Source organism: Chelon labrosus (assembly GCF_963514085.1).
Source record: "Chelon labrosus genome assembly, chromosome: 24".
In the NCBI taxonomy this organism is placed as follows: domain Eukaryota; kingdom Metazoa; phylum Chordata; class Actinopteri; order Mugiliformes; family Mugilidae; genus Chelon; species Chelon labrosus.
The window spans coordinates 4799308-4864817 of NC_140357.1; the positions used below are offsets into that span (position 1 = coordinate 4799308).

The 65510-nt window shown below is 42.2% G+C and overlaps 2 protein-coding genes across 4 annotated transcripts; one reads left to right on the plus strand and one right to left on the minus strand.

Moving 5' to 3' along the window:
• Nucleotides 1-2030: 2030 nt before the first annotated feature.
• On the minus strand, nucleotides 2031-39839 carry atp11a (ATPase phospholipid transporting 11A). Of its 3 annotated transcripts, none has more exons than XM_084574489.1 (30): nucleotides 39407-39839; nucleotides 20744-20866; nucleotides 20396-20485; nucleotides 19868-19948; nucleotides 19624-19731; nucleotides 19069-19197; nucleotides 18862-18965; nucleotides 18702-18749; nucleotides 18459-18523; nucleotides 18256-18337; nucleotides 17401-17551; nucleotides 17123-17320; nucleotides 16924-17037; nucleotides 16743-16802; nucleotides 16491-16657; nucleotides 16316-16387; nucleotides 16115-16188; nucleotides 15911-16014; nucleotides 14592-14773; nucleotides 13878-14129; nucleotides 13609-13789; nucleotides 13402-13504; nucleotides 12953-13098; nucleotides 12765-12824; nucleotides 12555-12682; nucleotides 11833-11968; nucleotides 9516-9581; nucleotides 9292-9395; nucleotides 9028-9193; nucleotides 2031-6667 (listed from the first exon to the last, which is right to left on the minus strand). In XM_084574489.1, the coding sequence occupies exons 1-30, from the start codon at nucleotides 39449-39451 to the stop codon at nucleotides 6386-6388; spliced, it is 3621 nt and encodes a 1206-aa protein (XP_084430615.1). In that variant the 5' UTR covers nucleotides 39452-39839; the 3' UTR covers nucleotides 2031-6385. The 3 variants fall into 3 exon arrangements, with proteins under 3 accessions (XP_084430615.1, XP_084430614.1, XP_084430616.1); XM_084574490.1 differs by lacking the exon at nucleotides 39407-39839 and adding an exon at nucleotides 7596-7699 and having other exon boundaries at nucleotides 6543-6667; nucleotides 20744-21033; XM_084574488.1 differs by lacking the exon at nucleotides 39407-39839 and having other exon boundaries at nucleotides 20744-21033.
• Nucleotides 39840-41094: 1255 nt separating this feature from the next.
• Nucleotides 41095-53827, plus strand: tubgcp3 (tubulin gamma complex component 3). Its single transcript, XM_084574671.1, has 23 exons — nucleotides 41095-41305; nucleotides 42263-42370; nucleotides 42813-42880; nucleotides 42982-43059; nucleotides 43170-43378; nucleotides 44324-44496; nucleotides 44692-44804; nucleotides 45657-45782; nucleotides 45874-45942; nucleotides 46021-46153; nucleotides 46274-46440; nucleotides 47443-47553; nucleotides 47658-47766; nucleotides 48303-48492; nucleotides 48587-48722; nucleotides 48806-48874; nucleotides 48981-49116; nucleotides 49456-49544; nucleotides 49835-49966; nucleotides 50058-50198; nucleotides 50283-50399; nucleotides 50523-50617; nucleotides 51275-53827. The coding sequence occupies exons 1-23, from the start codon at nucleotides 41230-41232 to the stop codon at nucleotides 51339-51341; spliced, it is 2712 nt and encodes a 903-aa protein (XP_084430797.1). The 5' UTR covers nucleotides 41095-41229; the 3' UTR covers nucleotides 51342-53827.
• Nucleotides 53828-65510: the final 11683 nt, after the last annotated feature.

The following is a 65510-nucleotide window of genomic DNA, read 5'->3' on the forward strand; positions in this document are numbered from 1 at the left end:
TTTACTGCATGTACAGTGTTTAGTTATGTCTTATTTAACATGCATTTGCATGAATTTGCATATATTAACATACACAGTAACAAGAAGCAATAATAGAAGTGAATTTTTGATCCCAAACAGACAATCAGGAGGCGTTACTTTAAATTAAATATCCCTGTTAATTCTCAGACTATATAACCGTCGCAGCTCAGATGTGAGATTTCACCTTGAGAGAAAAATGCATACGCCACATTGTTCAGGTGACAGCCCCTCTCAGCCTTCAGCTAACTAGAAGTCTTTAAGGCTGAGAATGTATTGTATTTGATCGAACTGCGTGTCGGGACATTGACGAGAGTGACAGAGACGAGACAAGGCGACAGATGGAATAAAGTTTCTGCACAATTTCCCTTGTTTAGACAAGATTCAGAGGCTGGAGGTGATAGAAAATAGAAGAAGAAGCCGAAGAAGGCGGCGAGAGGAGCTAATGGCAATTTGATTTTCCCAGAATCTAGCTAAAATGTTAAAAAACACCTTGCCTCCCTGATGGTGAGTGTGCGTGCATTCATCCTGAAAACCTCTCTCTTTAAAATAATGAGAAAGACACCTTTGGTTTGGACAAAAGAGAACCCCTCCCCCCCCCAAAAAAAATAATAAAATAAAAATAATGTGTACTGAGTCATAAACAATCAGTGGAGAATAACAGCAATTTCACAGCTAATTCGTAGATTTCACGTGTGGATGCCTGCATCACCTCCCTCCATTTAATGCCGTGAATAGAGACACGCGTTGACATTACTACCACGAGGTCTAACTGTGAGTGTGTCTGGATGTGTGTGACTGGTGGGTGGAGGTCTAAGGTCTAATGATTTAAGCCTAGTTTGAGTGTCAGACCTGCTGCTGGGCTCAGAGATGTGCACGAGTACACTCACTGCATGAGTTATAATGACTAACTGAGAGATGCTTGTTAATTGGTTATAATACATGCCTTATATAATCAGCAGTGTGTTTAGTTAGAGTGATTTTTAATTGCATTTTATAGCTTAATCATTGTCCCATACCTGCAAAGGGAACTTGAAATTCTGCCAAATCTTAATATGAGCTAATTTGAGGACTGAACATTTTATCAGTAGAGGTGAAGTCTGTGAGGTGTCACAGCTTGCAGCCAGTCACTTTACTTTATCACAAAGACTCAAAACAGTCAGTTTGGTCCTATCGAAACTTAAAAAACTAATAAATCTCATCTTGTTTGGCAAATCCCTACAACAAATAGTATAAATATGATAATTCAGTCACTTCCTGGCATCTCCGCTTTTGGCCTGGCATCTGGTTCCACATGAGTTCTTGCAAGGATTAAACAAACGAGCTAAAACTTGTTAAACGCCACGCATTAGCAGCTAGCTTTTCTGCCTATTTTCAGCCATTGTGCGCAGCAGTTGAGTTAGACCCTCTTTCCAAAAATGTAAAACTTTTCCTTTAACCTTAATTTCACAGCAAACGATGACTTTCTTTAAGCGCGTGGCACCTTACAGGATTACTGACTCTTGAAAAGCTTATATTTTTAACAGTCACCTGTTGCTGCAGAGTTGCTCACTGCAGGCTCAGACAGATAAGTGAGGCCCCATACAAGTAGACGGCGGAACGTTAACAGATATAGCGCCTTTTATTCAAGTTGCATCCAGGCTTCGGTGCCAGTCCCATTCCTGTCTCCGCTGTTTCATTATGTGGAACTACTTAACATATTTTCGTGTGCTTGGGGGCGTGAATTCGTGTTTCGCAAGCACACACCAAAGCGCTTGGAGCCATCCAACCTCAAGCAGAATCAAGATGAAGGAAACAGGTGATGGAGAGGCTGTAAAGAACTTGGTTACACCTTAAATTACACCTCCCACTTTATATGTATATACTGTAGAATCTGCAACAAACCATAAGAAATGAATTTAAAGGTAGACACACTGCATATTTATAGTTTTTAGTTGTGTTAGAGCTGATAAAAACATTTTAAAAAGCCAGCTTAAGGTTGGTAGACTATACAATAAAAATGTACTACTTTTCTTATGTGCATTTTTTTTTCTTCTTCTACAGCAGACTTCACCTCTGACAGTCTTGCCCTAGATATTTCTCCATCCTTGTCAGACACACTAGCAGGTCTCATCGGGTGCCAGCTGTGGAGGAGAGGACGTGGAGATCAGCGCAGATGAGAAGTGAAAAGGATGAAGGGAAACCAATCGATCCAAAACCTCCATCCTAATCTTGTTGACGTCCTCATGTGGCGCAGACAGCAGCCCCGGAGCAACTTAGGGTAACATATTAAAATCTAAAAATTGTCTTGCTTTATTTCATTTCCCCAAGTGTCATTTACAACACAGCCGGTAGTTTAGTTCGCGTACAGATTCGCGCGTTGATTACACACACACACAAGTTGTGCTCGTGAATCATCCTTTTGAATATATTCGTTTATTTGAAACTTCCGTTGCGTTCGTCAACTCAGATTTTTCAAGGCTTCAAAAAGATCTGACACATGAGAACGGCTCTACTGCATCCTTGTGGCTCATAAAGAAAAGTGCACCAAACAATAGCAGGGTTCAGTTTTCATATACTTCCACTTCTGGCTTTTATTTTGAAGCAAATATACAGTTGTTTGCCGTTTATAGCTACAGAAAGCTTGGCAAACATCCACAATAAATCTTGATATGACTCTGTTAAAAACTGTATACAAAAAGACCCCCAAAACTGTACATTAATTAACATAACTACATTTTTTTTTTTTTTAATATATTCTGTATCTGCTGTGATTTATAGATACCATTGGTTATGAGAAGATCACTTTACAGTAATACATTGTAAAAGAGAGAAGGTAACATTCAGTTTGAAGGCTGTCAGTTTAGGTGGTATTGAAAGATTGGGATAGTTAGGAGAAGAGTGACAGAACCTTAAATCCACTTTAAATGGCTTTGAAAGTTTCTACAGCAAAGTGTCAATCTTCAGACGGTTCAGTGCAGGGGTGTATCTGAGAATCAGCTATAACACCACAGTAATCTCTCTTTTCTTTTCTTTTTTAAAGCTATGCATACGTACAAACACACGTGTCCAGTGTTGTCTTGTCGCAACCCAGTTCGGCGGTTGCTGAAATACTCGGCTACATAAATAAGACACACATCAAATACTGTCTCCAAAACGTAAAAAAAGTAACAAAGTCTCCCGTGATCTCTAGCATACATACAAAAAGCACTAAAGATACCGTGGGTGTTTTACTGGTTTGTTCCCACAGACACCCTTTAAGTGCCAGTATTCTGTCAGCTGCAGTCGTAGAGAATAAAAGCTTAAATGTTGAATGGTGTTCAAATTCCGGTTTGACATCCAAAGTTTGTAACCTCCAAGTCCCTTAACTCAGATCAGTATGAATTTTGATCAAGTGTATAACAGAGAATATGTTTACTATCGGTTGGACCATCAGAGATCCCAGACTCAGAGTGTTTAAGCGAACAGGTAAGATTCTTCATTGAGATGGCCGACATTTGAATGTAAGACTGCTCAGAGGCCACATTTGTCGCAGTGGATCATTTACATGCAAGGCAGTATTTCAGTTTGATTCTACTCATTGGTTCTCTTAGCTTGTTAGGTCAGCGTGTGCACTCGCATATACTGGCTTATTACAAGTGTAAGTACAAGCTACCTCTTATATGAGAGGTTCCTTGCTGCTCTAAGATACAGTTTTTGCTCTGAAAGGGTTTTAGTCCCGATATGTCATGTGCTATATTTCAAATATAAGACAGTATTTTCACCAGAAATGGAAAAAAAAAATGTTGCTCTGACGGTATTCTAGCGGTATTTCATAATTTGTCATTTTCTGTAAAAGTATTTAAACATGTTGGTGACTGGAAAGTTTCAAGTTTTCTTTAAAACAAATATTAAAGACATCTTCGGACCGCTATCTTTTCCAGTGTGTAAAGAGGAACTTTACACAAAATAACATTTTCAAGACAGATGGGCAAATGTCAAACACTTTGACTGCTAAAAACAATAAGAACGTTAAATGTTTTGGTGCAATGAATTTGTTCATTGACGGTGTATCAGAATAACCTGCATAAAAACTTATTTTACATTCACCATTTCACTCATCCTTTTCATTCTCTCAGCCGCTCGTCAGTAGTGCATCCGTATATCCATCACCTGCAGAGCCTTTGTACCGTCCAAGTGCGTATTACCAGTAGTAAACTCACCAAAAAGCAAGCAAAGACAGTTCAGTACAAACAGATTTCATAAACTAGCACAAGGCACCTAATGTAAAGCAGCTAAACACATTTCTAGCAGCAACAAGGCTTTGGTTCATAGAAGTACTATTGAAAAGAGTACAGAACAAGATGTCTATTCAGTCTCACAATGTAGGCGGATGAATAGCCAAGAAGATGTAGACGAGAAGATGATGATGATGACGATGATGATGAGACAGGTGGACTGTGACACAGGTAAGAAAAGCTCCACTTCCCTTCAGCAGAGGGAGATGAAGCAGGAGAGAACGAAACAAAGAGACGGCTAGAAAGTGAGACAGGGCATAAATGTGAGACAACAGTTCACAGACTGCACCATGAAGGCCCATTTCAAGCTAGAGGATCTCATTAGACACCTTCATAAGGCTTTTAAGAGCAGGATTGCTAAGCTAGTGGTGCTATAATCAAGCTGGTCTAAACAACTAAACTAAAGTATCAGTTGCCAATATGCAGACTTCAATGTGCCTTTTTATTGAATACTACCATATATTTGGGAGTTTCTGTGTGTGAGCAATATTGTTGCCGATACAGTTACAGAATCAATTTTCTAGAGCTACTGAAGCTAGATTTATGCTTCTGCAATGGATCTACGGCGTGGCCTGGCATCAGCTGCCCAGCTATATGAAGGCAAGTTCAAGGGATGCAGACAGCGACGAGTATGACTGGTCCAGAATTGGTCCATCTACTCTAACACCGTCTCTCTTTTCTGAGCTGAAGTGGTTTCTGTAAAAGAAACATTTATGAACTCCAACATTAGCCGTTCACAGAGAAACTCAACACAGAAGACTGATCGCCACCTAGCGTTTTAGTTGCGTAATTACAGAATGATGCTGACAAGCAGTGCGCACGAATGAATACTAACCACGGTGCAGATCTGCCTAGACCCTTTGCAGAAGTATAAACCAAGCTTAAAAGGGCATGTGTTATTTAACCTTTAAGGCATCAAGTATGGCACTTAAAAAAATATTTTTGTGTGTGTTAGGATTATTATATAAGGACATAAGTGAGCTAAAAATGTATACAGTCAAAAATCAAATCAGGTAGTATTTTTCTATCGTATTTTACATTTCTTTTATAATTAAATATACCCACAGTATTTGTATCTGTTATTGTCCGAAGGAGCTCATAGTTTCTTTGTCTTTGGTAAATGATTTCATGTGTTAAGGTGATATTAAGGCAGTAGGCAACAGCGAGGAAGGAAGCAGACTATTCTACTGGATTCTGTCACTAATAAATACGTCACATGAAAGATAAATATAAGGTGTACATTTAAAGACAGTACACAGACACACATATATCTATCCCACCAAACACACTAATCTACCTACATGTGAAAGCTGAAGTGTTGGATGTGGAGCTAAAGTTGGTCATGAGAAACGATGATTGTTCAAACAGGAGGACGGACCAACTCTAAGTCATTAACCCAACACTTTGACTTTCCTCCTCTACTACAGCCCTCCTTACAATGTTGTAGGATCTGACTCCAGAGTCCTACGGAGTATTTCGGGATAATATGTTTGCGCACAGGCAACACCAGTTAGTCCTATGGAAATGCAGAACAGACAGAGAGAAGGAGAGAAAGCGGGATGGATTAAAAGAGAAGAAGATGTTTGATCAGAGAAAGCTTGAGCTGGCTAAAGCACTGTTACAGGCTTCTTCGTCGTCATTCCCGTCATCATCACATCCATTCACTATAACCATTAAAAAATCCTAATAATTAAAGTACACTTCAGCTCCCCTCCAAGGTGGACGCACGTAAAGGGCCAGTGCGTGTACTGTAGTGGGAAACAAAGCCGTTTGCTTGCGGCAACATCAAGAGCCCTTAGCTGTGGTGGTGGACAAGGCCCTGTAGATGGAGTCCTTTCCAGAGCCGTCCCACGGTGCTTTGCGCCACGCTCGGGAGCATTTATGAAGGTCCCGCTCATTGTAATCCCTTCATCTGAATTGCAAAACCTGCTATAAGTAACTTAGTCCGTTATTTGATTCCAGCTCGGAAAATAAATTAGTTGCAGATAATTTTTCATTCCACAAATTTATCTCATTCATTCTTTTGTTCTGTTCAGCTCTGACTGGATACCACTGTGAGTGATATCAGAGTATATGAATTAAAAAAACAACAGCAGACAAAAGGAAAAAGGTCAGACTGCGGTTTCAGGCCCAGCCCCAGAGTCCGAGTGAGTCTGCTTTGATTGGCGGGAGCCCTCTGCAAACCGGAGGAGGGGAGTGAATGTGCAGTAGTCTGGCGTTCTTTGCCAGCGTGTGTACATGAATTTCTTGGAAAGGTTTTCAGACCTTCGGGGGTTCGGGGCGTTCCTTTGGTTTTCCGATCCTCGCCGGTGGCTGCCAGCCTTTGACGGGGCGTGGAGAGACGCCAGAGGGGTAAACTCCGACAGCTGGCCCTTGTATAGTTTATCAGCATTCTGTATGAGTGGAAAAAGTGGAGGAGACGTTAAGTGGAGGCAGGAGAAAGAAAGAAGAGCAAATAAAACGAGGGAGGAGCAAATAATACGCGTGGTGGCTGTCAGAGAGCAGGTGGAAGTGACATGGTTATCCCAGCTGGCCACATTTCATAACCTGTTCTGTTTCTTCTGTTCACATAGCCAGGTGCTGCACAAAGCCGCCCTGTTCTACCTCCCACAATAGGAGTACACTTGTAAACTGACTGTGAAGTAGGGGTTTTATCTAAAATTCAGTGGCTACCCCCCAATGTTCCTGTGACTTAATGGGAGCAAATCACTGCAGTCATGCTCGTTTCATGGCTGCGACTCAAGTTAACATTAACCCAGTTTACTGCAGGAACAGGGTTGACTTTTCCTGAGCTACAACCCTGATGTCTTAGAGTAGGCAATACATTATGGGCCTCAACTAAATACAAGAAACTACGAGACTAGAAAACTCAGTTGTTTTTAAAATTTCAAGCATTTGACTTCCTTTCATGTACTTGACCAGCTGTGATTATCATGTCTTATCCACTCTGTTTAAGCGAGGCAACACAAGCATGTTAAGTACAAAAAACATAAATGAGTAAATAAATAAATCTTTAACACCACAAGCTTGCTTCGTTGAAACAAACCATGCCAAACCATGCATGAACATCCAGTCCCTCTGTGAGTAAGAAGTCTTTTGGTCCCTGCAGTAATGACATGTGTCACTAGATGGCGCCCAAGCTCCATATAAGGAAACACCCAACCGGAAGCAAGCACCACGTTCAATACTGTATGTGTTGAAATCTTAGGTCATTGAACTTTTAAGACCTTCATACAGATACACAAACACTTGAACCCATGTGTTAGTCAGCGAAAACAACCCATGTAAACCCATCATCAAACACACAGCTGCAGCTTTTACCGTGCTGAAGCCCTCTAGGCTTCTGTGACAGCTACTCCATCTATTAAGGAGTCTGAACTCTGGTAGGCCATGGGCCTGTCAAACCTTCCCTTATCTTTTACACGCTGTGGACACACATACGCACATATACATTTGGAGACAAACACATTATGACAGAACATAAACTTCAGGATATAAAACAACAGCTTATAAATACACAGGCATGCACTGAGACAAAAAATTACTTCATGCAAAACCGCAGCAAGGGTAAAAAAAGGAAAACACAAAGAAAGAGGGATTCTACACAAAGAGACAGGAGGAAAGGCAGAGGGGTCACCTCCTGGAGGGCTGGGCTAGAAACTGATTCTGCTGGAGGTCTGAGACAGCATAAAGATGGTGGAAGGCTCGGAGGCAAGGCACCGACGCTTAGTCTGCCACAGAGGAGAACCAGGGGTGGAGACGAGGGAGGGAGAGGAGGAAGGGGAAGCAGGAGGTCAGAGAAGGAGCGAACAAGGAGAGGGAAGAGTTAACTCTGAAAGTCATCCGTTAAAATGATCAGTTAATGAAAGCAGAGAGGTTTTTTTTAGGCTTCACAAGAAAAGGTGCATTAAACAGGAATGAGAAGACACAGTCCACCTTAAAGGATCAGAAATATTTAACAAAAGTTTCAACACAACCGCAGTTATTAGGTAGGTTAATAGGAAAAGGAGCAGGTCGAAGTGAGAAATAGGAAAGGTGACATGTAATATGTACACACCGTCACTGCAAACAAAAGGCAAACACACATTTAGCAGGCTAGCGCAGTATCATAACTGAGGTTTGCTATACTATCACCTCACTTTCCAAAGTGTTTATTATTCTGCCCCTGTACAGTTTCAGAGAGATAAACATTTCGCTTGTTATTTTTAAGAAATAACTTTGTCCCCTTTTATCGTCTTCTCCCCCCTTTCTCATTTCTTCTTTCTGTACGACTTACTGTAACATTTGTGTTAAAATATCTACTTTGCGTGATAATGAGAGTCTCAGCTCACAACTATATGCTCAAACCAAATATCTGTTTATGAGACTTGGTGTGTATTTCTGCGCTGTAACCTTTTAACAATTAAAGTCTTTCCTAACAGCCGCTACAGCTTCTGTAGTGACATGAATAACACAGTATTGGTTGATAAAAATGCATGCATCGGTCTTATAAATAAAAAGGAGCACTGCACACTGACGGAAGGGTTTACTAACTTACGTCCAACAAAGCAGGGACGTAGCCAAACCCAGCATACATCTGGTGACCCACGGTCATCAGTTAGAAATGTCACAACTAGTGATTTATGAACAACAACAAGAAGTAGGGGGCGCTGTTCCACCCGTCATAAACTGAGGAGTTTTGGTATTTAGTTAAAAAAAGGATTGTGCATTTATATAAATATTTAATTCCATTTAAATTTGCGTATGTACCCACCTGTATGCGTTCAGTAGTGGTGGGCCACAGTGACCTCCAGATGACCTTCTTCACCACATCTGGCAGCAGACTGGCAGTTATCAGAAGGATTATACTGAGCCAGGCGGGACCGCTAGACAACATCTGCATGAACACATAGTACATCCTCTGGTAGTTGAGGAAAGGCCTGCAAGGGAGGGGAGGAGAGGGGAGGGCAGACATTTTAATGGCATTGGGATTGACTTCAGTTTTAATGTAGATTTAAAAACATGTTTCCAAGCGTACCAGATGATTCCACCCCACAGTAGAGAGAAGACCACGAAGAAGATCAGCGAGCCCCAGATGACAAAATGGTTGATCCAAGTCCAGTAATGAGTATCTAGAGCCAACTACACGACACAGGTGTGTAAAAACATTGAATAGCATAGATTTAATGAGACTTAATCCAGCCTTTCTTGGTAGATTCTTCGATTGTAGACACTATATAGGCTGTATGTGTGTGTGGTTACCTTAAACGTAACAGTGAAGACTAGCACAGTGAAGACCAGTGTCCCGAATGTCCAGTTTCCAAACATCTACAGAAGAAAAATTATAATAGTTGGGTTATTGACATATTTATGATAAGATGTCTGTTTGATACAACACATACACACATTAGCACATTAGGACTAACATTAGCTGAGCAAGAAATACCTTCAGTGCATCAGTTTTATTACATATAGGTAACTAAAATTGCACAGTATATTCAAGGTAAATACACTCATTAATGATAAGCTTTAAAAAAAGAGATAAACTTAATATTCGATAAGGATTCAATCAATCAAACAGATGGCAGGGTGCTCAGGTAGTGGTATTCAGGTGAAGCTCAGGTGAAGCATAGGTTATCAGATGGAAGATGGATGAGAAACGTGTAAGGTGAGATCTTTTCTGGATGAACTGCTAAAATCTTGCACAGAGAACTTAAAATCCAAATTAAAATTACATATATTCGAAAAGCTTTTACAGTAATTACACAGAGGTGTCACATTAGCAGCCAAATTAAGAGTTTTTAATGACTTCAACAAAACACACATGCTAGAAATGTTTCTTCACTTCCTTTTGGCGTAGCCTAGCTTAACTTTGGACATACATAATACTATTAGGACACTTTTAAATGTGACAGAATGAGTAAATGCACCAAATGTGGCGCATGTAATGTAGACACGGTGGCGACAAATAAAATTATTTTGAAATGAAAAGTAAAACTTGCTTAGTGTGAAAACAAACCACTTATCCCTTAAGATTATATTTGACCAAATTCAATTCTTAATGATCTCCAGTCTTCAATGTAAAAGCTCCATTGGTTTGTTGGGTTAAAATATGAGGAGGTGAATTTCAATGATTGATCTGCTTGTTTTTAACATTTTGAAAGCATCTCTTAGGTGAAAAATTGCTTGCATCTAGTATTTCGTTACAAATAAGCCTATAATAAGTCCTTATGTTTCAGAGAACAACCACACAGCTAGCAATGATCTTCCACTCGAACGAAAATCACCATCAACTGGAGAAGAATTAGATTAGAGAGACGGCTAAATGTCTCACATGCCGTGTAATGGAAGAAGAGGTAACAAATGTTATTTTTATGTATCCCCTGCTTTTAACACACTATCATACACAAACAATGCAAACAGGATGTGTAGCTGAGGTCACTAACAGCTGGACATATGAGCATGGATCTAGGGTAAGGCGAACACTACACAAAAGCCTACAGATGATGTGTCTACAGCAAGCATTGAGGGCTGGACATGAGATGTTTGTTTTCAGGCCGTGTGATGCTGACGAAACAGGAAACTGGAAAAGAGAAACTAAGGGGCAGGTGACAGAGAGACAGGGACAGGCTTACCATCTGTGTGTTGGTTGTCATTAGCTGGGAGGAGGAAAGAGAAGCAAAAAGAAAAAGCAACACAAAGGTAAGAGGACAGGAAGAAGAAGAGAATATGGGCCGAAGAAAATCATAATAAACAAAACAGCTTTGTGGCTGAAGAAGAAAGAAAAATAAACAGATTAGATGCAAAGAAAAAATAAATCAAGTGAAATCAAGCAACTCAAAGCAGTCCAAAAGGTTTCTGGGAGAATAATGCTGCTTGGAAATCAAAGGAAAGATGGTGGAAAACCTGTCATGTCTCAGATGAATCACCTTTTATATTTAAAAGTAAAAAACCGTCAGTACACGGAAATAATATAACTTGCTAGCCTTGTATGTGCCGTCAAATCCTTTTTTTGTGTGTGTCAAGAAATGTACCAAAAAATAAAGCACAATGGTGTACAGTAGATATCATGTCAGATGTAAAAAAAAGTGTGTTACACAAAGTAATTATGAGAAATTACTGTGGATTTTTTACTAAACATTAACTATAGTGTGAATTTTGAGGAAAACCTCCAGATAGATACAAATTCTGCTGGGTTTGGCTCATGGCATCTCATACTTTCACACTCTAAATACAGTAAACTTTTGATGTTAGATTGTGCTATGATTTGACAATATGTATGCAAACAACTGGTACATAAACTTATCTTTAGTTTAATTTAAGAAGCAACAAGTGGGATTAATAAGGCGAGGATTAAGTTTGGTTTATGTTCTCTAAAACATCCCATAAAGACTGAAGAAGACGCATGACAAACAGCAAATTATAGATGTGGTAATATGCAGACGTTGTATTGTTTCCATTACAAAAATAATACAGGAAAATATAGAGCAATCTACCTTAAATATTGAAAATAGTTTCCAAAAAAGTTTCCAAAGCCTTGACTGAACTGTGATGGCTGCCACAGACACATCAGTGTTACCTGTCCATTGCTGGTGAAGGTGGTGTTGTCAAACAGGAAGTAAGCTCCAAAGAACATCACGATGGCGTCGTATACGCCCAGGAGGGTCCAGTATATGAAGATGGGCCACCGCAGTAAAGAGTTCTTGGCAATGTCTCTGCGAGGATAAACACAAAATTACTGTCAACATCACGAATGTCCACCTCACTGTGCATCTGAGTGATTGCTCGTTTACAGATCGATGCCGTGGTACGGCGGCTGCTTTGGGAGGATCCTTGACCAGAAATGAATGTAAGGAGATATTTTAATTTGATTAAGGATCACATTCATGAGCAATAATTTATGATTTATGATGTAGGCACTTCTAAACACTAAAATACTAAGTGACCTCAGGATGTTTATCTGCAGTAGCCTCGTTGTTTGTGACAGAAGAAGAAGAAGAAGAAGTCTTCTTCTCTTGTTGTGGATGTAAAATCAATAGCTTTCTTTCATTCAAGCCAAATTGAGTTAGTATATGTTTTAGCTTTGAAAATACACCATCATCTGTTATTATGTTGTGCACAAAGAGTCCAGAGAAACATATTAAAGTATCTGAAACAATCTAAGACTGAGTGTGCTTTGCATTAAATAGGTGTTTTAGATTGCAAAGTATTTTTTTTATGTGTTACTAACCTGAGCATGTCCCACAATGATCTGAATAAAGAGGTACACATCACACTCATGCAGTTCACGCCAATACAAACCTATATAGAGAGGGATCCTTCTTCAGGATGTCCATATTAATGTGCTGCTCTATGAGACTGTAGAGCAGAATGGGCAGGGAGGTGAAGCTGATGTTGTAGAGAGTCAGGTAGGCTGTGTCGTACAGCGGCTGCGTTTTAAGACAGACGGCGGTGTTAGTGTTTGTTTTCTTTAACTGCCAATCGTTGTGGGTTAATTCTGCGTGTGATTACCTGCTGTGAGAAGCCGCAGAAGAACTGGTAGAGGAACTGGGGGAAGATGAAACAGACGTTCTGGGAAAAGACAGAAGATAAGGGAGAGGAGTTTAGAGCAGCTGTAGCAGTTTTTGTGAACATGCTGTTTAAAACCTGTCACTAACTAAATACTAAAATATTCAGACATGAAATGCGCGTCAGACTACCTTGTAGAAGAAGTATTGCACAAGTTCAGAGATGCGTATGTAGTAATAGTGTCCATGGACGAGCAGTATCTTCTTGAGGTGTTTGAACTTTGGGATGGCGTAGTCACTGTTCCTCGCTGCCTGACGACCCTCCTTACCCATAATGCCTGTAGCCACGGGAGACATTTACAATTCAAAGCATTACTGTTGTACAAACAAACTGATGTGTTGCTGAAAATGACTTACATCAAATATGTCATCAGTGCAAGACACGATAGTGACGATGCTAGCTTTTATCTAGACAAAAATATTTTAAAATATGTGTTTTATCACATCTAAGTTTGAGTTAACTATGATCAAATCAAATCACATTTTAGTCCAAGAGTAAACAGGATCTATGTTTGCTTTTCCAGCTGTCCTCTGTGTACAGGTTGTGGGAAATAAGAGGTTAGTAAGACTGAAATACTAACCAATGCCAACATGGGCCTCGAGGATCATGCTGACATCATTAGCTCCATCTCCAATGGCCAGTGTGATCGGGTGCTCTTCGGAGGCTTTGATCAGCTTGACAATCTAGAAAGAAAAAAGTTCGTATCACACCCACGACTCTTTACTGCAGCTTATTGCATCAGCACAAAAAAATGATGAGAGGCTCCTGTATCTGTTGGCGCCTGTACCTGTGCTTTCTGAAGCGGCGCCATCCGACAGCAGAGCACGGCGCTGCAGTTGCGGCAGATTTCCAGGAAGATCTCTTTGTAATTCCCTGAGTTCGAGTCCTCTTGGCCAGGCCTCATCACCGCAGAGAGGGTTGCTCCGTCGATGATCAGACCATAGTCAGTACAGTCAGTACCTGAAAGACTGGACAAACAACACCTGTCAAATACTGTAAATGTGTGCACATGGCTAATTCAGAGGTTTGCCACATGTTAGTGAGCACAGCACAAACCCAGAGAAAGAGTCCCGGGTCATGGTTCCATGCTGCCTCAGGACCGTCCTGCTCAGGTCAAACAGGACATCGTGAAGGCTCTGCTCCTCGGTGCGTTTGGTCGTCAGCTCGAGGATCTGCGTGTTGCGGCGAAACAGCTTGCTGGCGTAGCAGGTCGCGGCCGCCGTCTCCATCTTGTCTCCGGTCAACACCCACACCTTCATGCCAGCTTTGTGGAGGGACTCGATGGTATCTGCTGCTTTTTCCTGGAGCCTGTTGAGGGAGGAACGTGGGAAAACATGAACAAATTGTCCCAGTTTCTCTTTTTATTCAGCAACAACGGAACACTGCGACAACATTTCTCTTTGTGCAGGATGAGCTGACTTGCCCTCTGGGTTAACAATTCCTTTTAAGCCTGCCCTATAATTGCCTTAGTCGCACGTATGCGATTGGACATGCCCTCACTCAAATTGGCTCAGAACTGGGGCAGCACTTCTCATGGCAGCAGCACACACATAATTTCTATAGTGCTTAGGCTTGTGTGGGCTGTGAGATTTAGGCTCCCCACCCCGCCACCCCCCACCTTGTAACTTTATGGCCATTTAAATGCTTAAATATACGATCCCAGCGAACAATGTAAGTGTGACAATGTAACAGAGCTACAAGCTATACTCTAAAGAGAGAATTATGTTGACATTACGACTTTATATCAAATATTTTAAAGTATTCGTCCACCTGTCCTCCACAGCAGTGGCTCCCAGCAGTATCAGATCTTTTTCAATGAGGTCGTAAGCCTCGGCCAGCCGTTTGTCTCTGTCCTGTAGTGCCAACTTGGCCCCGTTCAGCAGATGGCAAACCTCCTGGTACTGTTCGGTGCTCAGAGGGCGATACGCAACACACAGTGTCCTCAGACCCTCCTGGACGAGAACAGAGATTCACACGGGGTTACACTGGTATGGAACTCATTTGCAGAAAACAAAAATGATTTGTTTGAATCCAGGCTCTTCACATGTGTGGGCACCAAGTGTAGTTTTAAATTTAGCTTCACTGGTGCAACACTCACCACATTTCCCTTTTCCTCTGAAAGCTATGGTTTATTTGCAGCTGCAACCACGACAAGCTTACTCACTGACCCAGTTTTCACAACAAGATGAATTCACTTTTAGTTTATCTTTACGGGAAAACTGAACTAAAAAAAATCCCTCTGCACCATCTAGTTTCTAAAGTGAAGTGACGTCAATCAAATGTGTATGAAAACAGAAATATATTGATTAAAACAGTCAGCGTTTTCTTTCTTTCTTTCTTTCGTTTATTTACACTGAATCATGAAATTCATTAAATACAATAAAACGACTGCTCGGGGATTATTTGAAGGCTCGCTGGAAAACTACAGAACAACTATCTGATGTAAGTAGGCCACGCTCCGCTGATCACCTTCCTGTGGTAGCCATGGAAACCGTGGTCATGTACTGTAACTGTGGAAACCACTGAAGTGGCATAGTGTTTGAAACTCTTGTCGAAAAAGACTTTATGAGTGTAATGGTAAATTCAATTTCTTTGTCTCAGCCACCAGAGATGGCCAACATCCCCCTTCCTAACGTGAGATACTGGGCCCTTTTGTCTATGTGGATTGCAATGTCTGGACTCGGCCTTGCACCTAAATGCAAGGTCCTGCAGGATACCTCAAGTGTGAAACACACCAACGGGGGGTCGGCGTCGATACCTGCAATAGACAAAAGGGTGTGGCAACACTTCCTGGAGGGACCGACCCCTGCAGTAGACAAAGGAATGCAAAACGGGTGTTCCTCTGGTATAAATGTTTAGGTTTCCCCACATTCGGGGTCTTTCTTCACTTTTGACCGCTCGCGTGTTGATTGACCTTTTCTTTGCAAAGAAAATAAAACCTTGTCGGCCGGCAGAAGTCTCCATTTCATTCTTCACCAGCAGCAGAGGAAAAACTTCCACAACATGAGTCTTTAAGAAAATGAGGAGGATTGTGTGTATGTGTATGTGTGTGTATGTGTGTGTATGTGTGTGTGTGTGTGCTCTCTCACCACCGCGTTGTGCTCCACCCGAGCTTTGACCTGGTCCACTTTGCCTGAGACAACGCGGGGGAAGATGGAGGAGTCCGCGCCTTTACAGAACAGGTACAGCTCACCTACTCACAAACAAAGGCAAAAAAAATAATAATAATAATTAAAGTGTGTGAAAGGAAAAACAACCCTCATTAATCTATACACGGTTTCATGTGTTTTTACCGGAGCTGGCTCTGACAATGACGCTCATCCTCCGTCGGACTGAGTCGAAAGTCAAAACTTCTAGAAGCTCAAACCTGATGATAAAAAAAAAGAATATCATTTCATTATAACTTAATCAAAAAAATCAAAAGTAATCAAATCACACATGTGTTAAAGAGTAATACCAATAATGAATAACATTGTTTTAAGAGCCATACTCACTTCTCAATCTCATCCTCCCTATTTAAGATTTCCATCTGGCCGTCCTTGTGTCTCAGATAGGTGAAACCGAGCCTGCGGCACAGAGCACATCATTTGGAATAAAGTGAATGTGTGAAAAAGAAAGATAGGAAACTGAATTATTTCGCTGTCATTTGGTCCCCTTTGCGTGCCCCACCTCTTCATGCCCTCCACCAGTGCCACCTCGTCCGGAGAAGAGGAGATGTAGAAGGAGGAGGACCTGCCCTGGTGGATGCCGTGCTTGATGCCGTCCACCGTCTCCTCCTCTTTCACCTGCACCGTGTGGCACAGACACAAGGCCCGAAAGAAGAGTTCCTCGTGCTCCTGTGGTGGACGATCAAGACAGTGTTAACCTCACACACGCATTAACACGGACGTGCAGACAACCAAAGAGAGCAGATACGCTCACCCTCGCTCCGGGACCTGGTGATGTATCAATCATGTCCATACTGGAGGCACCAGGCATCACCTGCAGACGACAGGAAAATGTAACGTGCATATGCAGCATCATAGAGCTCTTCAAGTAAAAACACATTTATCTTACCCTTTATTTCTAATGTACATAAAAAAGCAAAAAATAGGGGCGTTACCTGTCCATTACAGATAGCATGTGGTACATAAACATGTCCGTCCACACAGCACTCAATGAACTCCATGTTGTTCTCTGTGAGTGTCCCTGTCTTGTCTGTAAAGACGTACTCCACCTGAACAGAGACAATGTAAGCGTTATACATGCATTCACACACCATACAGTAATGTTTGTTTTTACATGCTCTCATCAAAGTGCACCTGTCCCAGCTCCTCATTCAGGTCGGACGTGTTGACGACAGCTCTCTCCCCCAGCTCCTCATCAAACATCTCATCGTCCCACATGATAAAGTAGGAGCCCAGGAACTTCTGCATCTCCACCGTGACGTACATCGAGACGGGAATGATGTAGTTAAAAAGAACCATGAAGGCCAAGAAGTCTGTGAGGGCCCTGATCAGCTGAGGAGGAAGAAGAGTGGGATAAAGTAAAGATGGTATGACAAAACTCTTCATTTTCTAAATGAATCTAAATGACTCACGATGTGTCTCTGCCTCTCGACTTCCGTCCTCTCGTTGTACCACGGCTCGTCTCTGTTGGGGTCAGCCTGCCACACGTACTTCAGCGCCGTGTTGATGAGGGCTTTGCTGATGAGAATGCACAAGTAGACCACTAGGTAGGCGTTCATTGACCTGCAAGGGGAGACAACAAGCAGCAAATTAAGCGTTAGTTTTACATTGCGCTATGTGTTCTGAAAAACGCGTTTACTCTGGTTATATTTATACACACGGGAGACAGGAGCAACGCAAAATAAACAGGGATGACTGCGACTTGATCATTGCATCGTATTGGACTCCTATTCTCCTGATAGAAATACATACTGTCATGCATTTGGTCAAAATAATAAAATCACTATTTGTGAGCACAGTCCCAAGGGAGAAAAGCACTCTGGAAAGTAACTCACTCTTCTTGCCAAAACAGATACTTAAATAAAGGGAACGGACGAGACATTAACTCAGAGCAAAGTCAATTTAAGACAAATACAATTCCAGTAATTTAATCAGGCACACGGAGTAACAAAGTGTAAATGAAATCCACCTACAGCCAGTCATTTCTACAAGCCATCTGGATACAAGACTCTGTCAACGCCAGATGGAAAGAAAATGGATCCACAGACTCACACAGACCCTCAGCCAGTGAATAAATGAAGACATGACAAGTGAACAGATGGATGGAAGGATAGGAAATAAAAAAATATAAATGATCATCTAACCCAGCGTTAAGTGAGGAAAAAGGCGGCTGCCAGAGGCTGTGAAGCCTCATTGACGACGTCCACCGACGCCGGCGGGTTCTTTTTATGAAGCAATTGAGAATATGAAAGAGAGAGAGTGCTTACTTTTCCACTGCAGATCGTTTCTGAGACTTGGACTGGTAATTGAGAGCCATCTTGGTTTCCATGCCAGTGTAGATGGCAACCGCTACAGAGAAGAGGAGAGTAGTGAAGATTACAGAGATGATGAAGTAATCAGCAAACCACGGGAAAGCAGAAGCAGAGGTTAGTTTCTTGCATATTTGACTGTATTTTTAGTGTCATATTACCATAGATATATTCAGTGTTCTTGAGTGTGGCTCCTCGTAGCAGCAGGTTCTCTGATCCCAACGGCCTGCAAACACAATAGACACTGCTTCATCACCCTCACCACCAAATAACAAGAGGATTTCATTACCATCACAAAAGGAACTAAAATTGTGTTTCTAAATGTGCTATACACAGAATGAGAGTAAGTCATTTAGCTGGATAAAATGACTGTATTCTTGCAGCGTGCTTGGGATTGAGTTTACCTGGCCACCGGCTCATTCCCCATGTAAATGTTGATACGACCCACAAATCTGAGCAGGACAAAGGAGAGGAGAAAAGAAGTGAGATAAGGCGTGTTTGAGACATTTATCTGCCAGGAGGGCTTTGTTCAAGCCTGTGTGTGTGTGTGTGTGTGGTACTGACTTGTACAGGTCCGGCTGTGGTTGTTCACATTCTATAGTAGCGTGGATGGAGTCCACCTCTGCCTCTGTGTTGTAAGCATTGGTGTCCTGGACTGCATAGTATGTCTTGGAAGGAGGACAATTAAAGGGTGAATTAAAAAAAAACAGCGTAGGTAGTATGCTGGAAAATAAGAGCACATATTACAACGTATACAAAAAAAATGCACACCTTGTGGCTGCTCTCTCCATCCAGACTAGCAGTAGTAACAAAACACGTCCCATCATCTCGGGATGAAGAAAGGAGGATGAGATCACACGGGAAAGTCTCATTTTCTTTGACGAAGACAACGTCCCCAACCTGAGGCAGATGGAGATGAGTAAAACAAACAAACTCCTGGCTGCAGCGTCTTCACTTATCGCCTTATTCTCATTACTGCTAATGCAGTTTGCCAAACAAGCTAACCTCCTGCTTTACCACCTGCAAACCTTTCAAGCTCAGCCAGCAGAGGCAAACATTTAGTTTTAGAAAAAGACAAATCCTCTTTATCTGCTATTCTAGCTATGTTTCCACTCTCATGTCGTTACATAACTTATTTTAATGTAAAATGTTTTGCTAAAGCTAAATTGCTCTTAAATGCAGGCTGACACACACACACACACACACACACACACAGAGAGCTTAGTCGCAGGAAAATCCCTCGGCATGAGCCAATAAAACAAATGCACCAAAGCTCTGTTCACGTTATGTGGGGTGAGAGTGATTTATCCGGTGACAAACGCATACCCTGAGCTTGCGGCTTTGTTTGCGGACCACTTTCCCATGCTGCACCACGTGCACAGGACACTGGTTGACAGCGTTGTCTGCTCTGTGTCTCAACCAGTCCTCATAACCCTGAGAGAAAGAAAGACACAGACAGCGGGATGTAAAAGTGATAACGCACGAGTGTAGGTGTTGCCGGCGGCGCGGTGTTTATTGTCAAGGTAAAGTGAAATTAAATAAAGGCGTCATGAAAACCTTTAGGTCTCACCTGTTTAATGGCTGTGACGATGATGACAAAGAAGAGCGGCAGTCCGCTGGTGACTGGACTTGTGGGAGTGTCAATGATCAGCTGCAGTGACACACACACACACACACACACACTCAATTGAATGACGGAGACAGATTTAGGGCAGGTGAACATATCAAAATGACAGCCAGCTGTAAAGAGGCACTAAGTCACCATTATAGATTTCTACTAGAGGTAATAAGACGTTCTCCTCCTGCACTCACAAGATGTCTGCGTTACTTTGAATAAAACCCTCCTCCACTACACACTTTATTTACCTAAATCTAGCGCCTTAATATTTAATCTGAATGTTTGTTTCCTGCCAAACTGTATGAAAAGCCAGTTAAAAAAGCAAACAATAAAGGATTTTAGTGTCTCTCTTCAAAAGCAATTGCTAACAAGATAGAATAATAATCCCATTTATTTGTGTAATGATTAATATAGAAATGTAAACACGTTAATGCATAAAAAGCCTTCAATTATTTCAGGTCACCCGAAAGAGTCTTTTACCTGAACCAGAAATATGATGAGAAAGTAGAAGTTGGCGACTCTCCTGAACTGCTCAAACATATTCTTTGGGATGAAGTTCCAAAACGTGTACTGGAAACATGAGACAATCATCAATTTACACATCAACAAATAACACACACGAGTCTGAATTGATCAATAATCAGTCTTCTAAATTGGCTAAACAGATTCTATCACCTCCCTCCAAGAACGACTCTTTCACTGAGCCGTCTGTTCAATAGTGTTACCAAGAACAAGTCGCCGACACAGTCGCTTGAACAGTGCACTGAACTATACATCTTTAAGCTCTTAATAGAGTTTGTTGTGATCGGTGTGGGTGTCTTCACTCACCTTGGAGGACACTATTCTGTTGTCAGGAAATCTCTGTTGTATAAAGGCCTCTGTTCCCGAAGGAGGCTCCTTTTGTCCAATATAAATTGTCCTGCTGTCTACCCAGTTCTCCTCACCAACACACTGCAGGGGGAAAGGAAAGAACGTAAATGTGTGAGTAAGCCGGAAGATAGACACGTCTGTGTGTTTCATGGCATTTTAATTTGTGTTGTCAAAACCGTACGAAAGCACATGAGGTTTTTTGTTGACTCAAACGCAAATTCACAGACATTTCAGGGGGCTACAATGAATGAGTAACTTCTCCTCAATGAATGAGAGCTTTTGTTGCCACGGATACACGGACCTGCATGTGACTCAGACTGGAATGCAGAACACACACACACACACACACACACACATCGAAAAGACACCAGGATGCCGATGTCTTTCAAAAGTCCGACTTGGAAAACTATTTATTTATTTCCGTTTTGTTTGCACATTCAGCAGATTTACCAATAAATACAATCAGTGACACGAAATTGTAGGTAGTACACAAACTAGTATATTGTTTAACCTCAACAAATCAAAGTGATTGGATTATTTTTCCATAAAAAATATAACAAATTAAATTACACGACAAAACACAACAACACAAGAGTCATGCTCTACTGTCTGGGAGGTTTTCTCCCATTAAACCTGAAAAATGTTAAGTCAGCCATGTGTGTTTAAAGTATTTCAGGCAGGACTGGACCTGCACACGCAACACAAGAATTGGGGAGCACACACTACTCAAGCTCTATGCATCCCACTAACCCTGCAGTGTTACAGAAAATACAAAAGTGAGCAATTTGCTTCTCACTCCACTCTGGGGGAGACAGTGAAGCTAATTTCTAAGAGTTTGAATTAATAAAAATACCTTTCATGATTCACTAACTATTGTCTTTCTTTAATATTCTAAGGAATTCATTTTACGCTTATGGTCCACAAGTACTTTGTGGTGGTTTCCAAACATGCATCTTCAGCATGAATATATTTTTATATTCCTGTAACAGAGGAAGCAGAAGTAAGTAAGTCTTTTTTTTAAGTATCTGTTTATTTTAACTTCTCTTTATCAAAATGAAATATCGTCTGTGTCACACTGCGGTTGTTATGTCGCAGGTTCGACCAGATAGTTTGTGTCTAGAGGGCGTTCGTGTCAAAGCAGGCAGAAGCCGTCTGGTTATTCAGAGTTGCTGGAGCAGGTCTGGACAAGACGACCGGACTCTAAACGCAAATAATCCTTTCCTAGTCTTCTTGGCTCCTTCTTACAGGCGTCCTACATGCAGCGGTCAAACGCAGCAATCGCAGCAAATGAACGCGGTGAGTTGTTTAATTCATCACTAAATAGTCTGTCTGCTAACACACACACACACACACACATTCACGCAGACAAACAAGAGGTGACAGTAATCTGTGGCCAGTGAATGAGATTGAGTGTCAAGAGGCTGCATGGCCCAGTTTCTTTACTCTCTCTCACAGTTTCTCTCTTTCTCTCTCTCTCTCTCACACACACACACACACACACAGTAACCAGTTGACTCGCTGCTCTAAGATTACCTTGTTTAGGACGGAGGTCTATTTATAACCTGTGACCTCCAATTATCTATGAGCGAGCGACGGAATGATGGAAACGGAAAGCAAAGCGAAGAAAAATTGACGTATGAATAAATATCGATGCCTTCTCGACATATATACGGTTCTAAAATAATTACATATAGTCCCACCACCATCCATCATGTCAGAGGGGCACTGCATTAACAGACCGATATCTGATTTACGGTGAAGGAGGAGATGAAAACCAGAAAGTGCAGACAGCTTGCCAACTCTGTCGCCCACACAGCGATGCCGCTCCTCCCCTTTTCTCCCACCTGCCTGCTCCGTCTGCTTCACCTAACACTTTTCTTTCACGTTTCCTGCTCGCCGCCTCAGTGTAGAAGACGGTCACAGATAAAGGACAGCGGCTGGTGGCCCATCAGTGATATCTGACATGCAGCACACTATCTGGTATCTTGGAGCTTAAAAATCTCAAGTGAGCAATCCATCAAATTGTGGTTTAACGCACTAAATGCGTGCACAAGAAGTTACATAAATTATGACATTATGGAGCTACGCATCAGCCCGTTTCATTGATAAAAACGGATGTGGTCAAAGGTGTGAAACCAGAATAACAGCACATGATCTTTGGTCGTTAAATCTATATTAAATCCTATATTTAAGATTCAACCAAAAAGTGATGTCCAACCGTTGATGCTGCGTGACAAGCGTGATGCTCGACCAATCAAAACTGAGCGGCCCTCAACTTTTTTCAGAGATTCAATGATACGCTGAGGAGTCACAGGTGCATGTTTTGTCGGGACCACTTCCTTCGTGTCTTAACAAAAAGGTTTAGTATCTAGTTCCTCATAAGTAAAAGTATAATTTCCCCCACCCCTTCCAGTCTTAATGCTACTACTGTATTACATTATTTCCATACAATAGTGTGTATAAAGATTGCGATTATGCCATGCATGTGTGCTGATCAATATTGTTTACAGCGTGGGGCTTTGGCCAGATGGCACTCAATGAGAATCAGTGTGCCTCCTCCCCACTGTCCATTTTTTCCCATAATGCAGCTTTATTGGTTTTCTCACCTCTCTCCTCTCCATCTCTCACCACAACCTGGATGGCCTCTAAGCCGGCAATCTCCCTCCTATCGATTACGTTTAGCTTTCATACGGATTCCAGCTTTTTACATGAAAGCCTGTCTGTCTGTGTTTAATCAAATAAAACTGAATCCATACAAAATAAAAGTCCGGCTCCGTATTAACTCGGGCCTTCAGCTTTCGAATGTAACCAGAGACTTTGGACTATTCTGGACGCTGATAATCACATTTAGCGGTGTTTCATGTTTCAGGACGTGGAAGGTTTCAGGGGTGTATTTATAGTTGGAAGGGAAACATTTGTGGTCAGGAGAGAATGATGGAGAGAGAGAGAGCTCACGGGCTTTGTTTCTGTCGGTCTCACTCAGCACCCACATCCACTTTCCTTAACATTAGTGGAAAGCGAGGGGATCCCTTTAGGGATCACACACACAGACAAACACATCCCTGCACCATCAAACATGTATGAGGGCAGGCAGACATGAACAATGGCACAGAGCGTTACCTCTGTAGTCACTGATCCGCAGGATATATTTAGCCAAGCATCACAAGCCCCATTCTTCTTATCAATGTGTGTCTTCTGTATATCTTTACTACATCAGAAAGCAGAGGTAAATAGTCAAAAGTGACAACCGACAAAGGGGTATTTTTAGATTATGGTTGACACACAGGTGCACAAAAAGAGTTTGTGTGCCACTTGTGTAATTTAAGAAGTGAAACTAAAGCTGTGAGGGCTATTTTAATGTACATTGCACTTCTTTCTTAGACTTTTTTCAGTTGGCTTGATAGAAAAAGATCATTTAAAGCCAACGAAAAGAAATCAGTGAAACTGCATTACGTGATGAAAGTGCACATGTATCTGCCACCGCCCAACTTTTTTGCGAGACAAATGGGAAGCTTAACGTCAAGGATATGCCTTAGTGAAGTGTTTCATTTCTTCCCAGTCTCTCTCTCTGTGCTTAAAATAAGCCTAAATGCTCGCGCCACCTGAAGATCGAGTTGGTAACTTCAGAGACATTCCTCTTCTATTAACCATTTCCTAGAAACTTTCCACTATTTAAGCAGCATTGAAAAGATCATGTCATACTGACACTTAAAAACTGGAATTTAGCCCCTCCTCAGTCAGAGTGGGTGGCAAAACTTGCTGCAACATGTCTGCAAAAGCAAACATTTACCTGCTTATAATTAAAGTCAGTTTGAGCCGTTGCTGATTCTTAGAAGATCGTCTTGACAGCAAGGAATATTTATACGTATCTGATCTGACTGGGTCACTTGGGACACACCCAAGGAAAGTCTGATCATGTACGAAAGAGTATATGGCTTTTTTTGGCTTTTTCTAACATTATATAAATTTGTAAAGCTGATATGAATGAGTCTCCCCTAAAACACTGGCTGGCTGCAGAGAAGACGGAGTACTGGGCCAAGATTTGCAGAGATGTGTTTCTATTATGTCTGGAATGAGGATGCGCAATGATGCACCATGTTCACCTTTGCCATGTCATGGATTCAGCCAACACAAACAGAAACACAAAGAAAATCTGTCTTCTATTGATGTGGCCCATCCCAGATCGCAGAGTAGAGTGATTCTGAATGCCACTTGTGTCTGCTGTGACGCCGACACAGACTGTCTTCTTGGTCGGTTAAATTTAAATTGTTAAAAGTAGACAGCGAAGAGAAGCAAATGTAAAATTAATGCCTGCATCTAATTTAAAAGTGTGAGCGATTCGGTTCACACGATTCCCACAGGACCAGAACGCAGCATTAGTGAGCCAGAAACTGAAGGCCCACTGTTATCGGGAACACAGGGCCATATTGTAAACAGGAAACGCTTAACCCACCCACTCATACAGAGGACACACACTTCCTAAAACAAGCGCTTGATGGCAACTAACCTCACCCGTGCCAACAGTGGCGCAGAGGAAAGACAGACTCAGGTACATGAAAGACAGGGCATAGGTAGACAGAGGGGGAAACAAGTCGTCATTTTGATCAAAGAAGCACAGGAAACACTGAGGAGATCTTCTACTCTTGTCATTCTGATTAGATGTTTGTGCTCAAAGAGGAAATTGACACACAAATAAATGAAAATGTATCATCACATCAACACATGACTTCCAGACTGACATATCCTCTAGGTCCAACTCTTCTCTATACAGTGAGGGTAACTGTACTAAAACTTCAGTAACCTGTTAAAAACCAGCTGTAGAACCCAGAAAACAACTACTCAGCCTCTGCGGTGAAATTAGAGTCAGTGGTGTATGATGCCTGGTGAGAAAAGATAACATTTACGGCTCACTGTGAACAGCATAGAGGAAATCACTGCAAAACACACAAACTCCTGTTTGTCTGCAGCTTTTAAAGGCCGAGTGGTTGTGTCCGCTGATGACCAGCCCCAAAGTACGCTATCTCCCGCTGCAACAGGCGGCGCTGAAAAGGAGTCTCAACAAAAGCTACGGAGACAACCTGCTCTCTGCGATATGGCTGACTTACACACACCGCAAATCTAAATTCTGTTGTATATCAGGTTTGCATTTACATATACAACGCACATGTCCATGCGTGTTAGTTATCTCTCCGCTGGCACTGAGCTACAGAGATAAGAGAAATCTCTCTTTCTCTTCCCTGAATGGCCAGACATTACACACAGCTGCAGACCTTGTGGCTAGAAATAAACGCAGGGGAGTGCAGATAAACAGAGATATTCAGACATTTTCTTCTTGGCTTCTCTCGAGTCAAGTTCTGAAAAAGCATGTCTATCTATCTTGTGTTTTATAAGAAGATCTTGTGCTCGTACGTCAGCTGGTAGGCCTACAAGCCAAATCAACTGCTGGTATGCACATCTACGCTACAGAGAGGAAAAAAAACCCGCAATGTAAATGATATGACGGATTAAATATTCACAGAAAACTCACCTGTGTGGTGTGTACTCTTATCTTTATGTGTAGATGTGATATTCTGATAAACCTGATATCTGTGTGTGTGACAGTCTGGGTGTGTGTTACCTGAGTCACAGATTAAAGACCAGCTGTGCTCCCCATCTGCCACTACATCGCTCAGCCTCGCCCAGAGCAAACCAACTAAGATAATGATAAATCCTCGCAGTCAACCTTTAACCGTGACAGTGTGTTCGCACCGAGGGAAACATTCAGCAAAAGCTATGCGTTCAGGAAACGTCAATGGATAAGTGGACGGTCAAAAAGCTGCCTGGGTGGTGAAAGCTGCTCACAGAGGAGCTTTTAATGGCCTCTAGCAACTTATCAGTCCATGATCTAAAGTGTCTGATATCCAGTATCTGTGATTAACATTTCTATTATTGTACACAGACAAGCTCTGTCTGTCTGTATTTAACCAATGTGGAGCTGTAACAGTATTAATCGTTGCTTGTCAACCTATTTCCGTTGAAAACTTTAATATATCTCTGATTACCAAACTTTACAAGACACCACAGCTATTTCTCCAAATGAAAAAGTGATAAGTGATCAAAGACATGAAGAACCTCAAGGACGAATGGGATTTTCCCACCACAAGGAACATAGCTCCATGCATGCTACGGATGGATAGTGATGCAGTATGTGTTGTATGTATCAGAGGAAACACAATCACAATCTCCATGTTCAGATCAGAGTGAGGAGAAAAACATAAAAGCCACTTTATTATCAGTGCTAAAATAAAATCTGCGTGTGCGGAGGTAAAATACCAGGCCGCTCTGGCATCAGCAGCCTCAACAGAACACTAATCAGTTAAAACCAAACCAGTCTATAAAATGTCTGTGCGTGTGTGTCCGTCTCTGGGGGATTTAGTGATCTGAGCGCTCTCGTCATCAGCGCTGTGCAACCATCTACAGACACACACTCTGACGAGAGCACTGCTGGTATTAATCAGAGTCAGTGAACTTTACGACTCAGCATTTGTGCTCTCTGTGTGCACTGTATGTGGGTGTGAGACACCAACAGTTTTTATTATAACTCCACACCTGCATGTCCTAACAAGCCATTGCACCAGAGTTAAAAAGGGAAGTAAAGGTGAAACAAAAAGGAGGGAAACATAGAAAAGCCCCTGATGAAAGATTTAAATATGTGTGTAGGAGTCAGTACTCTATTTCTGACTTGACTTTTTTTTAGAGGTAGAGAACAAATTAAGCAAATTATTGATTATTTTAATCATTTGTTGTAGGCCCAGTTAATGCTATTGCTGCATTTAGCATTAAGCTCATCCTCCTGAGTACTGCATCTCCTCCTGTAACCACTTCGAGAAACACAATACAAAACACTGCATCTACTTCCCCTTCTAATACTACTATTGTGTTTATTTAGTCTGCCATGACCTACAGCCCATTCAATAAAACTGGAGCAAACCATCTAATCAGCAACTCTGCAAAGTAATAATTTGGACCTGCAGGGCTTCCATTGGCTCGACTTGTTAATTAACGACGGAGGACATCACTCAGTGTGACAGGAAGACGCTGTAGCCCTCACTGTGAAATGTCAAAGCCACACACTACATATCAGCACAACACAAAATCATGAGGCGGCGTGGAGGTTGTAAAGATTCCCATTTCGATTAAGCACAGAGTACAGTTCTTATGTGATTACGCATTGCGTTAATACATCAGCTGTTTTCACTACGTGCCCAAAACTCATATTTGATTAAAAAAGATTAGATTAGATTTGAGATTAGATTTGTTACACAGACGAAACACAGTTTACCACTGTAAAGAAAAGAAGCCTATGGAAAAGTACGTGACGGTAAACAGGAGGCCTGAAAACTCTCTGGAGATCACACATCACTGAGATGACCTGAACGGAAATAGACATTCACCTGTTTCCATTACCTATGTGGGTCAGGAGACCACTCTCTAGACCTGTGTGTGTGTGTGTGTGTGACTGTGGGCTGGGCTTGTTTGGTGGTTTTAAGATTTAAAATGTCATGTAACATATCCCTTGGTACAACTAAAGTTTTAAAAGGACGACAAGAGGCATAGAGACACGGTGCATCTGCAGTATAAATGAGCTGATGATTTCTGAGTTGATGAAATAAAGATGGTTTTAGTTTTGTGCATCCACACACACACACACCAACCTCTCCTGCTGGAACACAGTTTCCCCTCTTTGATAAAGTATTTAAGAACAGGGAGAGGAGAGGAGACGAGAGGAGACAAGAGGAACAGTAACCTCAGTGCTTCAGTCAGCTATACAGAGAAATTCATTAGCCTGGTTTTCACAGAGTAGATCTCAGCAGGGAACAAGGATAATACACCGGCTATATCACAAAAAAACTTCCCCTTTGATGACTGAAAAATTACAAATATTCAGTATTTTTACTGGCTTTTAATTGTATTGTAGCTGGAAAACATCTGCTGCAGTTATGGCACTCCTCAGTGGAGGAGAAGCAGGATAATGCAGGACAGATACATGACAGGGGACTAAGCAGCTAATAGAGCAACCACTGTTGTTTCTCCTCCGAGCTGGACAGAAGACCATTGTTGTAGACTTCCTGTGGATAAGCACAGCTTCTCTTTGGATGGGGAGGAAATAAACTTACACACTGTTCTTACTTACTCCATTGTGTCTGCTGTGTGAGGAGGAGAGACTGAACAGCAACACTGCTGACAGTCACATGACCCCCCATGACTTGACTTAATGCTGCATTCAGATCACATGGGGATGAATGTCACTGACAGTCGAAAGAGGAGCGTGGTTACTGTTGTGATATCTGAACTGAGGCCATCAGTTAGTTCACTAGTTTCCAGTTAAAGTCTGATGTGGACAGATGTTTTAAAACAGGAAGTTTGTGTGAGTAATTCCACACCAGAAGCCCACATTGTGGAGCACTCGGTGCTTCCCCAAAACACACTGGAAACAATATACAATAACAAGGTGCTTGAAACAGACGCACAAAAGTCTCCCTGAATTCAGCCAATGCCCATAATTATCTGAGTGAAGAAGAAAACATCTATAACTCAGAGACGGTTCTCCTTCTGTCAGCAAACTCTTCAGTTACACATGTCTGTGTTTGTGTGAGTATCCAGGTCACACTAAGTGCCTGCATTGATCTGTGGACACTCGTTTGGCTTTAAATAACTCTAGCGCTTCCATTCAAAGGCAGCAGTGGCGCTTAGAAGTGGGTAGCACCCCCGCAAAAAGGGGTGAGCTGTAGGGGAAGTTTGTTGAAGCTGCAACAAAGCTAAGATATCACAGAGTTTTGTTCAGTATGTGTGCTTGTGAACACAACGCTGTATTGCATTGTGCTTAAATTTGAACAAGCTTATTGCAGCTAACTCAGCACGTGTTTTTGCACGTGGAATGCCATTTGCTATGCGTACCACTCAATGTGTAGCAATGTGTAAGATAAGAGCCTATAGTATGTACTGTCCAGATGTTTCAGAGCCCCAGAGGTAAATACATGAGCGCTATTCAAACGTACATATGGCACAAAATGATAAAAAGCATTGGACAACTGCAAATAACCAGCTGCTCTGTACGTTCACATGCCTTTATGCGCATTTTCCCGCAAAGGTTAGATAATATTTGGGAGAAAATGTCAAGTCAATACGAAGCTACAGCAAAGAAGTGATTAGCTTAGCTTAGCACAAGACGCAAGGGAAATGCAGGTGGCTGCAGGTAAAAAGTACAAAAATATACCGTCTAAGCAATGTATAATGCACACTGTACAGTTTGTTAAAGATTTTTGTTTATGCTAATATCTGACTTGACTGATCCTCCTACAAAATGACTTAGTATAAGCCACACAATCCCATATGTCCACCATCAGCTGGCAGTCTAATGTACATGTATTTCACTCCGTTACTGCCTTCTTGCTGTAATCTAATGCTGTCCAAGGGAGGTACCAAAATGGTTTTAAGTATCTCCTTCCAAAGTGTTTTTCCCCCACAACTCTTTATTCTCTCTGTCTGCCTCTTTCTTGTTAATGGGAGCACTTCTCCATCTTCCGTAATGTTTGTCCTTAGGACACTGCCTCTAAATGGTGTTCATTACACTGTTTGTGTTGCCGGTAATCACTCCAACACACATACAAACACACTGTAACATTCTGCCATTTCCCACAAATCAATGTGACGTACATTTCTTCAGATTTCTTCTTTTACTAAACAAACAGGCCGTAACCACATGATATTACAGTAACTACGTGACTAATGAGGAAATGAGGAAATCCTTAGAGTTTGAGCAGCAAAAATATTTGGCATTTTGCTTGAACAAATCCTTTTTGGTGACTAATTTTCTGTCAGTCGTTCTACTAAGACTTGTAGCCAAGTACATGATATAACACGGATAGAAAAGTGCAAGTGATTTCTCAGCAATTATCAAAATAAAAAGAGATAACAAATCTTAAGCCAACAATTTAGTCGACACAATAAAACCTAATTATGTTATTGCATATGTTCTGGGTACAAACGTTAAGCCCGCACTTAAAATATTACAACATATTTTTAAGCTTGCCAGAAGCTGTGTTCAGGACAGTTAATTTACAGTATGTACCTCACTAGGTTACTGCCATCTAAGTAAAACTATTCCACTGTGGAGCAAGGCCAAAGGAGGAAAAAGACAAAAACACAGAGCGGCATCGAATGAAACAAAAAAACAACAAGGCAGAGAAATATTTGGGGAAATGAACGCCGTACCTGAATCAGCCTCTTCTTCATTTCTAGTGGTTTTAGTAATCCACTCTCCGTCAAACCGTAGCCATGCTGCAGTCTGGGTTATTCCAAGACGAGCTGGTTGCAGGTCTTTAATGAGGCCTTACTCTCCATGATTATTCATGTCTGTCTGACCTTTTTCTAACTCCATTCCCCCACTGTGAGTCTGCCAATGGAACTGGCTCCTCAGTAACTAGTCCACCCTCCCGGTGGGTCTAACTGGTCCAGGCTGCAGGGACTTTAAATTGATCACATGATGATTAACTGATAGAGAACTGCATGTCAGATCTCGCTTCAAGCCTCTCTCTAGAAATTCCCACTTTTTGTTTCCATTCACCCTCCACTCTGAAGCAGCTTTTGACATGATGCTTCTCAAGGAGTACCGTTTCATACCAAAACAAAAACAGGAGAATATGAGATGTTTATGTGCTCTTCTTTCCTCAAGAAGACAAACACAAACTAATCCACTGACTATAGCTTCTCGCTTCAACAAACTGTCTTTACATTAGCTTTTTGTGAATCAGTGCTGTTTGGTTTCATTTCCATAAAAAGAATCAAAACTCGCGGCTGGTCATCTTTAGGATTATATTTCTGTGGCTGAGCTTTCCGATCTCTTGTGTTGCATCACCATTGTTACACAAGTACAACTGGTTTATGCAGCATGGTACGCTATCAAGCTCTTATTGTGTGGTACTTGTGGGCTTGGTTGCTTTGCTCTGTCTTTGTAGTTTATTGCATCGAAGTGGAATATGGAAACTTTGACAGTGTGTCCATTGTTCATCGCTGTAAACTCTCTGTTGTAACTTTAATGGTGCAGTTCTCTTTACAGTTCCTAACTTTAACAAGTGATTTAAGAGAAGGGCAGCGAAGTGATCAAGAAAACATCACAAAAAGGTGAGAAACCCAATCGCAATGCTTCATTTGACGTCCGAGTTTATCTTCTGTTTCTGCATTTGTTCTCTGCTTCGTTCCACCCCGCACGTCCCCACACGTCCCCATGAATCCTGCTGCCCTTTCATGTCGCCTACACACACCCCCCCAACGTGTGAGGAAAAGGAGAGCATTACTATATGGTCAGTCTCTTCTTCACTGTCTCCTTGACGACCATGATATTAACAGCATCCGTCTCTCGCTGCACTCAGTCCTACCACTGATTCTATTACTGTATCTGTGTGAATCATCCTTTTTTAATTAAATTAAGTCTCTCATCCACCCTCCTTTGAATCTTTTATTCACCGCAACAACAAAAAAGCCTGTACTTTCTCTTATTTTTTTTTATTTTATAATTGATGGCCAATTGCATCAGTGGAACAGTAAGTACTGAGTGGTACCTAATGGCATCATGTGGTCCTTATGAGACCCGTAAACTGCCCCCTTTAAATATGACATCTCTTAAAAGCGTTTAAGTTAAGAAGTTAAAGTTATGAGGACAAGTGTAGCCATCCTGTGATTCAAAGTGTCAGATGATACAGTGGCTCTCCAAACCTGCGACTGAACGATTATATTTGTGCGTTTCACACCGCTGCAGGCTAAAACAACTGACCATGAAATGAAGTGAAATTACCCACTGAACAGAAAGCAGTTAAAACACACATAAATGCACTTCACCTCTTCTGCTGGCAGAACTCCACGCAGAAATACTGGAAGAGGTCCAGGCTACTCCCACCACAAATGTCCCCTTAGCTATTTGTTATAACTGTATGCGAATCTTTACGACCACTTAGAAGAAATTTACTTCACACCAACAAGAGTTCTTTCTCCTTAAATACTTATCAGAACACCTGATATTTCTCAACTGCAGCTGCAAAGTTGAAAGCAATCCTAATTTAATACATACAGACGACACAAACTAGAAATAATGAGCATGAACACTAAAGCAAAGAATCTACTAAATAACCAACACTACTTGTTGAAAGCAATTATTCTTCCTAATCTTTATGGCAAAAACGGCACTTCATTCCTGAGTGTCTACTTCATTTGTATAAATGAATCCAGGAGATTTGGCTCCTGATGGTGGAACATGAAAAGCACTGTTGCAAATTTAGTGGTTGCCTCTTTTGTTTGTGGCAATTACACTCAAATATTAATGCAGTGATTATTTATTCATGTTAAAATGCTGAACCTTTAAACGATTTAGTTTATCTTTGGGGCTGGCTACAAGAAATGCTGCACTCAGAGAAATATATTCATTTGACCGTGTTCCATTATTTATATTATACTACTGGGACATACGTCTTCCAGATTGTGTACACAGTGCGTCCGCTGCTATTTCTGTTTCTGCCACCTAATTCTCAGAGGAATTCTCAAGACGCACCGTTAGATTTAGCTCTGAAAAAATGTCTTTACTGCTCGTTTTGGCTCTAGTGGCAGTGATGCTCGGTATTATATCACGCGGCGCTGCTGTTTTCTGGCCCACAGAGTGCCTGATAGTCAGAGGGGTGGGAGAGGATCCGAGTCATCAATTTCAAAGTGGATGCCAAAGTGCGTTGATAACATTACAGAATAATCAATATTGTTTCGTGTGCATGAGTCGTTCCGACTATGGAAACCACTTGAGCACAAGAACTTAAAAGTGAACATCGGCATGCAAAACACCGCCATGTCCAATCTGCATTTGTATTTTGTCGCTTAGCAACAAACGCACCATCAGGAAGAGGGATGTTTTATATGTTGTTGTACTACAGCTTGCTGCAAGGCTTTGAACTGTAAAAGTGGCTTCACAAGTGCTCCCTTTAGATGCAGCTGAAAAGCTTTTAGTTTCCCCCTGAGGAGGAGGAGCTCCTTACGCTGCAATAAATCGGCCCGCTGTGAGAGAAAACACACAAACTTCAGATTTATACTCAAAAAGTAAAACAAAAATAAAAAGATGAGCGAGGATTAGTCTAACTATTGATTACATATTTTATGGTTCATTCACAAGTTAACAGAGATGTATGAAATGATTTACTGGCCTGTCTGCATTTAAAAGGAGAGCCTAAAACAGGTTACGTCAGCCGGGAAGCAATGTTTGAACTTGTCATTGTTCAGCTTTAGCTTCAACCTTTGTTCAACTTTGCTTTGCTGCAAGACAAGTGATATCCAATTGGACCGTTCAGTCAGACTAAAGAGTTGATGATTAAATGAATGAACACATGCACGAACACAGACAAAGCAGACGCAGCGCAAATATATGCAAAGTACTGCAATATTTTCTAGTATACACTGGACCAAGCAAATGATAGCTCCACACATTGCCAATTTCTCCCTGGGTATTTCTGCAGCAGAAAATAATCTTTCTCCAAACTCCTGTTATTAATAACTTAAGCTAATAAAATTCTGTTAAAAAAGGAAAAGCAAGTAGCTACAGCAGGATATGATCAGAGCAAGGAATTTCTTGCACAGCGGCAAAATCTGGCTTCCCTTCCTGAGTCAACAAGCAGTTAGAGATGAGTGCAACTAGCAATAAACCGAATAGTCAATAATCATTTGATGACTGCCTGCTAATGTCTCAAGCAAACAAAGCACGGAGAGGAGAAAAGGGGGAGACATTACAGCTAAATGGATGAAAGAGAGGAGGGGCAGGTGATATCCATAGTGCACCATCAGCATGTGGGAAGAGGGGCTGTATACTCTCACTTCACTTTTCTGCCTCTCCCTGACATCGGGGCCGTGGGGAATGGCGTGTTCCAGCGCAGAGTCGACCGGTTATCATTCCCGGCGACAGCGAGAACATTACGTCGTACCTGGCCCCCTCAGCACTTTCACTGGCAACCCGGAGCAATGTTATTATGATGACCCAAGTTCAGACAACGTCTCTCTCTCTGCGTCTCTGCGCCGGCCTCTCTCTCTTTGGATAGAGGCCTCCATGCGCCATTAATCCAGGGCCATCCATCATCTGTCTCCTTGTTCAGTGGGCTGTAATACTCTGTTAATGTTACTGCGACGACACTAATACAAGCGCTTAATGGAGCTCGCACTCTTCAGCAGGTACTGTTTGGGCGCTGTAATAAAGACAGTTTTTCTATTAAAGCTTTATGAGTCATCAAACTGAGAAAAAAATAAATAGATAGATGAGAAGTTTATGCAACAAATACTGATTTATTTGTCTTTCAGATTATTCAAATAAAAAACAGGAAGAGGCTTTGCTTGACCTCATCACATAACAAACGCCTAAACAAAAGCTGGGTAACTAATAGGAATTCATTTATGTGAAAAAGGTCACAAGCCAAAATAGTTGGGGAACGGCTGCCTTATTTAACAAACGAACTACAGAAACAGGAGTTAGATGGTCATTGGTTATCGCGACAAACGCCACGTGACATTCTTCTTTTGTCAAACCAAAATTAAAAAATCTCTGAATATTTAGTATATATAAAAAAATAGTATGTTTTTTTTTAATTTTAAAAAAAAAGCGCAAATAATAATTTGAAAAGATGGTGAGACGACGGATTCGCACAAGTGACAAGCGGCAGCCAGTCAAGCAGTGAAACAATCCCAAGACCAAAAGGCTTAGTGAGAGCCTGTAAACCCTTTAGATAAAGAGGTTAACCCTGGTGCACAGTATGGGCGAGCAGGTGTTTAATGACCTGCATGAGGCTAAGAGGAAAACTGATGATGCTGGCGTATACACGAGCGCGGTTCAAATGCTGCTATACAGCTTCACGGAATTCCTCTGCAGAAAATGTGAAGGGTCTGTGAAGGGTCACGGAGGGGGGCTGGAGCCAGCTGTCATTGGGCGAGAGGTGGGATACACCCTGGACAGGTCTGAGAGTCTATCACAGGACTAACACAGAGAGACAGACAACCATTCACACTCACATGCACACCTACGGCCAATTTAGAATCACCAATTAACCTAACAGGCATTTCTTTGGACGGTGGGAGGATGTTGGAGTTCCGCAGTATGTCAAGAAAGTTATAACAAAAGACGGCATTTAGAAAAAGTGGTATGACGACGCATCTGGATTCTGCTATGTGTATTTATTGTGTCCGTCTTGTCCCATAACCCTCTGTTTAGAGTCTAAGATGACAACCATTAGGTTACTGTGTAGACAGCCCCTTAATTTTACAAGAAGGCCTAAAAAATCTGTTTTAATTCAGAGAATAATAGCTGATCATCGTCAGTGAAGCCACCAAAAGACATAAAGATTGAAGAGAAAACATGAGGAAGACTCTTTATTCACATAATAAAAAAGGGTGCATTATTTTGCAGATTTTAGACAATTTGCTGGATCTTTTTTTTCCAATTTGTCGCCCCACCACTGACAGTAGAACTACAAGCTGCACAGGACTGACATTAGCGTCTCAGCTGGACTGAAACATTTGCATGCTTTCTGTTGTTGGATTACAACAGACATAAGCACGACAGATGACAGAAACATTTTGTTAATCTCTCCTTTGCATGGGGACCCTCTAGATTCTCCTAAAGCAAACCCCGGTGTCCCTGAACCCCACGGTGTGCATCTCAGCCGTGGAAGACTCCACCACACGCTACACCAACGTCGGTCCACACTGTCAGCCAGCCTGCTTATGAATTATTGACAACCAGACAGAGCCAAGCAGTTCATGTGATCCGCTGTCCTCTGCGTCAACCGGCTACTACTATATTCCACCTCCCTGCTTACTAACCCGCATGAAGTAACGACAGCAATATGATCGCCAGCCACTACTCAGGCACTATAAACATTTATTGTTGCCTCATATGTACAGATCAAGCGTCACATACAGCCTGTTAAGTGAAGAAAACCGCTATGCCCCGACTGAAACCAAGTCGAAAGTAGGTGCTCAGTGGCTGGCTTAGATTTGAAAGTCTAACTGTAAACTGGATTAAGTGGGTGAAGGTATAGTGAACACCAGTAACCCTTTAATCCACTATGTGAAGGCAGGAAGCCAGGGAGAGAGGAGAGGCACTTCCTTTCTAGGAACACACACATTAGTCATCAGCAGAGGAATGCTGTCTGGCTGCTTTAACTCACTCTTGCACAAAGACATGGCAGCTCCAGCTGACAGCTTTGTTTCATTTCTAAATGAACCTTAAATATAACAAATCTGAAGAATATTCATGTGGACAATAGCAGGATAACACTGTTGCCATTGATTTTTTTAACACAACTACTAAGGCATTCATCTTCATTTAAGAAAAAAATAAAAATCAATGAAAGAAATCTGAAAATAAATGTCCTTCTCAAACAGAATTTACTTTTGACTTGAAAGTTATCAAAAAATCATTGCAGCCCTAATGCAAATGCATTACTTTACACTCAACATGATGTATAAGTGCACTTGTGTTGACGTTGCATTTAAATCCCTACTAAATTAAATTTCTACTATTCTATGTAATTGGATATTTTTATATTTGTAAACGGTACTTGTAAAACTTAAAAATCCCAAAACTAACTTTACATGATAGTGAGTGAGGGGCTAGTGAGGCAGCAGGACAAATACAGCACAAGTACACTAGGTTTCTACATGTCATCGTGATTACATTTTGTACTTATTCAGCCAGGACAGCAGACACAGCCACAAAAACACACACACATACAACTGCATGTTACACTTTTTAAAGAGAGCTATAGGCTTACATAACACCCCCCCGTCACTTTGCCTAATCGGAGAGGGCAGCAACCGAGGAGACTGGACCGCAATCTAATCCCCACAACTGGTAAGGAGTGGGTGCAAAGGGACATCGGTTAAACAGGTTTATTTAACACATATTTAAATCAGTTCAAGAGACTTTTGTGTTCTTTCCGATTACATTTTTGACATTTCCGCCATACCATACTGATTAGGTTTGTCACACTACTGCCTTTTAACCCGAGGTGTATTGTAGCTAATAATGACTATACATTTATTTTTAAATTGGACAAACTTGTAAAAGATGCTTATTAACTGGTGCGTTTTCTTTTTCTTGATTATTTGCAACAATTATTATTATTTGAAGCAAAACTTTGAGAAGCGGACCTGCGACCTGGAGGGTGACATCCAACAGCTGAAGTGCGCTCGACCAAAGAATCTGAAACCCCCACTGCTCTGAGTGTGCTTGCTACTGCTTTGTATGTGTGTACCAAGTACATTAAAGCATTATTACAATAAAGGAATTCTTCAACACACTTTAAAACCAAAGATGCTTTCGGAGTTCAATCAGTTCAGTTTAATTTGCTCAATTATTGTGAAATGTCAGATCTTCCCGTCATCCTACATCATACCGCCGGCCTCCAGTATTGACTGATATTTCATAAAAGCCCAATATTGACAATTAGATAAATGCTCCCTACTTCGTTAGCCTAATCCTAAGTATTCAGCAGTCTCTTTGCATTGTTTTTTTTCTTCCTTTTTTTTTCTTGCAGCAGATTTATAATCAATTCAACACTAGCCCATTTGTCTTAAAGCAGACCAATTACAGCAGCAGACCTCATAAGCATCCCACATCCTGCTGGTCACAGTCCGGCTCCATTTCACCCTCCACACAGCAGGGATTTTTTTTATTTATTTATTTTTTTTTTAATCAGCCATTTGCAACAGTTGGGAGCCCAGTGTCTAAGCCTCGGCCGAGCGTGGAGCCGGGGCATAAACCTCTCTCATGTGCTCGCTCCGTCTGGATTATTATTAAACACATTACTGTGGAGCCTAATGCAACCAGCATCCATACGGGGGCCGGCTGCTGCACTGCTGCCCATCGATTTGACTAGCAGGGAGAAAACAACTAGATTACATAATTCATGTGACTGACTGCATTTGTAGCCTTTTTCAACTGGGATAAGTGGCAATTGTAAAATGAATGAGAATTGCTGTTCCTCCGCATTTCTTGACATCTTCTGTCTGGTGACTCCACTTTTCACTTATTAAAACTGATTGAAAGGGTTTGAAAAGGTTTGTGCTGCGCTATTAGAAGTAGCTCAAAACATTTCTGTGAACCAAAGCTCATTCAAAAATCTGGCGTTTTAACATTTTCTTGGTATGAGTAAATAGAAGTTAATTCAACACAAAAACGCACTTTTATGAATACAATTATACTTTTAATACTTTGAATTATACTTTTAAGTCTCCATAGTGCATAATAAATGCTGAATAACGAATCAAAAAAACAAACAAAAAAAACCCTAATAACATCCTGTTTCAAAATAAATCTTTGTTTTTATAGAGGGAGACTGTTTTCCAATCATTTCCTACTGAGCTTCCTTCCACTCCCTTTCGCGAGTGGAAACTTAATCCGGATGAGTAGCTGCTCTGACGGAATTTGAAACCCAATACTGATAAAAGTTACCACGTTTTCTGTTTATCCTCGCAAAGAAATGTTTAGTTTGTGGAGAAGAAGCGGTCAGGTTGAGGGGGGAATAGCAAGCGCACGGAGGATTTTTAGGCGTAAAAACTTACATATCGGCTGATGAGGGTCCTGAGAGTGCTGAAGTCCATCCCCATCTTGTTCCTCTTGTTGCCTCCTCTTCTTTCTTCTGTCTTTTGTCCACCTCAAATGTTTTATCTTCTGTAGGCGCTAGCTTCTTTTTAGTTCTCCTCCTTTGCCCATGACTTTTCTCTGCCGTCTTCTTCCTGAATTAAGAAGGGCTCGGTCCGATAAAGCTGCGCCTCGACCTGGTCTCACCTCCGGAGAGACTCTCAGAGAGGAGGAGTGTCTCTCTTCTTCAGCTTAAAGTCACTCCACACAGACAAGAGGACGCAACTAATGTCCTCCTCCGTCCCACTCCCTCCGTCCCCCTGCGCGTGGACTAATAATCTTCTTGTCTCGCGCCGCGGCCAAAGGAGATTTTCTTTCATGTACGTCACGCGCAAACCAGGTGGTGTCTCTGGCTGGAGGCGAACGCATGCGCGCTCTGGTGTTTTCTGTGCGTAATTGATTGGATGTTTCAGTTAATTATAGTGGATTGATTTGTTTCCTCGGGGCGGGATGTTGCACCAAATACAAAATTAGTGTTAGTTAAACTTGCATTAGTTTTATACAGAGCAGGTTAGGACAATGGCAGTTACATTAATGTTATTCCTGTATGTGTGTGTGTGTGTAGGGGAGCGGTCAAGGTACCCCAATACCCTAATGGTGCTGTCCACACAAATGGTGCTGAAATCATGAAACAATATATATACATAAATATATATATTTTTTGTAATATTATAATTATTTTATTTTTTTAGGGTCATGAATTGTCGGGAGAAATTTGCTATTTTTAGAGTTTTAATTTTAAAAAAAAGTTTTCTGACATCTGACGCAAACTTAATTTCTCAAAAAACAAAAAAACAAAAAAAAACCATTCGTTTTAAATGTTTTAAATGGCTCATTCTAGAGATATATAATAAATGAAAGCGTAAAATAAAATCTATCAATACATCTGTGTGGTGAACTGTCGCTTTGTTAAATGTTGGTAAGGCCAGAGGGGTCAGAACTTAAATTCACGGTGCTACGTTTCAAGGGGGAAATATTTTCGTTAATGTGTCCGTTCTCTGTTTCCTGGAGACGCTTTTCGGCGGGTTCTGTTGAAACGCTACCATAAATTTGCTCATAATAGCAACGACCATTTCCGGTTACATCTTTCGAAATAAAACCTCCACGCAACATAATTTTGAAGTGAAAAATAAATCAGACTCCGACATACCACTCTGAAAGGGTTCGTTTTTACAACTATATTTTTCAAAGCCGCTTTAATCGACTTTTATGACAAATATACATTCCAAATAAATAGAAAATATTTTTTACTGGATTTTTTTATTTTTTATTTTACGCAGCTTCTTCTATTGAATACCAAAGTTTACTGATACATTTGCAAATATTGTTTTGAGTACTTAAGTATTCATTTATCACACATTAACAATTTATTTCATTATCCAGTGTTGTCTTTTAACAACAGAGTAGATTTTCTTCTTAAATAATTTTACTTCTTTTCCTATTAACTTTTATTTACTAACTTCTACTTTGATTAGTTTTGGGCTTCCGTTTTATATATATTTTTTATAATTTTATTCATTTATTCTTGATAATCATGCAGTCTTTCAGAATCTGCAAGAAAAATGTGCTTTTACTTTGAAGGAGACAAGACGCCAGTCGTTGTCACATTCTTCCTTCCTCGTGCTAGCTTTGCTCAGCTTGTCAAAATGGCGTTGTTCAGAGTGGCATACAGGAGTTAGTTCGTATTATTCAGGCGGATTTATTAATTTATTGGGCGAAACAAGACGCGTTAGCCGCCTACAGCATGGCAACTCTGGATCAGAAATCACCCAATGTTCTTCTCCAGAGCCTCTGCTGCAGAATCACGGGGAAAAGCGAAGGTACATCAATCAACGCTAGCATGATCCGCGCTTGTCCACTACTCTTGTATTGAGAAAAGATCGCAGCGAGCTTCATTCAAAAAATTCATCATTTTGTTGTTTCTCCTCAGATCGCTAATCGCACATATTATACACATAATGCGAATATGTCGTATGAAATTTTTAGGCCGACTGGAAAATTCGGCGTGTAAATTTCACGTCAGTCAGACTTAATTTCATACATATTTAAACAATTTACACTACGTGCGCCGGCTCGACCCGGTGTGTTTTTCTGACAGGATATTGTAGAAAACGGTTGGAAGTTCACTGAAACAGCTAGCACCTAGCCTGTTAATCATTAGCCGAACTGAAGGTAGCATAGCATTTGTTTAATTGCTAGTTTTGCTCTAAACACGCTTAAATGGCACATTAAAAACTGAGCTGATCCAGAATTTGGTAGCTATCACTTTAGCTTAACGACACGTAGCGGCTCTCAGCCCCCGTAGCTGTCATCCAGTTGGCTTGATGCTGCACATCCCACTTAACAGCTTCATGTTATTCCCAGCTGTCACTATAATAAACCATCCTCTATGATATAGTGGTCCGTTCATGTAATCTGTGAGCTTGCCAGGCGCTTAGCATCCATGCTAATAATCAATGTAGAGTTGGCATGGCTAGTGGATGCAGCTGTATCTTGCTAGCTGCAGGCCCCTGCTGGGTGCAAGCATAACAGAGGAAAGATACTATGTTTGATGAGGAGGGATAAAGACACCTGCTGAATAATACCACTGTTTTTTAATCTTGATTTGATCGTGATTTTGTGGTCAGAGGCACCAAATATCTGAAGTTTATCCAGCCACATAGATTTTAGTTAATCTGTCCAGTGAATGAATACCACTATCCTAGTGTAAGTTCATCATCACAAGTTTGGGTCATTTGCCATAACTTTTAATGTTTACTATATTTGTGTTCATGCAGCTGAAGTCGCCCACCAATTCCAGTATGCGGTTCGAGTTATTGGCAGCAACTATGCCCCCACTTTTGAGCGAGACGAGTTCCTGGTGTCTGAGAAGATCAAGAAAGAACGTAAGTACTCCTCTTTGATCGCCACCATTGACGCGACCTCTGCAAACTTTTATAGTGTCCAAGGTAGCACCATTAGGGGGAGAACATTGATCCAAGCTTTGGTGCAGACATTGGAACAAAAATAGCGCTGGACTTACCGTACAGAGCGTTTGTTTGTCCCAGCTTTCAGGTGGACTTATGGGAACTGGATTTTTAAAGGTTTGCCTTGAAAGTAATTTAAACATTTAAATCAGTTTTGAAGCACATGAAGGTCACATACGCACCAACTCGTTGCACTTTCAAATCTCAAATAACCTCTTTGTGGAACGGTTTCTTTTTATTGTAAGAGACCCCTTTTCAGCAAAGCAACATTTCCAGCATTGATGTGTGTCTATTTTGTTGGTTGAATGAGTCAGAAGTGTGCGATACACCGCTAACAGAGTCGGCCTTTTTGCTGTTGCAGTATTGAAGCAGAGGCGAGAGGCGGATGCTGCTCTGTTCTCGGAGCTTCATAGGAAACTTCAGACACAGGTAGGTGTTTTGACCTTTTTAGTTTCCTCTTCCAGATACTAATTGTGTTTTGTTCATGAGTTGTTGTGTTTCTCTGCTTTTATCTTTATGGGATTGTTCAGGGTATTCTGAAGCATCGCTGGTCGGTTCTCTACCTTCTGCTCAGCCTCTCCGAAGACCCCCGCAAACCGTCCAGCAGGGTGAGGGTGAAGTCTTTTATAGAGTCGCTGTGGTCTCTTGTATTTTTGCTTTGTTTTGTTTTGGAACTCACCAAAGTCTGACCTCATCACTGACTTATTGTCCTTCCTAGGTTGGAAACTATGGGGCACTGTTTCCCCAAGCTCTCCCCAGGGACGCCCACTCCACCCCTTTCTACTGCACCCGTCCCCAGAGCCTGGCCCTCAGCTACGGGGAGAGGACCGCTGGCCTGTCAGCAAGTGTTGGAACCAGCGGGATTTCCAGTTTAGGAGTCTACACGCTGAACGGGCCCTCACCGACGCCACAATCATTGCTGGCTGGGTGAGTTATTACATATAAAATGAGCAACTTCTTCATTCTGAGTATAGTCAGCCTCACTGTCTGCAGGAAGTTTTTAATGGCATTTATTAACATCAAATATACTCTATTGTGAATCTTCTTTTTCGTCTTCCTTTTTCATACCTGGGTTGCTCGTCGGCTGTGTTCAAGCAGTTTTACCTGAGAGGCTGTGAGGGAAGCGGTGTTGTTAATCCGATTGTGTAAAAAGCCCCGCGCCAGATACAAGGAGCATCAGTTAGCGCTCGAAAATGAACTCACCTCTCAGCCTGACCTCTTATAACTCTGTTTTATGAGACATCAGAAGGCCATTTAATTCCATTTATCCTCATTAATAATGGAGGAGTCCTTCAGTTACAAATGACCATTGAGCTCACCTTTGAGCCGTGAAAGGGCAGTTCCTCACTTGGAGACATAAAAATGTTCTCCTGGCACTGAACTTGTAACACATACTCCGGAAAACACACAGCGTTAATGCCTTAATTATCCACAGACAAGCGCTGAGCTTGCTTCTGTGGAAGAGTTTATGGGCTCTTCCGTTGCCTAGACAGAAGTCGTAATGATAGAAGGCCTCTTGGATCTTTGAATAATACACATTACATCTGGTAGAATAATTTCAGAAGTACCAAAGTGACAGAAACTCGATACTCAACCTGATCCATTGTGAACATGACCTGTAAAACACTCTGACTGTTGACTATTGAATTTCAATGGGAGCACTAAATTTGGGTTCAAATCAGGACAAAACTGCGTGTTTGTTGGCACGAACCAGACCTCTGAGCTCTTTCCTGTGAAAACGAAACCCATACTGTATATATTAGAAGATCTAGTCTATAAATACGAAAACAAACAAACTAAATTTGATGTTTCGGCACCGACCAGATCATTGTCAGATGTTAGTAGAAGGAATTTTATTTCTGTGCGTTTCAGTCAACCCCCTCAGTCGGCGGCGACTCAGCCTCTGGGCTCACGGTTAGCCTGGACGCTTCCCGTAAGCTCCTCTCCTTCTTCCGCTCTGGCCCCGCCCACAACCCGGCCGCCCCTTGGTCCTCCGGTTCCGTCCACCAGAGTGGTCCGTCCTCGCCGAGATGGTGATGTAGCCGGTGAGTGACAGGTCCATTGCACTGAAAAAGATGACTTATTGTTGCAGCTGATACATAACAGGCAGAAGTAAATTTTGGATGAGAGGTGAAAGTTTGCCGCGCGTCTGAGAATGCTACAGTTTCATCGTGAGGTCCGAAAGCGCGGCCTGCATCTCCAGTTTCCACTAAACTCTGTGCCCTCTCCTCTTGCTGCAGGTGATGTCACAGAGGCAGCGCTGGTGCGAGACATCCTCTACGTCTTCCAGGGAATTGATGGCAAGTTCATCAAGATGAACGCCCAGGATAACTGCTACAAGATAGACAGCAAGGTACCTGAATCAGTTCAGCAGGTTGCACACATTACTTTTAGTAGCCAAACCGTGACCACAAGGTGAACGCAGGGATGTATTTCCTCCCAGGCGCAGATGAAGTAATATCCAGACTAAATGATATGATTTTGAGACTATTGTTGTTGATTGGAGTTTAAAAGAAAAGATTCAACAGATCAATATGAAGCTCTTTGGCTCCACGCCACATCGACCTCTCCTTCCTCTTTTCTTTTGTCTGTCCTGTCGATTTTTTTTTATTTCCCTCTCCTCCTCCTTTGGTCATATTATCGACGGAAAAGCCCTAGATGGAACTTGTCCCGTATTCCCCCCCGCTAAACATAGACTTGTGGTCAATCTGCTGACACCAGCCTTGATGGACGAAGGAGCCACCGAGGCCAGGGATAAATTAGTCAAGGATCGAGATATTTTGGATTCTTCTTTGGCCACTTAACCTCGCAGTGAGGCTCCCTGGATAAAAGGTTTTGTTAAGCCGATAAAAATTTAATGCAGCATTAAATGTCGACTCCTCTCCAGCTGGAAAGTCAGTCTGGTGCTGCAAGAAGGCCATGATGCCCGTTATAGGGGGTACCTCGTGTAAGTTACGGTAATAGACATAACTCGGAGCTTTTTAAAATGATCTCTGTGATGGACTTCTCCAAAGCCTCAACATGTCTACATATGAGAATCACATTTCAAGCTATTAAGAGCTGCTATTTGCACAGCTTGTTGATTGTTTCTGGTGCATCCACTTATGTTTGACCTCTAAATGTTCCTGTTGTGCTGGGAAAGTATCGGCACGTTAAAGATGTTGATGAAACAACATGTGTTGTAATGAGTTCTGTCCCTCACTAGGTGGTGCTGTGCAAGTCCCTGAGGGACACCAGCAGCAGACTGGCTGAACTGGGCTGGCTCCACAACAAGGTCAGGAAGTACACCGACGCCAGGAGCCTTGACCGGGCCTTTGGATTGGTTGGACAGGTGTGTATGCATTTGCCAAATGTATAAAATTTCCTCTTTGTGCGTTTTTTTTTTATTGCTATTTCTTTTTTATCCCCTCCTCTCCCCTCAGAGCTTCTGTGCCTCGCTCCACCAGGAACTAAAGGAGTACTACAGGCTCCTCTCTGTCCTCCACTCACAGGTAAACATCACTAATGTCCAGAGATCCACATCATTAAAGCAGTTACTTCAAATAAATAATAAACTCTTTGTTATGTAGTTGCAGGTAGAGGATGACCAGGGGGTGAACGTGTGCACAGAGAGCGGCTTGACTCTCAGGAGGCTGCTGGTCTGGATGTACGACCCCAAAGTTCGTCTCAAAACGCTGGCCGCCCTCGTCGACTTCTGCCAAGGTGAGCTGGTTGTCCGCTCTGGCCTGCGTTAGCGTGTCGTGTCCGGTTTAACACACTATATCGAGCGCGGCATTTAAGCGTCTGGTTAATAGGAATGTACCTGGTCTGTGTGTGGCGCAGGTCGTAAGGGAGGCGAGCTGGCCTCAGCAGTCCACTCCTACGGGAAAACGGGAGACCCACAGATGAGAGCGCTGGTTCAGCACATCCTCAGCCTGGTGTCACACCCCATCCTCAACTTCCTATACAGGTGGATATACGACGGAGAGCTGGAAGATACTTACCATGAGGTACTGGCACTTTCTCACCTTTTACGTGCATACGTGTTTTTGAAAAGCTCTCGACAAAGCCTGTGACTCTCCTCACACAATATACTCGGGTTATAATCAGCGCAGAGCAGAGAGAGGGCCTCCCTGAGGTCTTTTTCACAAGAGAAACCGAGAATTTACTGCTCGTTTCTGGAACATTGTTCGCTTCAGCCGCTCTGACGTTTGACCCCAATGAGAAAGAACATTACGGAGAGGAGGAGGAGGGAGGAGAGAGCGACGGGAATAAAGAAGGAGAGGAGAGGCGGGACAGCCTCTTAAATGAGAACTGATGAGAGGAGTGTAATGGAGAACACAGTGATGGATGTGTCTCCTTTACTTCTCCCCGCCCTTCCTCTCGTTCTGTTTCTCTCTCTGTATTTATGTGTCCGGCACCAAGCATTAGCTCAGGACTTTTAAGTGCTGTGTTTAAGAACACGGAGATAAAGTCATTGGTCGTTTCGGGAGGGAAATTACCCTGGAGATCTCACACACATTAACACACATAGTAAACAACAGTTAATTACAAATGAATAAATGAGAAGACACAGGTTGGTTGTCTCCCTGCAGAGACACATGTTGGTATTTGCTTCATCTTTTTGGCAAATCACCAACCATTTAAAAAATCTATTTTTATCAAGTCCTAGAGGAATTTAACTCGACTGTGACATACACATTATTGCACTCATAAGCTCATAAACAGAGGGACAGTCGGAAATGTATCGGCATACATGGAGCGCACGGCCTTCAGCGCGTCCATTAGCCGAGGCACTCCCCTCTGGAATAAATGCACAATCTAAGTGAATGTGACAAAGGAGAAAAACCTCTGTCATGAACTGCACACTCTGTCTGTAGGCCTACTTGTTCAACTTTACATTAGACTCCAAATCAATCTGAGGCGCACAGGGAGCGCCCTGTTATTGTATTACGCTGTACAAATTCTATTAAACGCAGTCGAGTAAACAAAACTTCCCATCGTGTGTCTAGTTCTTCGTCGCGTCGGATCCCAACGTGAAGACGGACCGGCTGTGGCACGACAAGTACTCTCTCAGGAAGTCGATGATCCCCTCGTTCATCACCATGGATCAGGCCCGCAAGGTACGCGCGCTGTCGTAGAAGTCTTTCCTTATTACCGCAAATGCAGCCGAGACAAAAACGACGACAAAAACACATTTGTTCTCATTTTTTCCCCCCTCCTCCAGGTTCTGCTGATCGGTAAATCCATTAACTTCCTGCATCAGGTTTGTCACGACAGAACGCCGCCGGGCAAAATCACTCCAGCGTCCAAATCCGCAGACACTCCTAAAGATGGTGAGCGTCTTCGTTTGTCATAGTAAACAACAGTTGAAGTTATAACATCAAAGCAAATAGTACTATTAGCTATTAGAGAACTCTTTGATTCAACAGTAAAATCCAAAGAAACAGGCAAACTAATGACGTCACTGACCAATAAGAAGCCTCCTTTCCTTGTTCGCCCTCGTCGTATTGATTATCATATTGACGTGTGCTAGTAGACTGGTGGTGATCGATGCGCTTACCGCTCGCTGGCCTCATCCTTCCCTCCTTTTTGACTGCGGAAGAAAGAGGTATACTTAGCCGTATTCTATCGATCGAGACCACGGGACTTCATCTGAACTGTTTGATCTGTAGCGTTCGCTGTGCGAGCTGAAGGGCGTCGCGGAGGATGTTTGCATGGCTGACCCTGAGTCCAGTCAATAGGTGTATTTGTTTCCACGATGTGAAACAGTAGCTAAATGCTTTTAAAAGATATTTATCAATGTAATTTCGGTCCGTTTTAGAGTAATACCAGCCGTTAATACTTGCGTCCTTTGTCTCCGCTCTCCAAGCTGCAGAGCTGCTGTCAGACCTGGAGGGGGCCTTTCAGGAGAAAATTGACGCGGCCTACTTTGACACCAGCAAATACCTGCTGGACGTCCTCAACCGCAACTACCTGTTGCTGGAGCACCTGCAGGCCATGAGGAGATACCTCCTGCTGGGCCAGGGAGACTTCATCAGACACCTCATGGACCTGCTAAAGTAAGACCTCCTTTTCACTTGCAACACGTCTAAGCTTTCTGGTTCACTGCATTTACATATAAAGTTGAATTTTGTCGCAATTGTTTTGTCCCAGACCTGAGCTTGCTCGTCCCGCCACCACGTTATACCAGCACAACCTGACTGGTATCTTGGAGACGGCAGTCAGAGCCACCAACGCGCAGTTCGACAATGCAGAGATCCTGAAGAGGCTGGATGTACGCCTGCTTGAGGTACGATGCAATGTTAATAACATGGCAGGATAATTTAGTCACAGTATTTCTCACCTTACCAACGTGTCTTTTGTTACCTCCAGGTGTCTCCTGGTGATACAGGCTGGGATGTTTTCAGTCTGGACTACCACGTCGATGGACCCATCGCAACGGTAACGCGCTCGACTCCTCGTACAGCACAATAATGTGTTGTGTTTTTGGCTCTGCAGAATATTTGCGCTTTAATATCCACTTGTTAATGTTCTGTATCTGCGGCAGGTGTTTACAAGGGAGTGCATGGGCCACTACCTGCGTGTTTTCAACTTCCTGTGGCGGGCCAAGAGGATGGAGTACACGCTGACCGACATCTGGAAGGGACAGATGTGTAATGCCAAGCTCCTCAAAACCATGCCGGGTACGTAAACACAAACACACACTTTGTTTTCAAGGATCTGACATCTGCTCAATGTAAGTTAACTTATTTAATTATGAGGAATCGGAGTTAATGCAGGGGAAAAAGCGATTTTGAACAGAAAAACAACAAAATCTAATCCATACGGTGATTAAAAAGCAAGCGCATGCATCCATATACATAAGCACTTTATAATAATAATACTATGCATAACAGTTCTAGTTCAATGGAGGCTCTTTGTGTACTTTTTATTACTATTATTATTATTTTTTTTTAAAATAGGCATTCAAACTATTTTTTTTAAAAGCCTGTAGTTACGTTGCTCGTCCTTTTGCCCTCCAGAGCTGTCCGGCGTGCTGCACCAGTGTCACATCCTGGCTTCCGAGATGGTCCACTTCATCCACCAAATGCAGTACTACATCACCTTTGAGGTCAGGCCCATTAGCAGTGCTGCTGCCACAGGCTGTAAAACATCAGGAAAAAGTAGCAATTACACAAGAGGGCGATGTGCTGTGTCTGTTAAAGGCAGCGCTGCATGACTCTGATTTATAGTATCAGCAGGGGACTTGAAGCGAGTGATATTAGCTCTGTTTTAAAAGGGTTGAAGTTGCATACCTTACAAGAGAAAGTGGAACTATACAGAAAGTCAGAGATTATTATTTTTTTTTTTTTAACCACTTTATGGGAAGGTTTTAATTCACATTGATGTCTGTGTGTGTAGGTGTTGGAGTGCTCCTGGGACGAACTGTGGAACAAAGTGCAGCAGGCTCAGGACCTGGACCACATCATCGCCGCCCACGACGTCTTCCTGGACACCATCATCTCAAGATGCCTGCTGGACAATAACAGCAGGGTAACACAAATATTATTTGTTATTTTTGTTCCTTTTTTTTTTGTTTCTCACATTTCTGTGATTAAACCTCTATTTCGATCCGTCTGTCCAGTCTCTTTTGAACCAGCTGAGGGCCATATTCGACCAGATCATCGAGTTTCAGAGTGCCCAGGACTCCCTCTACCGCTCAGCTCTGGAGGAGCTCACCCTGCGACTGCAGTATGAAGAGAAGATTCAGCAGAGGACAGAGGAGGTAATAGAAGAAGAGGCTACAAAGAAGAAAAGGATGTTAGGTGAATGATACTGTAATTTAATACACGTCTACCTGCTGATTCAGGGTCAGTGGGGAGTGACGGCCGAACAGGAAGCGGAGGAGAAGAAGAGGATTCAGGAGTTCCAGGAAACCATACCAAAGATGCGCTCCCAGCTCCGCATCCTCACGCATTTCTACCAGGTAACAGTCCCGTTCACACCCTGGAGCGGGCATTTGCATTTTCTGCCTCATTTGGCTGTAGATTCTTCTCCCTTTTGGTTTACCCTTTTTTGTTTTGTCATATCTCCCACCTCGTCCTCTCAGAGCATCGTCCAGCAGTTCCTGGTGCTGCTGATGACCAGTATAGATGAGAGCCTGCGCTTCCTGAGCTTCAGACTGGACTTCAATGAGCACTACAGGTGTGACTTTCAAAACTACAAACGCAAAAAAAAACTCCTAAAACAATCTGTAGGGAACGGTTAATCCCATTAAATCTCTCTCCCGTCGTGTTAGATCTAGAAAAGTGTCGTCCGTGTATTTCAAAATAAGAGCACAGTCTGTAATTTTTCCTTTCAGTCTCTGTCACTACCACATAAAGTTGCTCACAGGCAGCAAAGACATCTGCACCCCAGTCATGCAGTAATAGAATAATTAGATGTAGTTTTCCTAAGCTGAAAGAAAACTACAAATTGTTCAACATGTCTTAAAGGTGCTTGTCACTGAACATATCCTAGCAGCTGTCTTTAAGTCACTTTGAAGCCTAACTATCTGGCTTTGTGACTGGTTTCAGATACATTTAATATCCAGTAATCTGTTCGTTTGAACTTGTTTGAAAACAGCAGCTGTTTTAATTGTTGTTTACTTGATAAGAAATATCTTTCACCTTTCCTTGTGTTTTATTCAGTTCAGAATTTTATCTATATAGCGTCAATAACAATCCAAAAAGTTGCTCAATTTACTGCCAACCCCTGGGAAGTTTCCTTTTAGTTGACATTTTGTGAATATCAGTAAGACATTTCTTGTTTAACAGACTTCAGAGAAAACTGACTATCACGTTGTAACTGACTCCTCTACAGGGCCAGAGAGCCGCGACTGCGCGCCTCGCTAGGCGCCACCCGAGGGCGACGACCCTCAAATATCTGACATGACGACGGACGACGATTACGATGACGGCACTGACAAAACAAATCGAGACTGAGGTGTGACACCACCGAGACGGGCCGAGTAGCGGACTTTTAAGCGTGTCGAAGTGATGTCATGCCTCTGCTGCGGTGTCGCGGCATCAACGGTCGCCAAGCAGCGACTTCAGAGCGGGATCACGAAGGAATAAAGTTCAGTCAATTTAACTTTTAAGAGCTTGGCGCAAACGAAACCGAGTGCTCAACATTCGGCAAGAGGTAAACGAACGCTGATGCCCCCGAGTCACACACGGCCACCTCACATGGCATGCCTTATTAAACGAGAAAAACAGAAAAAAAAATATCTTTTTCTCTCAGTGTGGTTGCCAAATCTCGCCCCAACACACCGAATATATGTACATAGAGTTTATGCAAAAGTGTATGTTCGTGTAAATGCATCTTCAGCACCTGTGGCTTTCCATGTTCTCGCTAGGATTCGACCGATACGAGCCTGATATTGATATTTTTTCACATTTCTATTCGTAGCAGTTACTAAAATTATTTTTATTCAATAATAACAGAGTGTTTCTGCTGGAGTTCTGTTCTTATTAAAGTGGGGAAAAATACAATCTGAAAACTGTATGTACTCATATTTAATATTTATGATCAGTATTGGCAGTGCGTATATCGGTCTAACCCTAGTCAACGCCTCTCCTACTTAAAATCCAGGGTTTTTTAGTGTCAGGTCAGCTTGATCACAATCTTATATTCTGAGTTACACACAAAAGCTGTTCTATTACCTTCTTTATTCACATCTAACATTAACATAACATCGATGCGTGCCGATTTTTAACCAAACGTAGCTGTTGGTCGACCTCAGAGCAGGAAGATAGGCTCCCTAACTGAGAATTAACCGATGTAAAGAATGTCATGAAGGGTTAGTATTTACGCGTGGGCTCTCCTCTATTTACTTTACAGATTGTAGTTTTATGGCTGCGTGAGATATGGATCATGTTAAAGACACAACAACCACAACAACCTCACTTCTTCTTATCACTGCATAAACCACAGGAACTATAAGTGCTCAGAGTTTTTTTTTTTAAAATGAAGTGTAAATAGTCCGTGTTGAAATGATCTTTTGTTATGAAAGTTAACGTGGGCAGTTTATTTTCTGAATCGAGTCTATTCAGACAATATAAAGATGGAAACAAGGATGTTGTAAGTGTGCGCGTACGAGACAGTATTTAAAGTAAGTTTCAGAAGGCATCATTTCAAAGGGGATATAAGAACGTTTGTTCAAGTTCAACAAGTCTTCTTCCTGTTCTAATGACCCTTATAACCTTTGGATTTTTTTGGGTAGAAGTCTGTATGACAGTCGCAGTTCTTTGCTTTAAACACCGAAGACTATCACAAAAATAATAGAGATTTAAGTTTTTTAACTCAAGTTTTGACTCAAAAGTGAAACTTTAACATCTGTTTCAGCTTAAACATGACTAATCAGCAGAGTGTTATATGTATGGAGGCACCAAACTGCCACAATTAAAAAATATATATAATAATAATCAATTAATATGCCATTAGATGCACCAAAAATACTAAAAAATAAATAAAATAAAATCCAGGAAAATAATAAAAATATAAAATGTGACATACATATACATATATTTCTTGTTAATTTTGCGTTTGTGTTTATTTATATTAGTTTATCAATTATAAATCCTCATAAACAGAAATAAATAAGTTTGGGAAAATAAATATATTAACAAATACAGACTAAAAATAATTAAATTAAAGTGAAATTAAGGAAAAAGGGAATTAACACATCAGATTGATTCGTGTATTTATTTTTAATATTACTTGGGTCCATTTAACAGCATATTAATTAACTACTATTTTTTTTATTTTGGTAGTTTTGGTCAGTAAATGTACGTTCCTGTTCTAGTTTACATCAAAACGCTCAGATGTTTCTCAGTCTTTTTAATCGTCAAAACATACAATCACTGATGAATGTTGATCTCAACCTGTAGAAGTTCGGATCCTTAAAATATATATACATATAAAATTTCAGTTTGGGCTTTGTCAGTCAGCTATGGTTAGCGAAAGAAAACAGAAATAAGTTTACTCCTGCCGTTTAACAAACTATATTTCCGTTTAAATTGTCCCTTTTGGTGGAGCAGTCCAGGAACAGATATCCTCCAACGTCAGGCCTCGAGTCTCTGTTCACAGACTGATATCCGTCTACCTAAATGTGCGTGCAGTGACGTTCCAGATTTGTTTGTCGACTTTGATTTCGGTCGTCAGTCAAACAAATGGGTGCTGTATATGGTCTGTAGACCACATAACTGCTTTTTGACAATGAACTCCTTCATATTCACGTATAACAAAACAAAAAAAAAGCAAACAGAACCTGTGTCAGCACTGTTTATGTCTGTATAGCACATGATGTATAGATAATAGGGATTAAAACGATCCCACTTTTCTTTAATAAAATGCTTTTCTTTTTTTTATTTATATTGACTGTGTCTTCTGGTTACTTGACTTCAATCTGCGGTGGGAGTTCTGCTTGAATGTGCTTCAACCTACTGCAACCTCCTGGTAATAATAAGTCGAAGATTGTTCCCTTCATCTGACCTGGAAAGATTTCGGTTTGTCAAGGGCACGTCCCATAATGCAACACAGTAGCTTCCTTTAATTCAGACCCTACTTTGTGAACACATCTCTCCTTTCAATTTCACGCGCTATAACACAATATGTGGCAAAGTTGACTCTTCTGTAGTTGGATGTAAACCATAGTTTGTATTTTGTAAAGTGTGTTTTTTCGTTTAGTTGCTCATAAATGAACAATAAGTGTATGCTCATACGCCAGAAAGTGATCCCATAGTAAGCTTATTTTGTTTTAGATTGAGCAATACACAAGTTCAGCCACTAGAGGGCGGAGCAGCCTCTCTTTTCCTGCATCCTTTCTCTTCCAGCTGTCTCATCGCCCTTCCTTTAGATTCTTCAGTATGTTGAGCCTGCAATTATATAAAATCTGATCATTTTCATGCCACTCTCCCGTCCTGCGTAAGTGTAGTCATAGATGCAAAATGTTCCACGTCTCCAGATCTCATTCCACACAAACTACCCGCACGGCCTTTTTGTATATATTAATTCTGTCTGCTTTCATTCCTCCCTCAAAAACCAATCCCGTCCGCGAGTCAATCAAACAGTCGCTGGATTGCGTACGCCCCCGTGTAAATGCCTGTTTACTTGGCCAGAGAGCCATTTATTCAGGCTCATATAAGACAGCCTCTCATCTTCGGGGATAACGCTTTGAGAAAATTGTCAATTTGGGGAGCCAGAGTACGGAGAGGCTGGGAGTCTCGACTGCTCAGCTGGAACAGACAGGCTGCCCGGGGTCTTCACATTTTTCTTCCTTTGTGCGCGCACGTGGCGCTGTATCTGAGAATATATGGAGGTGTTTGTCAGCGCGTTGGTCCGTTTCTTCCAGTATTCCCAGCGCTCCCCGTGTCATTTTTCTTTTCCTCTGCAAAAATAGCCTGACCTTTATATTGAACGAGGCCTCCCTGACAAACTGACCCGGTATCAGCTCATTCTCCGTGTGTCAGGGGTCTTGAGAGTTTCTGACAGCCTTGGACGTGTTCACTTGCAGTTGCCGCAGGCCACAAAACCCTTATTTCTTCTTGGGCTCTCAAAGAACGAGCGACGCCGAGCATTTTGATTGTTTACCCGTCTAAACAAGCAGCTTTATTTCCTCGCGATGCATCTCAAACGTGTGCGGGCACCTCTGTCCCTGATGTCTGTGTCCTGGTGCGGTGAACCCTCACTGATACCTGGTAAACAGATGCAGCTGTACTTCCACCAGCCTCAGGGCTCGTGGTCACACGGAGGTCACAGTGAGATATTCCCTCCAGGCCTGTAGCGAAGAATGAGGACGCGGGGGCCAAGAGTTTGTTTTGTTTCTTCAGAAAAGCTGGTATGTAAATGTTGAAGTATGTTTCAGTTTAACATCTTTGTGCCAACCAAGTCAAAACCATGAATATGGCAATAGACATCTTTTACATACTGAAATTAATTAATCTCTTGTTGTATCTCATTGAGCTATGGAAGCCAATTTGTGCCAGTTTTATAAAAAAGAAAAAAAAAGCCACGACTTGACTTCCCAAAATAATGAGTTAGTCCTTCAAACTAATCAGTTAGTGTCTCAAAATGAATAGCCCAAGGTACAGTTGTTCTTTTATATAAGTTTTAATATATTGAGAGGCTAGGTCATTTTCACTTTTTTTGTTTGCATTCTCATTGTAATTCCTTTTTTTTTTATCATGCTGGCATGAATGGGCCTCCATATATTATAATATATTAATAATATGTTATACCATTCTTCTTATCTAACTTACGGCAGTAAGCCAAATAGGAGTTTAGGAGTTTATAACATTAAAGTTTTCCAATTATGTGAACTAATGGAGTCCCATGAATGCATCATGTGTTAAGTAAAAGCAGGATAGCTGATTAAATCCCGGCGTTTAGTTTTCACAGGACAACAGAGCCGCCAATTTCCCCCAGCAGCAGCCTTTATTCAACTCCGCCTGACCCGCGGAAACAAAGCGACGGGACCGACTGTCATATTGTCATTTCCCATAATGCATTAGCCATGCCGCAAACGCATGAATGCGAGCTGGAGAATAGCCTGCCAGCCGTTCTGTACTCTCTCTTTCTGTCCCCCCATTATATTCCCGGTGAATGTCATTAAAGAAAAAAGCCGGTTCATTTCCCCGTGACTGACTCGGGCCCTGATCTTCCACCGCCCGACCTTCCAACTATGAGGTGAGAGACGGGCGGGGGAGAGAAAGAAATCTGGGTGTGTTGTCAAGCCATGAACAGACAGCTGACATTTAATGGCATTTCTGGCAGCAGGTGTATTTGAAAGAATCTTATCAAAAGGATGAATTCTTGTCGCTCCTTTTTATCCCCGTTGTCTCAGACGACTGCCAGATGGACCCAGGGTTTGGTGTGTACATCGTCCACTACAATGCAGAAAGCACAGACGAGGATTGCAACAGATGCAACTCCTGCTCCTTGAAGGCCGCAATTTGAAAAATCTTCTCCTTTGTTCACAGTTTGCTTTAACAAGAGTCTTGAGGATAGATATGCGGAATTAATTGGACATTTGCATTTGTTGGATTTTAATGAGGCTAATTAGTTGACGATAGTTGCCCGCATACAGAACAAGGTGTGAGAACTACTCCGAGCGGCGGATGCTGTAATTGTCCCCTCATCCGGCCCAGAAACTTTCACCTTTTGAAGTGGTTTCCCAGGTTAGAGTTCCACTAATTTTGGCCGTCTAATTAAACCGTGAGAGGAACTGAGGAACGCGCTTTGTTGCCGTTCTTGCTCTGATTATGACGCCGGGCGCCGTGTTCCAAAATTAGACCAAATGAAATGTACAAGGCAGATCCCCACGGTCATTATTTGTAACTACTTGAAGCTGTCAGGAACATCCAAATCACACAATCCCACACAGCGATCCTGTAAAGAACCATCTCTTCTATTTAGTTGTTTCTGGAGAAACGAAGGATAAAGTTTTTGGGGATGTAAACCGCTTGATTATTTTATTTAGCGTTCATGCAAACTGGTAAATCTTTGATCAAATATGTCTCGATTTGTAAGCGTCCAGTGTCAGTCAGGTGCGACTGTGTTGAAACAAAAGAGATCGCAGCAGTGTTACGGTCTGATCACATGCAGCTTTTCCCTCCGATCTTTGAAGTCCCTCTGAAAGGTGCCCGTGTTCCTTCAGTTCTTCAGAAGGTACAAAATTGCAAGCATTGCATTAGCACTTGAAGCGGCGGCTCAGGAGAGGCAGTGATTTAATCTTTTTAAACTCTTTCAGTTGTTGACAGCTGAAATTATTAGGAGCGAAGCGTATCTGAGATTTAAAAATAAAACGGGACTCGGAGAAAATTGAGAAACTAAAGATAAGACCGGGGTGAAGGAGGATTGAGAGATAACTCATAAAGGGAGGGTTGGGGGGGTCTTAAAGAAGTCTACACCAGGACACGTTAATCCGTGTTCACGTCTTCTCCATCTTCTGCTGCTTTCTGCCTCCAGGAACCTGGGCAGGCGAGCTTACAACCTCAGCTCAGCTGGATTTCTTGATGTTGCAGCAGGGTTACTTTCTCTGCTGCTCTTTCTCTCCAGCATTACCTGACTCCTCCGCACTTCTTCTTCTTCTTCTTCTTGACAGCTTTGCTCTGTAGTTCCCTGTTGTGAATTTTAAGCAGGTCTCACACCCTTACCATCCACCGCCGCTGCCGTCTGTCATTGAGACAGTGATGTCTCAACCTTCTTCTCTGTCACTTGAACCAGTGGAATCTCATCTGGTTCCCGCTGAATTTACCTAAAATGTGTTGGGTTCGATGACCGGAGAATTAAAGAAGAGAATTTTACTGACTTACAGTGAGTCCACCATCGTTTTCATGCAAAATAAGTTTTCTTTTTTGATAGCATCTGCCTCCTCACAGTCTGTGAAAGTTTATGTGAAAAGTCAGCACTTGGAAAAGTATAGGGCCACCTCTGTGGGCGGTCAACCATGCTCACGGGGCGGGGGGGGGTATTCAACACGTGGGACAGACAGCATGTCGACAGTTCCGGCTGAGTTGCCATCGCTCTCTGATCAAATGGTTTTTTCAGTGCGAGAGGGTGCTGGAGCTCCTCGGTGTCCGCAGGACAGCAGAGCTGCCTGTCAACATGCTGCAGGGAGACGTGACAGTGCGGTCTGAGCTGGAAGTTGTCTGGTTGTGTTGGAGGCCACACTGTGCTCTATCTGCAAGTTTATGAGGTGAAACAGAGGCCTTACACCATAGTGGTGTTTTGAGGCGGCATAAAAAAATAACTTGCCGTTTAGAGTTAATTGTAGGATGTTTTTTGTGCTCTATAATAATAATATAGTGGTTTATTTTTACTTTTTGATTCATAATTTAATGCCGAATTTAATGTCAAGATGTTCAAATTGTAGAGATTCTACTGAGCTCCCCTCCATATGTGCGTGTTATCTCTTTCATATCCTCATCCCTCTCTGTCTCTCAGTCTATAGGAGAAGCCCTGTGACATTTCCACTGCCTTTGGCCCCGTAGCTGCCCTTTTCCTGCCTGCGGTTTATCTGCCCTGTGCATGCGCTCGTATGGGGATGACGCAGTTTCTCTGTTTAAATATTCCAGGGTAAAGTGTCTTCTGAACTCTCCAGGTGTAATGCCTTCAAAAAGGTCATGAAGACGGTTGGGGGAGGGAGGGGGGGCGGGCGTAGGTGATGGCAGGAAATTGTAAATGGTCTCTTTCTATAGGTATCAGTCTCAGTTTGTCTATATGTGCAACATATATAAATGATACCACTGTTCATAGCATCTCGTAAAGTGTTTGTTGGGATTTTTTTGGACCAAAGTGCTGGATGAACAAACAGCCGATCGACATCCCCGCCCGTAGACACGGCGTAATACCAGCGTGATTTCCGTTATTGAGTGTGACATTTTGTGCATCGCGGGGCCGCGGCGGCTTTAAAGCTATTTATTCGGCTCCGATGGTGGAATGGATTGATGGACACATTAAAGGACGAGCAAAGAATCGCTCATCAGCGCGCTTGTATTCATGCGCATGCACAGGAGTTGCGGCGTCAGTCTCGGGGCCTGATGGGAGAAGCTGTCTGCAGACTGGAAATGCCACCGTCTCCTCCGCTGACAGACAGCAAAAGCAGAGGGAGAGCCAGATCGACAGACAGAGGGGGTGTGGGAGGAAACGGGTGGGTTTGTTTTTGTTTGTGCTCGTTTGCATTGTTGATGTTTGATGAAAATACTGTAGAAATCTCACCTTTTAAGGATTGAAAACTAGATCATCGTTATTCCTCTACAGTGCACACCCTGTATATAGATGACACATTATTTGTAGCCATTAGCATAGCATTATGTGCATAACATTATGGGAATAAGCACCTGAATTCATTTGGTTAGGTTACTCAGATACTGATACCGCAAACTTGAGAATCTACCACAATCAGTCAGATCTTCAGTCGTCTTTTTCTCTCTGTCTCAAACTGATAAACTGTTGTCTAAATGCACACTGTGTTCTTCCACGATGTCCCTGCAAGCGTTTCACCAGGCTTGCGGTGTCTACGTTTCTACCCCGCCAAAACAGACTTCACAAAGTGTGATAGAAAAACTCTGCAAACGGTTCCGACTCCCTCCCGTGGCTTCGCGCGTTAGCCGCTAACGAGGCGGTGATTTATTGACTCCTCTGGCAGTTTAAAGACAAAATGTGATACCTGTTAATTTATTACCTTCTATTTGGCGGGTGGGCTCGCAGCACACGCCTGCCCTCAATCATCCCGTGGTCTCGTCAACAGCTCGAGTGAGAGGTTAGAGCGGTGTCAACGAGAGCAGCTTAACTAAGTTTATTTCAGTTTTTCCCCCCCCCCTGCAATTTGGAGTAATTGCCGTAACAGCTGCCGGCGCACACCTGGACAATTTCCTGCTGCGAATGGCTGAGTGGCGGCTGCACCCACGGGTGAAATTGCTGGAAGGCGAGGCGAGTCTCACACTATGATCAGCTGACAAATCAGCTGTCGGACTCATCAGGCTAAAGAGGGTTATTGGGGGCTTTTATTTTGGAAACCCTTTTTTTTGATGTGCACGTGTTGGTAAGGAATGCATCAATTTTCCATTTGGACATCTTGACCTCTCCTTGCGTGTGACACATGCACATGCAGCAATCAAATGTTCTGCTCCGCTGCCAGTTGCCAAGGTCACCAAGCCAAGCACACCTACCGCTGCCTAACAGCGAGAAGAAAAAACACTTTATTTTTCTTGCTGTTTGTGCTGCAGTTGGGCATTGATCCCTCCGTCTGGCTGACTCTCTTCTCCTCTCCGCTCCAGTCCATTTTTTTCCCCCTTCCGCACCTGCAACGAGGTAGACGGAAATAAAGCGGCCTATTCTCAGAAATCTCCAAAGGAAGTGCTCTCTGTCTCTGTCTCTCTCTCCCTCTCGCTCTCTCTCTCAAACCATGAAGCTGTGACTTCAAAGCCGCTCTCTAAAAACGGAGGGGGATGAAAAGCGCTCGATACGGCTTCTTCCTGCCTGAGTCGTTTTGTGAATGAACCAACATGCTGAGTTACCTGTTGGTTCTTCTGACCTAGCACTTGCATGTTTCTCTTTTCCATTCATTCACTGAATGCTGCATATTCCTCTATTTATAGTGGAACAAAGCCAGTAAAGTTTTCTTTTTTTCCAGGTCCCTGGTGACTTTCTTCACACAGTGAGATACATTTTCTTCTGTTATTTCAGCCGTCAGCTCAGAAACTATGTAGACCTTGCTGTTCATATGAGTCATTTGCTACATGATTATCAGCATAGGTTACTGTGGCGCTGTTAGTACTCACTATTATCTAAATATCTGTCCTGTGGTTGAACCAAATTGCTGACCTCTTTCAGCAATTACAGCCATGCCTCGACTTGCTGCAGCCACTCTGCAGGCCTTAGGCAAGCTGGTGACATTTAACAGGCAAAGGTCTTGGGGGGGAGAAATATGTTTGTTAAATGCTGCGGAAAACAGAACTATCAAACTACGATGTTCGCTTTCCGCCTCGTGGACACATAGCAAACACGGACGTGCATTATTTTTTATTTTTAATCTAGAATATTCATGATCTCCGGTGGATCGCTCGTTCATATAACCGCGAACACATGCACTCGTGCTCCAGATGTTACAAACCCAGAAACCACGCAGACTCTCAGCGGCAGACTTTCGTTTGGGTCTCTTATTAGCGAGCTGATGATTCAGCTCCATAATAGGAGATTTGAATATGCCAAATTATAATAGGATTTCGGTGTTTGTCAGATGAGAGCCAGCCTGGGAAATCACATTCAAATGAAATGCAATATTTATGAATTCGGATATTGAAGGCTTCTTTCTAACTTCAATATTAAACCTGCTGAGGTGCCCTTCAAAAATCTTGTAATAATCCACTCCTCCTTTTCTCTCTTCGCCCCATCCGTCCTGGCTTATGATAATATTACGTACACGAGGATATCAAACACAAAGTTGGTGTATTGTCTCGCGGTTTAATTGGTGTAGTCAGGGATTTGACTCTTCTCAAGATACTACTACACTACTTTTAAGCAAATTAGGCTCATAGGAAAATGACTTGTCCCATTATCCTGTTATAGTCACTTGTGGCCAACAGTAGCATACGCCCTATTAAACCCAGATTAATACAATTAATCCAAATCCATGCTGTGCATTCTGGTAATTCTGTCTGGTTAAGCCAGGTAGGTCTTTTTACAAACCTTTTTTATGGGGAGGATGGATTCTAATCTATCCTCATGACTAATCCAAAAGGTTCAAGGAAATACTGCTGAGTCTGTGCGGCGGTCAAAGACGACGTAACACGATGCAACGCCTTGAAGTGGACGCGATCGCTGCGAGAACCTCCCCATGACTCACCGCTTTGCCCGCGCGTGCCAGCGACAGCACGGCTGGGGTGTGTGGAGGGGCCTAAATCTTGGGGATTGGATGGGTAAATACAAACTGTTTGTGCACGAAGACATGAAGCAGCACTGTGCTGTAATACGCTCCGCATGTGCAAAATACTGGGGATGTCTTCTTAGTGTAAAGAAAATGTCACTTTTAATCACATTAACCTGCAGTGCAGCACAGTGAAATTGCACAGAGCAGCAACATGGCGTGTGGATGCATGTTAGCTGTTCTTATTTACCATTTAAAGGTTAGATTTAATGCGCGCAAAGAGATGCTGAATTTAAAGCGTGCACATCTTGCTGTCGGCTCCATATGGAATAATAATTTTCATCGACTGTCTGTTCGGCCCATTTTTCCCTGCGTTTCTCAGTCCACTGCTCCTCATTTGCATGACAGTTGAGAACAATATTGCCCAAGCAGCGAGACAAAAAGGCCCTCTCTGTCTTTAATTCTGTTCTCTTTTCTCTCTTTCAAAGCCTCTTAGATAACAAATTGTTGCCGCGGCATCAAAAGTGTCGGGAATCTGTCCGTCATCCGTCTAGAATAAAACTAGTGACAAGTCTGATCGCGTTGGACTAGACAATTTAGTGCAGTGATGCCTTGTGAAATATTTACCTCTTTTCTTTTTGCATTTGTATAATTCAGCTTTAAAGGATTTTTAGGTTTTAAATTTAAACCAACTAGCAGGAACACTTCACATTTTAGAGCACAATCGTGCACAGGGGGGTATATCTAAGTATATATAAGTTGTAATGGCTAGCATGCTAGCAGGCGCATGCACCAACACTAGCATGCTTGCACTATTTGACCTTGTAGCTGCAAAAGTTTCCTCTTTGTTTACCAGGTAGTCGCTAATATTGTCTGCCATTTGATGAGGTGGCAGTCAAAATAAATGAAAACATTAAAGCTGCATGTCATTTTAACTGCAGCTTTAATTTCAAGGTATTTTAAATGCATGAGAAATGGCTGCTAAATACAAACAGGTAAGTACGTTTTAAAGAATACAGTGATCGGTACAGAGCCGACCACCATGAGATGTCAGTTGTGTGATATTCTCTTAATCCGACATCAACAGAAGCACTTCCTCCTTCTCCTTTCAGCGATGATGCTTTCTTGGTTGCCATGGCAGCCAACGAGTATCTGTGGTGCTGGGCAGAAATGGGCTCTGATTGGTTAATCGGTATTCAGACGGCGTGTTTGCTTGGCTGGGTGCTACGCTGCCCTACTCGTGTGTGCGTGTGTGTGTGTGTGTCCATCAAATGTCACTTATCACCTGAGAGATAAATTATTCCCTCCTCTGCTCTTGCCGTACCGTTTCTCTTCCTTCACCCCTGTGACAGAGGAGGAGAAGGAAAACCGGATGAGAGGAGGTTAGATAGAAAAGAGAAAAGAGACTGTGTGATGTCTATTGACTGTAACCTCTGACCTTCATCTATATTTTCTGGTCAGGCTGTCAGCCGGAGCTGGATCTGGAAGTATAATTAGTCATTCGGACAAAAGACCAAGCAAATAGTCATCAATCATCATCATTTTATTCAGGTTTGGCGCCTGCTTTTTATATCCCATAATGATCTGGATGTTGTTTCAAATCTTTCTTTTTTAATGTCAGTTAAATTGTGATTATAAAGAGTGGGGGTTTTGATCTTAACCTTATGGAGTGACTGACAGCAGCCTGGTTGCCATAGGGATATAATGAAACCCCAGACTGCCTTACATAATACCGCTGCGGCGTGAAAACCTCAAAGTGTTGCCATCACTTGTTCCTCTGGGGTGAAGAGACGACGGCGAGGGTCAAAGCTGCATGTTGACCGCCTTTTTTTTGGAGTTGCAAGGTTCTTGTGCGGCGGCGGGGACATTGAAGTGGCCATGATTACTATGAAAACCATCTGTGACGCATGCCGTTGTGTCTCCGTGCGTGCGAGTGTGTGTGTGTGCGCGCGAGTGCCTGTTGTCTTTGATGATAATGAGGCAGCCAGAAACAGTCTCTCAAGTGAGCTCTCAATGCCACCTCAAACACATTGCTTCGGCACAAGCACACAGTGTGCGTGTGTTTGTGTGCGTGTCTGTGTGTGTGTGTGTGTCAGATAAGAGACCAAAAATCCCAACTCTCAATTCGGTTTTAATGAAATTAATCAAAAACACGGGAAATCGAAACATTTTGTTCTGTGTGATAACAAAACGCCATTTTACTTTGTACCTATAATTGGCTGCTTTTTAATAAGAGATTGCCGTTCAGACGTTTCGCTCGGTGAACGACGCCGTTTTAGCGCCGATGCCCACAAATTCACATTTTATTAGTTTAGCTACTGATACCAATTCTGAGTGAAGTTTGTCAAGTTAGCTAGCAGTCTGAATTCCCCGAAACACTGAAAGGTTACGTAAGCCTCTTTTTTTAGTCGTCCTGCAAAAAAAAATTGATTTAAGTTTTGTTTCTGTTTGAGAATGCCCTGCATTTCAGAAAAACGCAAAACATGAGTAATTCATTGAGTTTTATTAAACTTTTATGACTGTTTTGCATGAAGAGTGAAGGAAATTAGCAATCTGGCCTGTCTCTTCTCTCTTCTTCTTGCTAAATGCAGCCATAAAACTGAAAACTTTGCTTTTCGGTTTAATTTAGCTGAGACCCCATCACTCCATGCATGATCAGTTAGGGCAGCGGTGCCAAACTCATTTTAATTCACACACAGCCCAGTTTGATCACAAGGGGGCTGGACCAGTTACATAACAGTATAATAACCGATACAAAATAACACAATTTTAAATGTTTCCCTTTGTTTTAGTGCAGTTTAGTTCTGGGTCAGTGTTGTGTTATGTCCTACTTCAACTCTAACCCGGGCCGCACATTTGACACCCCTAAGTTAGGGTGAAAATGCAGAGTGCGAGAAAAAAAATGCGTAGAATATTAATGATTGTTCCGGACCATTTAAAAGAGACCCAGGGGGTGTATCAGATGCACAAACGTACTACATATGAGAAACAGAATCTATTCCTAACATCTCTCTGCTCATATTAAAACGAGTCTAACTGAATTCATCCGCAGAACGATGAATCACAAAGTGTCGCACAGTGACAAGGTATGAAATGTATGTGGGAGGCTTTCGGTATCGCCACCAAAGAAACTACAATCATCACAGGAACTTGTGCGAATAAAATCTGAAATCTAAATTATAGACTTAAAAACTTTCAGCTGAACGAGAGCTGAAGCAAGCAGTTCCTCGCCGCTCTACATAATGCTAATTAAATGCTGTGCCGCTCTTCAGAGAACACTTCATTTACATTACATTTACATATGCAAATCTTAATTACATCCACCTAATTACAGTATTTGCTGGTTCATCTGTCATTTCGGAGGAGGCCAGGCGATGCAACGCGAGTGATGGGTGTTTCTTCCTGCCAACCTGTCGAACCGTGTCTCCGGCTGATAGCGGGACTGTTCAGTGGTACTTCCATCCTACTCCTCTTCTCTCTGGAAACAGATTCATTATTATGGGGGAAATTTGTTTGTGGTCATTTGAGCTTCTTGTGCACCAAAGATGAAATTTTTGTGTGAAGGAAAAAAAAACAAACAAGGAATTGAGTTGTTTCTTCTCGATGAAATGCACATATTGATCAGTCAATATGTCCTGGTAATGAAATATTGAGATCAAGGGGGGGAAAAAAAATGGTGGAATCGAG

Coding starts and splice junctions, on each gene's coding strand:
- tubgcp3 (XM_084574671.1), top strand. CDS start 41,230: ATGGCAACTCTGGATCAGAAATCACCCAATGTTCTTCTCCAGAGCCTC. Junction 46,154..46,273: donor CCTCGTCGACTTCTGCCAAG/GTGAGCTGGTTG, acceptor TGTGTGGCGCAG/GTCGTAAGGGAGGCGAGCTG. Junction 46,441..47,442: donor TGGAAGATACTTACCATGAG/GTACTGGCACTT, acceptor TCGTGTGTCTAG/TTCTTCGTCGCGTCGGATCC.
- atp11a (XM_084574488.1), bottom strand. CDS start 20,935: ATGAAACACACAGACGTGTCTATCTTCCGGCTTACTCACACATTTACG. Junction 19,732..19,867: donor TCGTCACAGCCATTAAACAG/GTGAGACCTAAA, acceptor TCTTTCTCTCAG/GGTTATGAGGACTGGTTGAG. Junction 16,658..16,742: donor CACCAGGTCCCGGAGCGAGG/GTGAGCGTATCT, acceptor CGTCCACCACAG/GAGCACGAGGAACTCTTCTT.